This window comes from Dioscorea cayenensis, chromosome 14 (assembly GCF_009730915.1).
Source record: "Dioscorea cayenensis subsp. rotundata cultivar TDr96_F1 chromosome 14, TDr96_F1_v2_PseudoChromosome.rev07_lg8_w22 25.fasta, whole genome shotgun sequence".
NCBI classification, from domain to species: Eukaryota; Viridiplantae; Streptophyta; class Magnoliopsida; order Dioscoreales; family Dioscoreaceae; genus Dioscorea; species Dioscorea cayenensis.
This window is the reverse complement of record NC_052484.1, coordinates 12,556,253-12,628,341: the sequence shown is the minus strand read 5'-3', so window position 1 is coordinate 12,628,341 and position 72,089 is coordinate 12,556,253.

The window sequence follows — 72,089 nt, the reverse complement described above, 5'->3', positions numbered from 1 at the left end:
AATATAAAAGTACAAAAGTGGTATATAAAATCAAAATGGTAGTAGTCGGTAGGGGAAGTCCGGCTCTGTATATGGTCATTGGAGGATTGGTGATGTTGGTGAAGCGGGAGGAGACTCCGGTGCCACTAGAGTTGTAATTGTAGGTGATGTAGGCATCGTAGTGGTTGAGGGGTCCTGACGCTGTAGATGTGCCAAGATCTGTCGAAATAAATCCTCAATCTTCACTTAATCCTCATTGAGATGGCGCAAGTGCTCCTCAAGGGCTGATGGAGTTGATGTAGTCATTATGGTAGTCATCAAAGGAGGAGGAGTAGTAGCAGCTAAAGCTGGGATTGGGGAAACTGTGGTGCCAAGACTCCTTATCATCCTAAGACTCAGAGTTATTCTCATGGACCACCGTGTACTACACCACATGGGGTGTGTCCCGCCACTTAATCATGCACATACCAAAGAGTGTGGTGACTCTGAGCGGCTGTATGCCCCTTACACGGCTCATGCCTATGTAGCGATCGGCCAGACCAATCCCCTGTATTAGCCTAGTGATGTTAGGACCAAAGAATATGGCGGCCATGAAGGAGTCTTGAGACTAATGTCTCAACTGGCAGGTGAACGCATGACAATTTGAATATGCTCCTGAGCTACCATGTTCTATAGAAAATACAAGTCCTATAGGTTCACAACCCCAGCACTGTCTCCCTGCAAGGTCAACGTCCGTGATAGGATGGCATGGAGGTATCATAACACCGGGAGTCCTAAGGAAGATGCCTTCGAGGTCCTCTAGATGTAAGTCTCATGGCCCAGAAGTGTCTACGTCCATACTTGATTTGGGCTCAGGTGTATCGGTAGGTCAATGTTGAGCTTTGAGAATAACAACATGCGAGTGTACTCCACATCTACCAGCCCTATCTGGACTGAGAAGTCAGTGTAGGACATCATGTACTCCTTCCCAAACATCTGGAAACTGATCATATCCTGATACCCTAGGTTGATGATGGTATGGCTGAGCTTGAAAGAGCTCATAACGTCCATCATGAGCTTCCAATATGTTAGCTCATCAATGCCGAAGAACTGATCCTAGCCCTGAACTTAAATAATGTCCTATACCTCATCAGTGAGACCATTGCACCTGTAGTTCTCTTTTGACACATAACCTTCAATTCAGAAAAAAAAATACGAGAAATCATTAAATAAAATATGGATAATGCAATATAGGAAGGGACAATGCGTGTACAACATGTACATCACTGTCGTTACATGACCATAACGGTCTCACAACACCTGTTATTAAGATGTGATGTATTTCTGGATTGTTACAACGAGTATACAATGGCCTATTGTGTGACTCAGCAGCTCTATTGTGCACTATGTTAGGGCCACCACAGGTGCCCAATGGCTGTGGTACGTCCATTGTGTCCTTGAGTGGAGCAACGACCAGCTGACAATGGGCTTCCTCCCATTGCTAGGTGTTATTGAGGTGAGATGAGCGGGAAAAATCTCATAACGGCCTCACAATGAGTGGACAACACCCGTTGTGGCTAATTGTTCCCCTATTCAGTGTTTGAACACCACGGTTATCACAATGGTCATTGTTCATCTAGGAACGACCATTGTGATGCTCGACGATCATGAAAAATTTCTATACATTTGTTTATTTCAAAGGAAATTTACATAGAATCATTCACCACACATCATTAAACAATTTCTTGACATTTAAACATTATAAAATCATGATTTAAAAGGTTTTAAAAGGTTCTTACTAAATTGGCCGAAAAGAGAGAGTTTTCCGGGGTGAGAATCAAGTGGATGTGGTGCTAAATCGAGTGGAAATAAACCCAAGCCTCTCGGAATCACTAGGCAAAGGTCAGGGAAAGGTCTCCAGTGAAGTGGTAAAGAGGGGAGTGTATTTTGAGTGAGAAAGGCCAAGGGTCAGCCATCAACGACCCTATATCTCCTTGTAACAGGGTTAACAATGGCCAAACAACGGCCGTTATTCATGTGTTAAGTCTGTTGGAGGCACCACGGCCATTATAAGCCCGTTATGGGGCCATTGTCAACTCGGTTATGGCTCAAAATTTTTTAAGTGTTGGCAATGGCGTTCTAGGGCTCATTGTGTTCACCACGACCATACAACGAGCACGGTAAAGCCATGCCAGACCTTTAGAAAAACCAGAGTCACAACACACTTTGTGGAATGACAGTTGTAAATCACCATAGCTATCACAATGGGCGTTGTAAGTTTGTTGTAGACTCATTCAATTTTCCAAAAAAGTCTATCTCTCTGGTTGAACTTTAAGCCGGGTATAATGGGGTTACCACAGCTGTTGTGATGCTCACTGTGAAACACTAAAGAATTTCCCTGTGTAAAATGGCATGAAAACAAGTCCTACTTATAGTACTAAATTCCCTGATTATGTTTTGCTTATAAAATTCAGTGGGGATGAGCCAATTCCACACTTACATATTGATTACCTCTTTATGTATTTAATTAGGTATAATACCCGAATTGGTACCTCTACTTTTTTTCTTTCTTCCCTTTTGGTCCCTTTACTCAGAAATATTCCCACCTAGTCCCTCTACTCTTGAAAAATGGGCCCACTTAGTCACTCTACTCTTAGTCTCTTTCTAACTAGCCCCTCTACTCTTGAAAATACAAGGATTAGTTTTACCATTTTCAAGCGTAGAGGGACTAAGTGAGTTCATTTTCAAGAGTAGAGGGACTAGTTAGGAGCGTTTCTACTAATGGATATTATACCATGTGATTAACCAATGGATAATATTGAAAACTAAGGGTAGACAAACTAAAGCCTAAAAACCTACTTGGGTGGCCTCCCAAGAAGCACTTGTTTTACGCCATGAGCCTGACATACCTATTCTTACCTCAAGATAGCTTTGGGTTACTTGGAGCAAGTAAAGAAGCCTATTCTTCGTTATTAGTTTTCAAAGTAATGGAGTTTGTTACCTCAGTAGTGTGTTTCTCTTTTGATTGTACCTTCCTCCATACCTTCTTTGTTGATGCGGCTCTCACATGACTCTCTTTATTGTCCATCTGACATCATAGTTTTGCAAGTTGTGTTTGTCCTTCTCCAAGCTGCTCCTCCACATATTCATGATGAGGGTTCACCATGAATACATCTTGCACAAAATCATACATAGAAAGATTAGGCTTATGTGCAAAATAACATTCATTATCTTGGTCTATCAAGTGCTTCATTGCATTGGGAAGTTAGTACACCACTTCTTCATCTCCCACTTTTAATGTCATCTTTTAATCTCTCCAATTGATGAAGACCCTGGATAAGTGGGGTCTCTACATCCTCATTTATGTTAAAAATCACAAAATCTACAGGGAAGATAAGTTTTTCCATAGTAATAAGCACATCTTCCATAATTCCCCGCTGTCTCCTTAATGGTCTATCGGCCAACTGTAAGGTCATTCTTGTCGGCCTCAACTCTCCCAATCTGAGTTCATGCATATGATGTATGGCATTACGTTTACGCTAGCTCCGGAATTGGTAAGTGCATTATCTTCCATGCCATCACCCAACAAACATGGGATCACAAAGCTTCCAGGATCTCTCAGCTTTATCAGCATCTTTTTATCAACGATGGCAAAATAATTCCCATTTAGAGCCACTGTGTTGACTTCTTCCTACTTCCTCTTGTTGGTGAGCAAGTGCTTCGACTATGGGGATGTTTATATGAAGTTGCTTAAAGATAGTCATGAATTACTTTAACTACAAGCCCTCCTTATCAGCTTTCAGTCTGGAAGGCTAAGGAATTTGGGTTTTATACTCTTGAACTATGGGTCGAGTTGGTAATACATCTTTTGTTTCTTCCTCAACTACTTCCTTTTCCTCCTTTATGATTTCTTATGAAATACTAGGGCTTTCCTGTGCTGGCGTCCTCTCTATTGCCACACTTGGACCCTAAGCAGTCCTTGTCTTGATAGTCTTACCACTACGGAGTGAGATAGCTGATAAGTGCTTGTGTATAAATAATACAAAGTATACTTTTCTTATATTGAGCATCACTTTTATCAGATTTTATAGCTCATTTGTGTGTATTTGTGTTCTTTTGTGCATTCAGTGTTGTAAAGACAAGTTTGGAAGAAAGGGAGCAAAAGTAGATCATGGACACGCTTGTTTATGGGATTCTTGGATCGAACAAGGGTCAAGGCACAAGTTGTGTTCATAGACATGTGGGTGTTTGCCAACCTCCATTATGCTCAAGTGAATACACAAAGTGGAATGGCACAAAGGCAGTCACACTCATATGTTCTGACTTGTGCAACATTGTTAAGAGCTTCATCAATGTAGTTTAATTGAAGATGTGACGTGATCTACAACATGGATGTGTGGCCAATCATGCGGTCTCGATGAAGAAAGTGAATTTGGGAGTATTTCGGCGAAAATCCATAGAAGTTTACTGTAGCAAAATCATTGTAGAGTTACTGTACACAGGGCGTAGGAAAAGAAGAACTGGAAATCTACATGGCCTTGTGAAAATTCCACACGGCCGTTTGGATGCCTGATTTCAGCCCTCTAATCCCGCTTTCAGAGTTTTATTTGGGGATCTTCTTCCTATATTTTGACTGTCTTCTGGGGAAATAGCAGCTGAGGTTTGGAGAGGCTTTTGCTAGGATTTAAGAGGGCTTCTACGGCATTCTATATCAAGTTCTTATGGAGGAGAGCTATTGGCAGAGCTTTTGTCGGCATCAATTCAGTGAGATATACCCTAGGCTTAATAAAAGAGCCCTTGGAGAAGACGAGGCTGCTCCTCAAGACCATCGACACAGATGATAAGGGGGTTTCCTCTATGGATTTCGTATTGCTCCATGGAGAGCTAAACCACTAGTGGGTGCTTGCACTTGCAAAGCCTAGGATGATTTTGTTTCATTGACTCTTATTATGCTCTCTTTAATCGATGTTTTAATCTTGTGTGCTTATTGATGTGATTCTCTCTTTGACTGACACTAGGGTTGAGAATCTATCTAAGTAATCCTATGAAGGGGTGACAACTTCATTAGGATTAGACTTAGCGAGATTGAAGAGGGTTGAGAGGGTGAGTCGAGAGGTAATGGAATGTCCCCTTTCCCTTCTGACGTGATTTACCCTACCTCTACGTTCCAAGAGTTCTTTGCGGTCGCGATAGAGTAAAGTGATAAGAGACAAACTTCACTGGGGCTTAGTTACGCAAGCAACAAAGTGAAGTATTGAAGTAATCCTTAATACTGGGGCTTAATTGTGACTAGGGTTCTTTCGCATGGACCAAAGGATTAGATCTATATTAGGGAATAGGGTTTATCACTTGGAATCCCTAGAGCTTCAAGTAGTCCTACACAGTGTGAGGCATCGAGTGTATCCCTTTTCATTGGGGCATAGTGTAAAGGGCTAATCATGGTTGACCTTAGGTTTAGGACCGTGTGTCTTTGGATTTCCACAACTCATTAAACTTCAATTAGGAGGCATAATATTAGTTTTGCACTTGAAACAATAGTCATAGGGTGAGCATTGTCCGAGTACCCCATCTTGCCATTGATTATCTCAACTTGGTTTTCACTATAGTTAAATGGCAATACTTTTGTTTTCAAGCAACTATTTCTTGTGGATTCGATTACCCACTCACGAGGGTATTTTATTACTTTGACAATTCGTGCACTTGCGGTATACACACACAAGGGGTGTGTCAATAGCCTTAAGCTTCTTCCTTAGGTTTGCTTTAGTGTTGCTCGAGAAGCTTCCTTAAGGTCTTTTAGTATTAGCTTTTGCCAACTGTCTATCTTGATTCTCCAAGTTCTTAATTGATGCTTGAAAATTTTGAAGGGTCACACCAAACTCGTCCATTCGCACATCGTTACTAGTCATATACTTGGCCCAAACATCTTCTGTGGATATCTTTTTTTTTTAGGTTGTAGCTGTTGGGACCGGTATTGGTAGTTCTGTTGTGGGGGAGGCCTTTACTGCTTACTCTAATTCCATGAGAAATTAGGATGGTTCCTCCACCCCTGGTTGTTGGCGCTGCTATACAGGTTATTCTGGTTCCTATGAACCCCTCAAATATAGTCAACCTGTTCTATAGGAGATATTGCTGAGCTTACAATCTGCCACTGAGATGCTCCATGCCCTCATTCAAAAGCTTCACAAAACAAAATAACCTTGGAATTCAAACTGGCACCCTGATCATTGCTCACAAGTAGATCCAACTTTCATGTAAGCATATCTATTTTCACCACTAAAGTGGTATCTTTGTCTATCTCATGCAGCCCTGCCACCGTTGGTTGTCTCCCCCTTGAACTTCAGTGTGATTCATTATTTGCCATGTCTTTGAGTAACTATTCTGTTTCTTTAGGATATGTGTTACTCAAAGATCCTCCTGCTGTGGCATCAATAATCTGCCTAGTCTGATAGTTCAGCCCGTTGTACAAAATTTGCAATCTCATCCATGAATTGAATCCATGATGTGGGCACCACCTAAGAAGGTCCTTGAATCATTATTGTCCCTTGAACAGTGTTTCTGATTCTCCTTGCTTAAATATTGAGATATCTTGACTGATCTTCGCTGCCTTGTTTGGTGGGAATTATCATCTATAGAATTTCTTCACCAAGTCATTCCATGTCATGATCAAGCATGGTGCTAGGGAAGTAAGCCACCGGTATGCCAAACCTCTCAAGCTAAAAGGAAAGAATCACAATCTGATAGCATCATCTGTCATAGTACCAATCTTGAATATCGAACAAATCTGCAAAAATTTTGAGAGATGGCCATTTGGGTCTTCATCTGCTAGGCCATAAAACTGACAGGAGTTCTGAATCATCCCAATAGTGCTAGCTTTGATTTCAAAGTTGTTAGCCACTACTGCTAGGGCTTGCACACTGAATTCTTCCGCTATAAACTATGACCTCTCATACTCTGACAATGTTCTTCTTGGTTAAGCCATGGTTGCAGATTTTGCGCTGTCGCTATCGTTATCTGCTTCCACAATTGGCCTTTTTTGGAGTCTTTTCAACAATGTTAGGGCTCTCCTTAGTTCGATTCTCCTTTCTACTAAATCTATCAGATTAGATCTAGTTATGAATAGTCATCTATAGAAGAGAGTAATGGTAATAAGTTTTCAACGTTGTATGAGTATAATAATACTATATACTAATAAAAGAATTGGCATAAACACTAAGCTACAACTTTTTCGAAAATCTTTCGATTGTGTTCCCTGGGAATGGCGCCAAAAATTTGACAGACGTGTTATGGGTGTCTAAATTATGTAAATATGTAAGCATGCTAGTATGCACTTAATACTACAATTGTTTAGTTATACCGTAAGTGCATGGGTCATCAAGTAATACGTCATGGATGAACAAGAGGGTCATATTTTCCTAGGAATGGCGAGAGGCTCCAATTACTTCTTTTTCACGTAATTAATAGCCTAATCGTTTATGCTCTTTCTTTAGTTCTACCTATACAACACTATTAAACAATACAATTGAAGATAACATTAAGCACAATTAGAAGGAGTTGGGAGTATGTACTAAAGTTATCTTCATTATTAATTATGGTAGCCATTAATTGTCAATCATTTTCTAGGTTCGAACCGGGTGAATTCAAAAGCATACTAGCCCAAATAAGCCATGAAGGTAGGTCTAAATCACTAGGAACTTAAGACAGAATCTCTTCCACCCAAGTCTCCTATGTTTGCCTTAAGTATGGGAATCCCACGAGAAGAAAGCAATCAAAGTCTAAGCTTAAGGGACAATCAATCCCTAATCTAGAAACCCAGCTATGCCTAACCTCTTAGAACATGCATAGATCTATCATGGCATGGTTGTCATCAATATGGGGGCATATCCTCCTGATCCACATCAACATGTAATAATCAATTAAGAATGTTCAATGGTTATGAAAACTAGAACAATTTATATTAATCAATCAAGATTCATAAATAATAACCGAGGGACCTAGACATACAATTCCCCTCGAATTAGGTTCTTATGAATTATAACAAGTAAAGCATCAAAGCACAAGAGAACTACAAGATGAAATAAAGAATAAATAAGAGTTTAATGTATTCCTAGACTAATTCCCTCTAATAGTTCTCCAAAGATAGGGATTAGAGGATGCCAAGATTATCCGATGACATGTGTCACCCACGCCTCTCTGGTGATGATCTTTTAAGATACCTGTCACGTGTGATCATCTCTGATGATGCTTGTTGATGTCCTCTTGAGAAATTAGCTTGAATCCATTAGAATATGGTAGTTTTGGACTTTACAATGACCGTTGCGAGGCCGTTATGGCTTCTATGATACTACCAGTGAGCTTATACTGCCACGGCTTGATCACGGTAGTGGTGAGTGTAGATCATAGGCATTGTCTGTTTCCATAACGCCTATTGTGAGTCATGGTGCAGCCTAGATTCAGCAACTTTCTTCATTCTTTTTCAAAAAAAATCTTGAAATTGCGTATTTCTGCCTAAAACAGAAATAATGGTCATTGTGAATAAAAGAATGAAATTTTGTCCTGATGAGATGGTAAACAAGTACAATTTCATACTAGATACAGTGTAAATGATATAGAAAATATGATTAGTTTAGCAGTTATCACAAGACAATAGTTATTTAGAAATGTATAATACTTGCGATTGTGAAGTTAAGACTCCTATGTTAGTGGCTAGGAAATTAATTCTGCAGGAAACTAGTTAAATTTCCGTACTGTATACGTTGATTCTAATTCTTTTGTTCCAATTGTTGGAATCTTTGCTCCATTTGATAATCTTTCAGTTAGATCACCTGTGTTGCTAGTTGATGCAGTAGAAATGTGGCTACTTGTAGAACCATAATAAGCTTTAGGTGTTGTACCTAATCTAAGCCCTCGGGCTCGCCCATACCTTTCTTTTCCAATTACTTGAGTTAAAATTTCAACTTCAACCATTTGTGCATCCTCATCACTTCTTGATGTTCGGCTAACATTTCATTCTCCTTTTCCTATTAATATATACATTTTCTATCCAAAATTACATCTTGAATGAAATAGCAATAAGGAAAAATAAATCATGAAAAACAATTGTTACCAAGATATATTCAGTTTCTACATTCACATGGCATTCGCCTTTTTTGTTGTGTGGCTTGCTTTAAAAAAGACAAATCAGCCTAATTTTCCACACTACGAAGATCCTGTAAGTAATTAAACACAAACTACTTTCAATCACAACATATCATTTTAAAATCATTAAACATGATCAAAAGAATAATAATAATAATAATAATAATAATAATAATAATAATAATAATAATGATGATGATGATGATGATGATATGTAATGATAACAATGACAATAATCACTACACCAATGAAAGTTACCATCAATGATTGCATTTAGAAGCTACTTAACATCTCTTTTTCTTTTCTTACAAAACTTTTTGTTCCAGAAGTATCTGCCATATTTTTGTTGCCGTTTACATGAAATCCCAACTTTTTTGGATTCCTACAACAAGACATAGTAAATGATAAATATAACATTAGCTCCAAATAAAATTTAAAAGTTTATTCTCACCTTCCCTTTCCTCGAATACTAAAAATCAACCAATTGTTCCCATTGCCACCAAATGGTTCCATCGGGTTGGTTATCCTTGTTTGCTTGTTGTCCAAGTTCTCTTTTAAAATATTGTTTCTTCAAGTCATGCTTATAATCCCTCCACTTTTTCCCAAAGACTTTAGCACATAATCTCTTAGGATTTCGACCAAGGATAGTAACTATTTTGGCACAACAAGCAAAAATATAACCAAAAATAGAACTATTATAAAAATCTTACTTTAATAATATAACCCAAACAATATTTTCATCTTTATAGCCAAAAAAAGATATGTTTAACAAGGATAATTTACCTCACCAAATTTCAAGATTTCCTCCTTCAATGATTTTGGCACTTTATGCCAATTCTCATAATGCAAGCCAATTCGCTAACCCAATCGAGCAAGCATACCCAAAATACGAGCTAACAATTGTGCCTCAGGCCTAATTGGTTGGCCCAAACGATTTCCATTGACCAAAACCTTCTGTTCAAGAGGTAATGACCATAACTCCTTCAAAGTCATTGGACCTCTCTTTGTTTTCCGTCTAGAGTTGTCAACTATGATAATTAACATGGTTATTTTGAAAAGATAATTGAATTCTTCTACTTAGTTTAGCAAAAAATATATTTGGAAATCAAGATACTAAGTTACCTGCATTTATGTTAAGAGTTACATCGATTGCATCTTCTTCATTGTGATTTCAATCAATTGACGATGTTGAATTTTCTTCACTGTGATGAAGAATTGGTAATGGTGTAGATCTGTTCGAATAGCAAGTGTTGTTTGTAGTATTGTTCACACCAACATCATTTGTAGGTTCATCATTTGTTGTGGCATTAGACAAGATTATTTTCATACATTTAAAATTTAATTTTGACATTCATTTCTTATCTACATTAAAACAAAACAATAACTATTAAAAAGATATGTGAGAATTTTAAGTTCAATATAGGCATGAATGTTGTTGACTTTGTTCAAATTAACACAAAAATATTAGTACAAATATTGAATGAAATTCCAGTCCATTAAATAAGATTTTTTTTTTTATATTATTGTATTGAATACTCTCATAGGTTGTTTTGCAATTAATGGATGTCATTTGCCCTTGCCCAATAACAAGCTTCAAAGTGTAACAAGGCCAACCTTGAAAAATTTAAGCTAGTATGTAAAAAATTATCTACTGATCAGAGTACTGATATTTATCATTTCTTCCTAATTTTCCCTATATGAATCTATGGAATTTGCTATGAATTGTGTATGTGTCTTTATTATTTTATTTTGTTAGGCTAACAAGTCTTTTTAGTATGTACAAAGATACTCTATTGGAAACAAAATCATAAAGTAAGGCGATAATATAGAATCAACAAGTGATCAAAAACAATTTCTAATGTCATTCACCCAATCTGGGTTCAAATTCTAAATAACACTTCGGGGTTTAACACTTCAATCTAATGCACTAAGATTATTAAGTAAAAATTGAGTAAATCTCTCTGATACAACTTTATTTGTCACATAGCGAACGAGGCCCGGCCAGACTGATGCGTGGATAAACGACCGCATACCCACAAGGTGTGAACCCAGTAGACCTGCAAGGCTTCAGAACCTAATTCAAAGTAGATAAAATTAAAACAAATCAACTGAGTTATAAGATTACAGACTCTATAGAGTATACAATGCAGGGGTACAAGAAGTCCAAAATACAAAAATTACAGAGACTAGATCAGATGAATACAACTTAACTTCTATAATATGGCATAACATCATCTACTAGCAACCTTTTTAAGTCCACACCGGTCTACCAGACTCTTGATCTCAAAAGGATTTTAAACAAATCCATGAATTCACTAGCCCAGTAAGTAATTTAAAAAAAACTTAAAACAGAATGTTCGGATCTGAAATATACACAAAAATCAATAACACATAAATAGTATAACTAAAGAAAATCAAAATCAAAAGGGCAAAGAAGAATGTTACAGATTCCAGTGTTTTCTCCAAATTCACTATAGATGACAGAGGTCATTTGTTTACCTTTGGTGATTAGAGCCAGAATAACAGAGGTCATTTATTTACCATCGGTGACCCGAGACTGAATATCAGATGGCCATTTATTATATCACTAAACAGATACGGTGGTAGATGGCCGTTAATTATTTCACCGAACGGACACAATGCTAAACTGCAGTCTCATTTTTCCAGAATTTCTTGTCGACAAGGTCAATGATTAACCTCCACTGACAAGGTTACATATTGTTCATTTGAAGACCAAAACATTTAGATACAAACATATTTGCAAGGTAAAAAAATTAAGAAATTCCCCAATTCCATCAATTCCTAAGTCCACAGAAGAATAATAAAATTTCAAGAACGTATTTATGGGAGAAAGGAAATATATGGAATTTAAATATATAAAAATTAAGCAAACAAAAGATTTAAAATTATTCAAAATACTAATATCTCCTAAACTAAAGTAAAACACTTATGCAAATAAATAAATAAATAAATAAATAAAATAATTTCATCAATCCAAATGATAGCACACCATACCAACATTTGGATATATATAAAATTCGCATTTTAAAATATTTAAAAAAATCATCTAAATGAAATCACAATGCTAGTATATATAATTATTAAAACAATATTTAAATAAAACTAAATACTTAACAAAGTATTTGAAAATACTTATTCGATAATAAATAATTTCCAATATTTACACAATACAATTTTCTGAAATAAAAGCCACAAAAAGGTAATAGACAATTATTTTACACAATAAAATAATTTCCACAAATATTGAAAATATGAAGTTAATGGTGGATTACTTACAATATTGATAATACGGAATTTTTTTTTGTTTTGAATGAATAAATAAATATTCAAATAATATTAGAAATTTTGAAATTAATATTTATCAAAATAATAGGTGTGGACTACTCACCTTTTTTTAGCATAAGTCCAAACTAGGATTCAAGACCACCCCCTTTAAAAGAACTAAATTCCCAAATATTGACCAAGGTTAAAACAAAATCACCCTACAACCATTGCACAAAAGTCACTACAAGAAAATATGCATTTTGCAGCAGTTTTTTAAGTTATTTCAAGGCAGTTTTAACCGTCGCGAAAGTAATTGTGTGGTGGTTTTAAAACCGCCATTAATATTGCCTTTGGCACTCATTTTAATGGCGGTTTTTATTAAATTCCGGAACATCCGTCGCTAAGTGCAATATGAATTTAGTGGTTGTTTTGGCGACGGTTATACCCGTTGCTAATTACATTCACATCCCTTCATATATTGCATTTCCTGACAGTTATAACAATCGCCAATGTGACTTTCCCTACAGTTTCAAACCGCCGCAAAATGCAATAGTTGCATTTCCCGGTGGTTTTGGCGCCAATTCATAACTGCCATGAAATGTAACATCACTGTCTTTTGTTTCATTTGCTGGCAGTTTAGGTGGTAGTTCAAACTACCATGAAATGCTCGTCTTAAAGCCTATATTGCATTTCTAGGTAGTTAAAAACCGCCTCTAATGTGAACTAAATTTTTTTTATATAAATATACAATTTTTATACAATATTATACCTACCAAAGTTTTATTAAGTTACATTACACTCCATTCAATTACTAATAAAAAATTAAAAATATGTTTCATAAATAAAATTTATCAAAACATTAGTGGGTATTAGTTCAATTGAACAATTACATCAATGGGACTAGTTTTTTCTTTACATTATGAGTTGCACTTGACAATAACAGTGTCGCATTCATGGCCTTTCCACTTGTTATTACCTACATAAACAATAGATCTCTCACTAATTGATTAGAGTAAAGAATGATTCTCATAAAACCATATATACAAGGATATATACCTTGTGACACCATGGTAGATAGAAGCACCTCTAGAAAACCCATTGCTTTTTCCGCATTTATAATTACACTAACTAGAATTAACATATACTCTGATTGTGATACTTAACTATGCCTATGAAACATATATACATATATATATATATGTGTATATATACCTTCAAAGAGATGCAACATATTCCTGTTTGGTCATATGTTTCATTTCATCTAACTTCATATAGTTAGTTATCTGAAAGTATACAACATTATATATATATATATATATGAAAGGAATCAAAGAAACTAGTGTTAAACGAGTAGTGAGTTTAGGTTACATGAAAATTAATTGTTGTAGTTGTTCCCTAGTACTTTGATAAGTGCTTGTGTATTAGTAATACGAAGTATCCTTTTCTTACAATGAGCATTACTTTTCTCAGATTTTATCGCTTATACATGTGTATTCATGTTCTTTAGCGCATGTAGGGTTGTGGAGACAAGTATAGAAGAAAGAAGCCAAAGTAGATCGTGAATGTACTTTGTTGATGAAATCTTGGAGTGAACAAACGTGAAGACACAAGTTGTGCTCAAAGACATATGAGTGTGTGCCAACCTCCGTTGTACTTGAGTAAACATGCAAATTGGAAAGGCACAAAGGCAGTCACGCTCATGTGTTCTGATTTGTGCAACATTTGGAAGATTGTCCTCAAATGTTATTTTATTAAAGGTGCAACGTGATCTACTGCATGGATGTGTACCCATTCATGTGGCTTCGATGAAAGTGTGGATTCGAGAGTATTTTAACGGAGTAATATAGCAGGTTACTGTAGCAAATTATTGTAGCAATTACTGTTCATAGGCCGCTGAAAATCGATTCCTGCAGATTCACACGGGCGTGTGGAAATTCCACATGCCCCTGTGGATGCCCAATTCCAGCCCTATTTAAGTCGTAATTTTAGCCGTTTTGAAGAATAATTTTCCCATCTTTTCTCCATCTTTTGCACATCTTTGGGGCACTTGCGGCTACGGTTTGGAGAGGCTTTGGCTAGGTTTTTGTAGTGGTTTGACAGCCTTCAACAACACGTTTCTTCGGAAGATAGTTATTGGAGGACCTTTAATCGACACCTATTCGGCGAGGTGTGCCTAGGCTTAACGAGGGAACCTTTGAGAAGAAGCGGCTACTTCACAAGACCATTGACTCAGACACCAAGGGGGTTTTACTTATGGATTTCATACATTTACTTTTGATTGCATTACTGATTGCATTTTGCTTCATGGAGAGCTAAACCCCTAGTGGGTGCTTGGACTTGTAAACCCTATGATGATTTTGTTCCATTGACCTTTTATTATGCTTTCTTTAATTAATGTTTTAATTGAGTTCCAATCTTGAATGCTTGTTGAGTTGATTTTCCCTTAGAGTGACACTAGGGTTGAGAATCCATCTTGGTAATCCTTGTGGATGAGTGACACACCATGATGGTTAGACAATGCTAAATTGGAGAGGATTGAGAGGGTGAGTCGAGAGGTAGCGGAACGTCCCCTTTCCCCTCCAGTGTAATTTATCCTACCTTCGCATTCTAAGAGTTCTTTGCGGTCACAATAGATTGAAGTGCTAAGAGAACTTTGTTGGGGCTTAGTTGCGCAAACAACAGAGTGAAGCATTGAAGTAACCCTTAGTATCTGGGGCTTAATTGTAACTAGGGGTCTTTCACCTGGATCAAACGGTTAGATCTATATTAGGGAATAGGCTTTATTACTTGGAGTCCCCAGAGCTTTAAGCAACCTTGCACAATGTGAGGTGTTGAGATTGAGCGATTTCTCCGCCGAAGCATAGTGTAAGGTCAGTCACGGTTGACCTTAAGTTTTGGGAGCGTGTGTTTAAGGATTTCCACGACTCATTAAACATCAGTTAGGAGACATAATGATTGGTCTTGCACTTGAAGCAATAGTTGTAGGGCGAGGAATGTCAAGGTGCCCCACTTTCTGTCGATTGCCTCTTCTATCATTTACTTGCGCCTCCATTTTCTTATTTCTATTCACATTCACTTTGTTCACATCACTATTGATTCATCTTCATTTTAGTTAAATAGCAATATTTATGTTTTTGATCACTATTTCCTGTGGATACGACTACCCACTCAGCAGGGTATTATTACTTTGACAAACCCATGCACTTGCGGCACACATGCAAAGGGTGTGTCATACTTCAGAGAATCCAAGTCATAAGCTCTTTCTGCCTTATCTTCTTTGTCATAACCTCATGTGTGTGTGTGTGTCGATAGAACAAATTTAGCTTTTATAAATTTAAAGAACAAGATATAAAAGAGAAGAGAATTAATTATTTGCTTATCAAGATACAATGCATGCAATGAAGTAGTTCATCCTAATTTGATTCAGATAAACAAGTTTATAAACAAAAAGATCACAAGAAAAATCTCAATTAATTATTTTGACAATGAACTAATTATAACAAGTATTAAATCTATAAATCTAGCTAATAAATTACACCTTGTCTATCCTTCCAAGTTTGGCCTTCTCTTCTGCAACTATGTATTAGAAACAAGTATTTAGATAATAAATAATATATATATATATATATATATGTTAGAAACATGTATATAGATAATCAATAAAGTTGCATCATTAGTAATATAAAAAAAACGTATATATAAAGTGCTTCATATACCTAATCATCAATAAGTCAAGAGCATGACTATTTCCACATCATTCAATTTTCAACTAAGTATTAAACTTTGCTTTATATCAAGAGTTATATATAAACAATAATCACACACATAACATTACTAAAAGATAAAAAGATCTGAAACAAAACAATCTTCATGTATGGTATCCTATAGGAAAGTTGGTACAATTAGTTTCAATGTGCCCTAAAATTTAACCAAGTAACCCCTTGACATATCAATCAGCTGGTTTCGATGCTTCCAATCCACAATAACTCTCTAAAGATTGACTATATCAATTCCTCGCATTTGTTGTTGCTTCACTCCTCCATTGCCATCTAGCATTTAAAAAATATAAAGAAATTGAAAGTGCTACTTCACTCAGGGGATTAAAAGATATAGTATAACCATACTTTCTTGGTCCCTAGAATTTATGCATTAAAAAACTGAAAAGCACAAGCAAATCTTTCTAATAAGTTTTCAATATGATCTTTTTGACATCAATTTCAAAGCAATCTATAGCCATATCTTTCACTAATTTAAAGAAACAAAGATATCAGTCTCAAAATGTGAAAAGATATTTAATCTTAATAAAATAAAATATCTTTTGTCATCAATTTAAAGATATTTGATCTTAATAAGCTAAAAATTGTATTTACCACCACAAATATAGTATTCAAAAATTGAAAAGCAATGGCTACAAATGGTTTCAGAATTTCACAGGCATGAAGTAAAAGAGATAGAACTGGATATGATAACCATTGTCCATAGTAAGACAAAATAAAACAAATTTTGTACAACTCTTAGGTAAAGGCAAAGTTCACTGCATTGAGTGCAAAGCAAAACCAATTAGAAAACAAACATATATCGGAGAAATATTCAGAGCATTCAAGATAGGATCAACTTATCTGCTAGATCAGTGAAACATTCTTTTCTTTTCTTTCACTAGAGAATGACCATATCAAGACTACTCTCTTTGCATTTGTAACTTTTTTATACCCACAAATTTACCAACTTGAATCATATCGTCATTTTTTGTTCAAAAGAAAAATGGCATTCAATTCAACCTAGAAAAATAATAAATGAATCAACATTCAAACACAAGTAGATCAATCCCCACAAATCACCATTTTTTACAACAATAAAACAACATACAAAACCCACATAGCTTCCAAGCATAAAAAACAATCAATTCATACAAAAAAGAAGAAGAAGGAGAAAAAATTCAAGTACCTCACTAAACCTTGTTGGAAATTTACAATACTAGCACCTAATAGGTTCTAGAAACAAAAACCAAGAAAAAATCACTACAACTCAATAATCTACCTGTCCAACAATCAATACAAACAGATAAGCAATCAAAACTCTAAAAATACTCTTGAGAAACAAGAAAGAGACCAAAGGGCGGGCCGACAGGAAAGCCATGGAAGCAAAATAAACTGGTCCTAAGAGGAAAACAATGCCACTAGTTGCTAATGCAACAAAATTTTAGATAATTATTAGATAAAATTTCCATTAGAAGAGCTCGTCTCTGATTTTTTTATCAATTAAAGTACATCATACTTCATTCAAATCATCCAATTCACCAATCAAAATCAACCAGACTATTCTTTTAAAAGCCCACCAAAGCAAAAAGGCAAAATCAATATATATATATATATATATATATATAACGACATCATATAGCAAAATCCCTTCAAATTGAACCACTAAAAAAGAATCAAATACAAAAAGAAAAGCAAGAATCACAAATTCAATCTTGACATCACAAAGGAAAGCAAGAACTCCATATCTTAGGGATGATTTCTTGGAAAGAAATGAAGTCAAGATCAGAAAACTATCCAAGTGCACACTAGTGAGAGAGAGAGAGAGAGAGAGAGAGAGAGAGAGAGATAAAGAGAAAGTATTATAGAAGAAGACTCTATTTGGGGATAAGAGATGGATGGCTAAGGCTTTTATAGGGCTACAAAGGAGAGACTGCATAAGTTTCTTGGGCTAGTGAAGGAGTATATTGCAATCCTCTCCAAATCTTAGCAGTTGATCGGAGGGAAAGCATGGTGCAAAAATCACAGCAGTTGGTGATGACATGATGCTCCTGTAGTTGCTATTCTTCTTCGAAGTTTGATGAACTATGTAGCTCTCACAGGTAGGTGTCAGTCGTCATCGAAGTGCGATTAGAGGGTTTAGGTGGTGGAAAAAAGAGAGGAAAAGAAAAGGGGGAGGAGTGATGATGAGAGAAAAGGGAGCTCTTGAGTGGGTTCGTTGGAGTAATCCCTAATTAATATTTTTATTAATTAGGGATTAAGGTTTTGAGTGAGTTTAACCAATTTAGAATTAAGATCTAACTCAGAATATAAGTGAGGTTTAAGTATCACTATTATTTTTTTTATTTGTAATAAAAGTGAGGTTTGAGGATTTGTGAAGGATAGCTCATATAAATTTAAAAAAAAATATTTAAAAACTAATTGATTTAGTTTATTGATTAACTGAAATACTTCATATTTAGAAAATTTGTTTTAAAAAAAAATTAAAAAACATTCATTTAGAATTTAAAATTTCAAATTAATTGAAAATGTAATATTCATAATATTTATAATTTAATAAATAATAATTATTATTGTGTTTTAAAATAGTGCTAATGATTTTATGCGGACTATGTATATAATTTTTTTTTAACACCTTCCTTTTAATCCAACTATTGTTTTGGTGTGCTTTAAAATTTTAAAGAATATAAAGATTAAAAAGATAATGCTTAAAATTGAATGTCTTAATTTTATTATCCAAAATTGTTTTCTTCTATGAAAAATCTTACTTGTAATTCCCTGTAATAATCTAAATTTTATTTATAGTACAAATTACAAGATTTATATTATCAATCTATAAGCTAATAGTAATTATTAAAAATAAATTATTTTGAGCAGAATGAAAATGTATTTACAGCTTGCGGATCTGTTTACTATACATTTTCATAGCTACCTTATTTATATAACTGTGTATCTATATATACCATGTACATTGTAGGTTTTGTGTTATGAAAAATTAATTAATCTTTTCCACCTAACATGGTATCAGAGAGGTTTTTCTAAACCTAATTTTTCCGCGCCACCGTCCTCGATCGACGCGTGCCGTCTCGATCCGCGCGCGCCGCCCTCGGCAGCCACGCCCGCCGCCGCGCCCTCGGCCTCTGCGCGCGCCACCCAGCGCCCGACCTCGGCCACCGCGCCCGTCCCTCGGCCTCGCCCCGGCCGCCCGACCACCCGCCCAGCCCAGCGCGCCTCACCGCCCTAGCGCCCGGCCGCCCGCCCGCCCAGCGTCGCCCGCGCGCCTCGCCGCGCGCGCCAACCGCTCGCGCCCCGCGGCCCACGCCGCGCCGCCCGGCGCGTCCCAGCGATGCCTCGTTGCAGCGCGACCATCCGCCGGTCCCAGCTGCGCGCGCCCAGCGCCCCGCGCCCGTCCTCGGCCCTCCCAGCAGCGTCCCGTGTGCCCTCCGCGCCGCCTGCGCCGTCCTCGGCCCTCGCGCGCGCCCGTGTTGCCCTTGGCCATCGTGCCACCCTCAGCCCGCGGTGTGTTTTCCATGGCCTCTGCCCAGGTTTCTTATCTGCCAAAGGCGGACGTCATGCTGAATGGCAAGAATTATAAAGCATGGTCGTCCACTTTACGTGTGCTCCTTCGCGGACTTAATCTTTGGGGTCATGTTGATGGTACTCCTCCGCCTCCAGTTTCTTCAAGTGCCGCCTCTTCTGGCTCCTCTTCGTCTACAGTTACCAGCGCGTCCTCTTCCACGTCTACTGACTTGCTCAAGTGGACTGAGGATGATGCTCGTACCATTGCTATCATCTGTCAGTCCTGTGAGCTTCCTATTCACTTGGCTGTTTATGATCTTTCTACAGCCAAGGCGATTTGGGATCATCTGCACGCACTCTATCTTCCTTCCAGTCAGGCATTGTGCTACTCCTTGCTACAGACTTTCACATCTACCTATTAGCGTGAGACGTCTGTCTCGGATTTCCTTGCCATGCTCAGTGATTTATGGCGTCAGTGTGATGAGATGACACCCTCTCCTTCTCCGACCTGTGCCCAGTGTCTTGCCATTGCTCATGATCGTGATTATCTTCGCATTTATGAGTTTCTCATGCATCTTCGCCCTGAGTTCGAGGCCGTTCGGGCTCAGCTACTGCACCGGGTTACACCTCCGTCTGCTAGTGATACTCTGGCATATGTGCTTGCTGAGGAGACTCGTCTTCGGTCCTTAGATGTGGTTCCACCACCTGCTGCTCCTCACTCTGTTCTTGCTGCTCCCCAGCAGAACCCAGTGCCGGCCATTGCTCCTTTGATGCCGTCTCCTGGTCTTAGCGCTCCTGTCCGTCCTCTATCTCAGTCTCAGGGACCGGTTTCTAGTGCACCTCCTCGACGGTCAGTTCGGTGTCATTACTGCCATGCTCCTGGCCATATTCGTACTGAGTGTCGCAAGCTTCAACGGGCTCAGATGACAGCACAGCAGCGCACAGCCCCCACCCCACCCTCACCTACTCAAAGTGGTCCGCTGTCTGCTGAGCAGTTTCAGCAACTTATTCAGCAGCTTTCCAGGAGTCAGATATCTCCTTCTTCGGCCCCAGTACTCACTCAGGATGCCTCCGACGTCTCCACTCACCCATCAGTCGCCTCTGCCCCTACAGGTATTTCTTCATCCTCTTGGTTACTTGACTCTGGAGCTTCTTTTCATATGACCTATGATGCTACCCACCTTCACTCTCTTCATCCTTTTTCTTCCGATCTTCGTGTCATTATTGCTAATGGCACGACACTTCCTGTCCCTAGTCGTGGCCTCCTACACACCACTCATTTTCATATTCCTGATGTTGCCTTTGTACCACAGCTCTCCATGAACCTTATTTCTGCTAGCCAACTCGCTTCTCTTGGCTATCTTGTTATTTTTGATGAGTTTGGTTGTCGTGTGCAGGATCGTCTTACAGGGACCCTCATTGGAGCTGGCCATCGCCATAGTGGGGTGTATGTGCTCGATCATCTTCGTCTTCCATCCTCTTCTACATTACCAGCAGCCTCTATTTATTATTTTTCTACTGTTTGTTTCTATCAGTGGCATCATCGGCTTGGCCATCCTAGTGGTTCTCGTCTGTCTTCTCTTATTCATCAGGGCGTTTTAGGTCATGTTTTAGTTGATAATTCTCATTCTTGTTCGGGTTGTAAGCTTGGCAAATAGCTACAACTCCCGTATCCTTCGAGTGTGTCTAGGTCTGGGTCTCCATTTGAATTAGTTCATTCGGATGTTTGGGGTCCTGCCCCGTTTGTTTCCAAAGGTGGACATCGTTATTATGTTATTTTTGTTGATGATTTCTCTTGTTACACTTGGATTTATTTTATGCGTTCTCGTTGCGAGTTTTTAAAGGTTTATATTGATTTCTCTAATATGGTGCGTACCCAATTTTCTGCCACCATTCGTACTTTCCGTTCTGATTCAGGAGGGGAATATCTTTCTCATGAGTTTCGTGAGGTTCTTGCCTCCCACGGCACTCTTCCTCAGCTCTCTTGTCCTGGTGCCCATGCTCAGAATGGCACTGCTGAAAGGAAACATCGTCATATTCTTGAAACCGCTCGTACTCTTCTCATTGCCTCCCATGTTCCCCCTCACTTTTGGGCTGAGGCTGTCTCTACTGCTGTTTACCTCATCAATCTTCAACCCTCTTCCTTTCTTCAGGGTTGTAGTCCAGGGGAATGTTTTTTCTCCAGCCCACCACGTTATTCTCATCTTCGTGTGTTTGGTTGTTTGTGTTATGTCCTCCTTATGCCTCGAGAGCGGACTAAACTTTCTGCTCAGTCTGTTCCTTGTGTCTTCCTTGGTTATAGTCCTGAGCACAAAGGCTATCGGTGTTATGATCCTGTTACACGTCGCCTCCGTATCTTGCGTGATGTCTCTTTTGTTGAGGATCATCCTTTCTTTGTCCCTTCCCCTTCCTCTTCTTCTCACTCCTTGACACGCGTCCGAATATGCGTGTAAACCGCAAGTGCACGGGTGTCGAAGTAATAATTACCCCGGTGAGTGGGTAGTCGAATCCACAGGGAACAGGGCTACTAGTACTAACTTCTTCTCTCCTTTCTAACCTAATGATAAATGGAAAGGTGTGATGATCTAATGTGCGAAGAAATGAATACCGGAGACAAATATGTAAGGGTAAAATGGATGGAGATCTCAATCAGTAAAAGTGGGGTATTCGGGCAATGCTCCCCTTAGGATTCAGGTATTAGGTACCGAATAAGCAAAGTGTTTCTATGATGAGTAAGTTAAGTCGTGAAAATCCAAAAAAAATCGGATCCGGCCTCCCGATCACCGATACTAGTCCCCTACGAGGTCCCGGTGAAGAAATCGCTCAATCTCAACACCTCACACCACATATGACTGCAAAGCACTCTAGGGATTCCACGAGTTGTGTCCGATTCCTAAAGATTGATCCAACCCTAATTCCCGGCGAAGGATCCTAACTCCCTACAAAGGTCCCGGCGGAGAAATCTCTCAATCTCACGCCTCACACCAAATATGGTTGCATAGAGCTTAAGGAACAGAGATAGAATACACTCAATCGGAAGCGAGAGGGGACACTCCACTATCTCATGACTCACCCTCTCAACCCTCTTTAACCTTGAAGTTCTAACTCTAATGGAGACCTCTCTCATATCAAAGTAACAAATCATGCAAATCCAATCAACCACAAGGATTAATTAAACAAGCAAGCAATGAGAATACAAGATTAAAAACTTAATCAAACTCGGATTAAATAGAAACACTAAGCAAATCCACAAAAAGATGAGAATCCTAGGGTTCACAAGCCAAAAATACCCTCTAGAGTTTTTAGCTCTCCACGGAGCAACATACAAAAACACACCATCAATGAATGAAAGTACATTAAAACCATAGAAATAAACCCCCTTATATATGAGCGATGACCTTGATGGAGAGCTTCGACGTCTTGAAAGACCCACTCCGAAGCTAGGTTCACCGGTGGCTTCCTTGATGCTATGACGGAGGAGGAATCGATCAAAGTTGGTGACGAAGCGCCTCCAAAGCCGCAAAGACCTCCTCTCCAAACCCTAGCCATCTCACCCCTCAAGAGCCGCACAAAAAGATGAGAAAGAATAGGGCAAAACGGCTATTTATAGGCCTTAGATCGCGTCTGTCACGTGCCCTCACGCGCCTGTGGATTTTCCACGTGGCCGCGTAAACAGTAATTTGCTACAATACTGCTACAGTGAAATTGCTACAGTACTTTTCACAAAACGTGCTCGGAACACTCTTCTCTTAAGGCCACATGTCCGGGCACACGTCCATGTGGTAGGCTATAAAACTTTTCTTCATCGACGTATCTTTGAGAGGTCTTGCAATCTTCACAAAGAGAAGGAATATGAAGATGTGGCTGCCTTTGTGCCCTTCCAAATAGTGAATTGACTTGAATCTTCTTGGAAGTTGGCACACATCTCCACGTTTATGAACTGCTCTCTTGTCTTGATCCTTGAATTGAACAAGAACTCCCAACATTGTGTCTTTATAGCCTATCTTTGCTTCCTTTTTACTCTTCAAGGCATTCACAACCTATATGCATAAAAGAACACCAAATACACAATATGAGACATAAACCACAGTAAAAATGATGCTCAATGCATGTAAAACATATATAAAAATATGTCTACTCAAGCACTTATCACTCCTCTACTACATCGACCGATGTTCAGTTTCTCATTGTGTCCTTACCACCTCCTCTGTCCCCACCTCCACCTGTATCTCCTTCATCTGTTTCACCGTTGACTGTTGATCCTCCTGTCCATGTTTCTATTCCCGCTCCTCCTTTTCCTGAGCAGTCACACCCGGCGCCAAGGGTTTCCTCTGATGTGTTCCCTGCGGATGATCCCCCTGCACGTCGTTATCCTCTTCGTGATCGTCATCCCCCTGATCGCCTTAATCTTGCCTCTCAGCTTCTTGACCTACCTATTTCTCCCTCCAATGGCCCTCCAGAGCCATCTTCTTACCGAGAGGCTGTCAAAATACCTGAGTGGCAAGCTGCTATGTCTGCTGAGTTGGAGGCGCTCGAGCGCACCTCTACATGGGATTTGGTTGTCCTTCCTCCTGGTGCTGTTCCCATTACCTGCAAGTGGGTCTATAAAGTCAAGACTCGCTCTGACGGTTCTGTAGAGCGGTACAAGGCTCGCCTTGTGGCTCGTGGTTTTCAGCAGGAGCAGGGACGAGATTATGATGAGACTTTTGCTCCCGTCGCTCATATGACTACCATTCGAGCTCTCATTGCTGTAGCTGCTATTCGACGATGGTCCCTCTTTCAGCTTGATGTGAAGAATGCTTTTCTTCACGGGGATCTTCAGCAGGAGGTTTACATGCTTCCTCCCCCTGGTTTTTCTTCTCCTTCTGGTTTGGTTTGTCGCCTTCGGAAGGCTCTCTATGGTCTCAAACAGGCTCCTCGGGCCTGGTTTGAGCGTTTCAGTTCTACTGTGGTTACTGCTAGTTTTCAGCCTAGTCCGCATGATCCCGCTTTGTTTGTGCACTCTTCCTTTCGTGGTTGGACTTTGTTCTTGCTTTATGTGGATGATATGATCATCACTGGTGATGATCCTGCTCATGTGGATTTTGTCAAGCATCACCTTCAGCAACATTTCCAGATGACTGATCTTGGTCGATTGAGCTATTTTTTGGGCATTGAGGTCACTTCTACTGGTTTTCAGTTATCCCAGCAGCGTTACACATCTGATATCCTCGCACGGGCAGCTCTCTCTGACTCTTGTGCTGTAACCACTCCTATGGAGCTACATCTTCAGTTGCGTGCTGATTAGGAGACTCCCTTATCTGATCCGACACGCTATCGTCACTTGATTGGGAGTCTGGTCTATCTTACCCTCACTCGTCCAGACATTGCTTATGCTGTGCATGTTTTGAGTCAGTTTGTTAGTGCACCTACTTCTGTTCACTATGCCCATCTTTTGAGGCTTTTGCGCTATCTTCGGGCGACTCCGTCTCGAGGCCTTCTTTTCTCTCAGCACAGTTCTCTGGAGCTTCGTTCTTATTCTGATGCTACTTGGGCTAGTGATCCGTCTGATCGTCGTTCTGTTACTGGCTTCTGTTTGTTCTTGGGCTCTTCTCTCATTGCTTGGAAGTCCAAGAAGCAAACTGGTGTTTCTCGGTCTAGCACTGAAGCAGAGCTTCGCGCTATGGCTACTACTGCTGAGGAGATTGTTTGGTTGCGTTGGCTTTTGCATTATCTTGGTGTTGTCTCACATGCTCCTACTCCTCTACATTGTGACAACACCGGTGCCATTCAGATCACTTTGAATCCTATCAAACATTCCCTATCCAAGCATATTGGTGTTGATGCTTTCTTCTTGCGTGATCAGTACAGCAAAGGCATTCTGGCTCCCCAGTTTGTTCCTTCTGAGCGTCAGCTTGTGGATCTGTTTACTAAATCTCAGACACGGGCACAACATGATTTTCTCTTGTCCAAACTCTCGATGTTTGATCCCCCGTGAGTTTGTGGGGCGTGTTAGGGAATACAGCTGTATACAGCTGTATATCTATATTTGTATAGCTACCTTATTTATATAACTGTGTATCTATATATACCTTGTACATTGTAGGTTTTGTGTTATGAAAAATTGATTAATCTTTTCCACCTAACAGTGACTACAATCTCAACACCGGAGGTTCAGAAGTTTTCCGGTCCAGCCAGAATCGCAACTCTCTCTCTCTCTCTCTCTCTCTCTCTCTCTCTCTCTCTTATAGAAAATGGGTAGAAGATGGGGTGGGCTACTAATGACTTTGCTCAACATTTAACCAACATAATGGCAACAAAGTCTCAACGAAACAAGGCTTAATACAAAGCTTAATTTAAGGCTTTTGCATGGAAAAAGGCAGGAATAAAGGGCTTGAATGGCTTTAACAAATGAATGGGGACGGAAAAACCAAGGCCCACAAAACCTCGAATTTAGCTTGATTAATATACTACACTCACATTATATATTGGTTGTTGATTTTATAATAATTGTGTATTACTATTAATGGGCCATCACCAAAGAAACAAATCACCTACCTCTTACACTTGATGAAGATCTAGGATGAAAGCTACTTTTGACCTCACTATTAAGCTTGACGAGCACCAACAATTAGCTTGAGATCCAAAAGCTCATGTCTCTTTTAAGGGTAAGGTGTGATGGAAAAAAAAAATGCAACGGACAATGAGATGATAAGTAGTGGAAAACATGCAGATAAGGTTTCACAGATTGCACATGGTGGGATAAGCATTAGCAAATAACCTAGAATTGGGGCTTTGAAATTCTAATACATATCCATGGAGACAAGGAGAGTGTGGGATTCCACAAATTTTTATTCATTAAATTGTTGATTTTTCTCATGTTCTTAATGTAAATGCATCCCACTTGTACTAAGTTCCACTAATTTGATAAAATCTATTTTTTCCTCCACTTGGTTTATAAAAGATATTTTCATTCAATTTGTTGTTCATCTTATAATACATGACCTTTGATAGGGGTTAACGCAAGCATATGTACCGATCAAGTAGTAAAGTGTGCGCTAGGGCAGGGTATCGATCAATAGGGAAGATTGAGAGTACTAGTACTAGTCCTAATTCTTAAAATTAATCTAACCAAAATGTTGTGATGTGTGCAAAGGAAAAATTCAGAAAGAGAATAAAGTGAAAGAATGAGAAAATGAAATCTATGAAGACTCAAAGGTAAACAAGATGCTCAGGTGTAAAGTCCCTCTAGAATTTTATAAGTCTAGAACAAAGGTTGTATAATTATAGAAATCTTATTTGAATAGAGAGAAATCTTAGAATTTACTAAATCACACTTGCAAGGGTGAATAGTAACTAGTTCAATACAGTGTTGATATAAACACCCCACAACCACATTGCACTCTATGAATTCTCAATGTTAATTTAACAAGAATTCATAAGTAGACATTTCTTTTTGCAAAAAATATGTCCCTGGTCTCATATAGAATAGAAATACGATTTCTCCTAAATATATTCACTACTATTGCAAAGATGATGGAATTACTTATTAAATCACTCAGGAGGATTGAGAGAGGCTCTTGAATCGAAAGTACCCCATTGCTAAGCTTACTCATAATCCCCACCAAGAAAACTAGGTGGGTATTTCTACTCGTCACAAAGCACATCATACAAGAAAACTAGGGCTTGTGCCTCAATAGCATTCAAGGCATTTAAAATACACAATTGGATTCAACTATTAATGGATTATAATTAACAAAAAAATAAAACATAAAGATCTACAACCAATGTCAAAATAGAATAAACCCTAGAGTTCATCTATGCCTAACATCTACAAAATTAGCTCTCCATTAAAGGAGAGGAAGCATCAAAACAATAACACGCAACAAGAAACAAAGCAAACATAAAAATGCCCTTCCACAAACTCCCCAAGACAATACTTGACGGCTCCAATCCATCTAATCCAAGGTAGATGGGTTGATTCTTCCTATTGATTCGCCTCCAAAGCCCTGGAGATCCGCCCCATTCTTTTCGAAAGCCTTGATGTTGAATAGAACAAAAGATACCATAAAAACCCTCGTCATGAATATTTATACCTAGCCACTTATGGGCTGCTTACGGACGTAAGAACACGGCCTTAAGGAGTTGGGAATGATGTGTAGTAAGCCTTAGAGGATCACTTACGACCGTAAGTCCCGCCCATAAGGTCTTTTGTTTGGTGTTACAATCTAGTTAAAAATTGTAAGTGCTGGACCATAAGCTTCTCTGGATAGCTTTTCCGACCACACTTACGGGGAATATTGTGTTCATAAGTTCCTATAAACAGTCCTTACAGGTGTAATTCCTGCTCATAAGTTCCTCTGAATAGTCCTTATGGGCATAAGTCCTGCTCGTAAGCATGCCCGCAAGGTTCTCTTTAAGAGCCTTACTGCCGTAAGCACGCCCATAAGGTGCTTGTAAGTGAATCTGCTTGGCCTGTTCTCCACTGATTGATGTCGAGATATCTCCATCTTCATGGTTTTTCTTTTTGATTGGTTCTTTTGGCTCTCTTTTCTCTTTAAGCACTGCTCGAAGCCTAAGAATACAAAATACACCATGTTTAACATCGAATTCCATAATATTACTCTAATATATGCCTAATGAGTGTACAAAATGATATTAAATATTATCTATTTGTACACTCATAAAATTCTCCCACACTTAAGTTTTTGCTTGTTCTCAAGCAAAAAAGAGAACATTACAAAACAAGAGGGAAATGTGCATGACCTCGGGTGATAAAAAAATTGGGGAGTTCCAAAAGTAATCAGGTGAGATAAAACAATAAATTCTAGAAATTTCAAGTTTCAAAAATATTTCAAAGTCTATTCAAGGTTATTGATTGTGTGTGTGTGTTACAACTCTCTACTTCACTTCTTTTGGTCTATAAGACTTTAATAGCAAAATTCATAAAAACATTTTCTTCTTTTCAAGGTGGATGCTTCACACAACTCCTAAGGTAGTCTTTTCTCACGTGGCCTTGTAAAATGGCTTTTCATGCTTAGGAGTGGTAGCTTTTTCCACATCTTTTTCTAAAAGATGGTAGCTTTCATTCACCTAAAGAGGTAGCTCTTTCTCTCACTAGGGCATACATAGTAAATAAGTTCTTATGTAATAAGAATACGAAGTATTCTTTTCTTACGATGAGCATTATTTTTGTCAGATTTTATCGCTAATACATGTGATTTTGTGTTCTTTTGCGTATATAAGGTTATAGGGCCAAATAGAGAACAAAGGAGCCAAAGTAGATTACGAATACATTATGTTGATGGAATCTTGAAGTGAGCACACAAGAAGACGCAAGTTGTGCATGAATACATATGAGTATGTGCCAACCTCCATTATGCTTGATGGAATTTCTAAATTGGAGGGGCACAAAGGCAGCCACACTCATGTGTTCTGACTTATGCAAGGCTAGCAAGATTCTTGTCAAATGTGCTTTTACTTGAAGATGCAACACTATCTACAACATAGACGTGTGCCCGTTTATGTTGCCTCGATGAAAAGTGTGGATTTGGGAGTATTATGGCGGAGTATTGTAGTAGATACTGTAGTAAATCACTATAGTAATTTACTGTAACAATTACTGTCCACAAACCGCTGAAAATAGATCTCCTGCAGATTCACACGTGCATGTGGAAATTCCACACACCCATGTGGATTCCCGATTCCAGCCTTATTTAAGTCGCTATTAAGTCCGATTTCAGCATCCTTCTTTCCATCTTTTCTCCATCTTTCCTCAACTTTGGAGGCACCTGCGGCTAGGGTTTCGAGAGGCTTTGGCAAGACTTTAGAGAGGTTTGACTGCCTTCGATATTACATTTCCTTCAGAAGAGAGCTAGTGGGGCAGCTTTCGTCAGCATAGATCCGGCAAGGTGTGCCCTAGGTTTGACGAGGGGACCTTTGGAGAAGACACAACCACTCTACAAGACCATCGACATGAATACCAATGGGGTTTTACTCATGGATTGCATCTTTAAACTTTCGATTTTATTGTTGATTGTATTTTGCTCCATGGGAAGCTAAACACTTAGTGGGTACTTGGACTTGTAAACCATAGGATGTTATTGTTCTTTGATCTTTTATTATGCTTTCCTTAATTGATGTTTATAATTGAGTTCCAATCTTGAATGCTTATTGTGTTGATTTCCCTTAGAGTGACATTAGGGTTGAGAATCTATGTTGGTAATCATTGTGGATGAGTGACACACCATGAGGGTTAGACAAACCTAGATTGGAGAGGGTTGAGAGGGTGAGTCGAAAGGTAACAGAGCATCCCCTTTCCCCTCCGGTGTGATTTATTCTACCTCCACAGTCCAAGAGTTCTTCGCGGTCACAATAGAGTGAAGTGCTAAAGGATGAACTCCGCTAGGGCTTAGTTGTACGAGCAACAGAGTGAAGCGTTGAAGTGACTTTAGTATCTGAGGCTTAATTGTAACTAGGGTCTTTCACCTGGACCAAAGGGTTAGATCGATATTAGGGAATAGGGTTTATCATTTGGAATCCTTAGAGCCTAAAGCAACCTAGTACAATATGAGGTGTCGAGACTGATAGATTTCTCAGTCGGGGCATAGTGTATAGTTAGGCATGGTTGACCTTAAGTTTTGGGACCGTGTGTTTAAGGATCTCCATGACTCATTAGACATCAGTTAGGAAATATAATGATTGGTCTTGCACTTGAAATAATAGTCCTAGGGTGAGTAATGTCTGGGTACCCCATTTATTGTCGATTGCCTCTCCTATCTTTTACTTGCGCCTCCTTCTTCTTTTCTTATTTCTATTTGCATTAATTTATTTTCACATCACTATCAATCTATTTTCACTTTAGTTAAAAAGAAATCTTGGTGTTTTTGATCAGCATTCCCTGTGGATATGATAACCCACTCACCTGGGTATTATTACTTCGACAAACTTGTGCACTTGCGGGTCACACGCAAGGGGTGTGTCAATAGTATCTGACTTATCGAGAGTTGCTCCACACATCTATAATGTATAACTCTTTCTGCCTCAAATATTTCTCTTTTTCAAACAAATTCTTTTAGATATACCAAAAACTTTTCCCAATTATTTCACTTGAAGAACAATGAACAAAAACTATACAAAGTCATAAAAGGTCTAAGTTGCTACAATAGAGAAGTTGTGTGCTTCAATTGGATAAATAACTAAGAATTGAGTGAAAAATAGAAAATATAAAACTCAAAAGGAAACGAACTGGCATGTGTTCTCACTCAAGGGCAAGAAAAGACAGAGTGAGCATCCCTTTTAAGTTAGGAGTGTTGAGTGTTGCATTAGAAGTCCTGTGATGTCAAGTTAGAAAACATTAATTCTCAACAAAATAAAATTACAAAAATAGAATTAAAAATCTACTAAATATCTCAAAATAAGTACAAAATTGGTAGGGCCATCCCTTGCCATAAAAATAAATACATTATATGAAAATAGAAGAAACAACTAAAAATAGAAATAAAATCAAATGCTCAGCGGTGTTAGATGTTACGGAATCAGTCAATGGGTATGGATGAAGGATGTGTGTTTTAAAAGTTATTATTTTGATATTGACTTATGTATCGTTCATGATTTTGAATATTATTATTCCTGTTCCTTGAGGTTAACATGTTATATTTTGGAAGAGTTCAAGAAGATGCACTTGGTCTTGAACCATAGAACTCCTAAAATGAGAAACATGTGATCACTAAATAAGTTTGCAATCGTGGTAATTAAGGAGGAACATTAATTACTGTGTAAGATTGTCATGTCATCAAAAGTACACTGTAGTTCTATAAATGTTGATAAGGTATTATCGTTTGATGGCATGAATATATAAAATGTGTGTTTTATATATTGAACATGACCTATATAGTTGAAACATTATATGGATTGTGTTTTGTATCATTGATGTTTCATTGTGTCTTTGGAATCTTAGATTTGAGACGTACAGATTTTCACATGAGAAGTATACGATGTGATTACTATTTGAATACTATCCTGGGATAGGAATGAAATAGTAGTTCGTTGTATACAACTTGTGTGGGAGAAATCTATATGTTAATCCTATCATTGTCCCTCGATTTCAAGTGATGATATTGTTGGGCCCCTTGGTAAAGTGGAATTATGTTGCATGCAATATAACTGATGTAGTTATAATAATAATTCACTTGAGAGACCAAGAAAATGAATATAATGCAAAAATGACACGATCCTATTTTGCATATTATTCATAATATCATGAGACAAGGATAGACACAAAATTAGTGGATCAAGCAAATAAATACTATATCACTTGGATAACTATAATGTAATGATAGAACCTCTTATAGTCAATAATATAAAGTTTTATATTATTACCAAGGTGACATAGATCCTCTATACGGTCACACCAACTGAAGAGAAACAACAATTATTTTATATTTCATGCGAATGCACAATATAATGTGCAATAGATGATATACTAAAATGAAATGTCATAATATGGCGAGCTTAGACAATAAATAATTAAATTTATGGGATTATGCAAATATTATTTGGTATAATGCTTGAGAGCATTATAAGAATATTAGAGGCATTGCATAAACAAATAGTATGGTTGATATTATTTGTTCGTAAGTTTATTTATTGAGCCACTAAGAGGAGAGATTAATGAGAACTTGAAATGGCTAAATAAAGATAGTGGCATTTGTGTAATTTGCACAAATATTTGCCCTAACCCTTGCTATATAAAAGGGGTCATAATGAAAAGGTTAAAAAAAAGAGTGTGATGAGTGTGAGCAAGAAAATCCTCAGCCGACCTCTTCACTTTGGTTCTCCTTGGTTCTCATTATATCTCCTCATGCAAGGTGGTAAAGTCTAAGCTTTGAACTCCACATCCATCTATCTAAGTGGTGTGGTAGTTTGTTGTTTAGGTTCAAGGTGAATCAAGAGGTGTTTTGTAAGAGGGTGTTTTCAAGAGGTCAAGAGGCAAACACATTTCTACTTATCAAGAGATTCTACAACCTTTTGGTAAGGAAAGATTTCTTTCACTAGATATAGATTTGTGGTTCTTCATGGCTTCTTTTGTTTTCACATTTAGTGTTTGTTCTAATGCTCTTGCCTTGCTCCTTGCCATTGTCATTTTTGAGTTCCTTTGTGTTTTGGCCCTAGTGATGAAAAAAAAAACTTTTATCACATAGCCATTCACATTAAATCACAACAATGGAGTCATTGGAGGAATTGATGTTAGAGTAGGAGGGGCCAAGCAACTCAAGATCTTCAGGCCATAGCCGAGGTCGGCCTCAAGCCATGTCTAAGCAGTATTGATCACTTGCTGGCCTTTCCTAAGCTATCTGATCTTATCCCATATATAGAAATTGCCATATATCACCCAAGTACCTTACTGAAGAGACCTGCTTAGATCAACCTCCACACAAATCCTGGCATATCTCATACGTGAACGATCGAGGATATGGTCATCCACTTTGAGAACCCTACCAAACTGGGAAGCAACCATCTCCAAAATTTCTCCTTCCCAAAGTTCTATAAGAAGATGAAATATATGGATCCAGACTGCTACCAAGGCAAGTTTCTCAAAGGCCATCTTGAAGGATTCAGATCAAGGAGTCAATTAGAGGATCCAACTGGCAACCATCCACTGACCATCCTACAGGAGACGATTCTGCATCTCAAAGGTTTCATAACAGACATAGCAAAATACATTAGGGATATTTGCAACGGAAAAGGAACCAAGACCTCTCTATGTGTCCGCCAAATCTAGCTTCACTTGGTTAAGAGGAAGAGATTTTCCAAGAAACTTTGCATATTGAGAGGTTTGTATTCTATCCTGGGCAAGAAGCCAAAGATCGTCATTAGTCTTCACAAAAGCATTAGAACATTGCTTGATTTTGTCAAAATGCTCCTTCTAGAGATGGGGAGGAATCTCAAAAGCTTTTGGCTTAGATCCTAAGGAGACGACATTAGCCAAGGAAACCCCAACTTTTGGACCTTGGTATGGAGAATGGGACGACGGCCCCTATGGGGCCATCATGAACCCTCAAGCAAGAGGAAGTTAACCAAGAACACTCAAGAAGATGCTCATAGACACTCATCGTCCTGTTTCTCTTGCATGTTGAAAGTGGCATTAAAATACATTACAATGCATTTGATGCTCTAAAGGGATGGAAACAGGAGACATTGCCACTAGTTGAGGTTCCTGCCGCAACCAAGTGGAAATTTAGGAGGTTTAATGCTTTTTATTCTTCACTAATCAAACTTCTGTAGCATGCTATTCAAGTGTATATTAGTCCTTAGGATCTATAAAGCCTAAGTTTTCATATGACTCATGTAGACCTTTGATGGAGAAATATACTAATTTGACTAAATAGTTAAGGTGTACTATATTGCTGACTGCATTCGTTTAAATCCATGATTCAATTTCAAACCATAATTAGAATTTACTTTGATTGGATATTGAACAAAAATAATTCATAATAATCATTATCATCTGGTTAGGATCAATCTAAACCAAAGTATTCTATAATTTGATATATATATATATATATATATGATATGTCAACTATTAAAAACTTATTAGAAGTACAAAACAGAAAGTAAGAAGTATCATGAAATTGCCACTCTTTGATGATGTACTCAACATCAAGGAACATGTACTAGGGTATATGTGCGACTCTTTCAGATCATGAGCTTGAACAAATGAAGCAATTTTTTTAGTATCAATGATTAATCAGTATGAAAGAATAGGATAGATTGGAAAAAGGCCATTTACTACATAAACTAAAAAGGAAGATCCATCATATTCCTTGTGTATAAAATTTTGGATCTCATTGGTGGAAATCAAATTAATTCTTCATCCTTTTTTTTTTTTTCTAAATTTCATTTTTGGATTGGGGAAATACCAAAGGAGAGATGGCTGCTAGAATGACTAATCCAGTCCATAATGATGTACTAATAAGTGCTCATTTTTGGATTGTGTTAAGAATGTGAAGTGTTCTTTCCTTACCATGAGTATCACTTTTATCATCTTTAAGCACTAATACATGTATATTTATGTTCTTTTGCACATGTAGGTTTGTGAAGGTAAGTATTAAGAAAAGAAGCCAAAAGTAGATCATGAACGCACTATTTGGTGGAATCTTGGAAGGAACAAAAGCGAAGACACAAGTAGGGCTCTAAGATACATGAATGTGTGCCAACCTCCATGTATTCAAGTCATTACAAGGATTTGGAGGGGCACGAAGGCAGTCACATTTGCGTATTCCAACTTGTGCGATGATAGCAAGATCTTCACCAACGCGACTTTGTATTGAAGAAGTGGCGCGATCTACAGTATAGACGTGTGCCCATTTATGTTACCCCGATGAAAAGTGTGGTTTCAGGAGTGTTTTTTGGCAGGTACTGTAGCAGGCCACTATGGCAAAGTATTGTTGCAAGCACTGTAGCAGGTACTGTTCACAGCCGGCTGAAAATCAGATTTGCAAAGAATCCACATCAGCCGTGTGGAAATTCCACAGGGCCATGTGGAACATCCACTGGCCCGTGTGGATGCCTGACTCCAGGCCTTTAAAAGCCGTGATTTAGCCCCGATTTAAAAGATCTTTTTCCCATCTTCTATCCATCTTTAGAGAGGCCGGTGGCTAGGGTTTGGAAGGGTTTTGGCACGTCTTTTGGAGGGATTCTACGGCTTCAACACCGCGTTCTTCTCGGAAGATAGTTATTGGGGGAGCTTTCGTCGGCACTGATCCGGTGATTTGTGCCTAGGCTTGACGAGGGGACCTTTGACGAGGTCGAGGCTACTCCACATGACCATCAACACGACTACCGAGGGGGGTTTTCTATGGTTTACTTGTTTTTACTTTTGATTTCATCATTGATTATAACTTTCTCCATGGAGAGCTAAACCCCTTGTGGGTACTTGGATTTGTGAACCCTAGGATGTATTTATTTCATTAACCTTTTATTATGTTTTCCTTAATTGATGTCTTTAATTGAGTTCCAATCTTGAATGCTTGTTGATTGATGTCTTTCTTAGAGTGACACTAGGGTTGAGAGTCTATTTTGGTAACCTTTGTGAGTGAGTGACACACCATATGGGTTAGACATTACAAGATTGGAAAGGGTCGAAAGGGTGAGTCGAGAGGTAGCGGAGTGTCCCCTTTCCCCTCCGATGTAATTTATCCTACCTCCACATTCCAAGAGTTCCTTGCAGTCATAATAGAGTGAATGGGCTAAGGGATGATCTCCGCTGGGGCTTAGTTGTAGAGGCAATGGAGTGAAGCGTTGAAGTGACTTTAGCACCTAGGGCTTAATTATGACTAGGGGTTTTTCGCCTGGACCAAAGGGTTAGATCTATACATTGGAATGGGGTTTATCACTCGGAATCCTAGAGAGCTACTTGCAACTCTACATAGTTTAAGGTGTTGAGACTGATCGATTTCTCCACCAGGGCATAGTGTAAAGTTAGTCCGGTTGACCTTAGGTTTGGGATCGTGTGTTTAAGGATGTCCACGATTCATTAAGCATCAATTAGGAGACATAATAGTTGGTTTTGCATATGAAGCAATTGTCCTAAGGGGAACAACATCCGAGTACTCCACTTTTATTGATTGCCTTACCTCTCATTTATTTGTGCCTTTCTCTTTCTCATTTCTTTTATTCTTGTTTTCATTACATTCTATCAACACAATCATCGTTTCATCTTCGTTTAGTTAAATAGCAATTCTAGTGTTTTTATTCCCTACTCCCTGTAGATACGATACCCACTCACCTGGGATTTATTGCTTCGACAAACCTGTGCACTTGCGGGTCACACGCAAGGGGTGTGTCATGTACCTGAAAATTCAACTCTATTAACTTATATTTTTATTTTTAATTTTTACTTGAGCCAACTATGAAAAGAGGCAAATACAGCAGTTACACTAATCAGTTTCATTCTTGGCACTTGCACCAACTTTCTCTTGCCTGATCATTGTCTTGGTGTTGTTCATAGGGTGGAGTTGAAAAGTACATTTGTATTTTACTTTGGCTCTTCTTTTATGTAAACTATGAGGTCCCTTTTCCCCTGATTCTAGTTTTTGCATATCTGACTTAACAAGTATTTCATCAATCATCTTGTTTAGGTCTGTTTTATATAAAATTTTGCAACTCTTGAATGTGGGATTTAGTATTGTATTTCACATTTATTCTATGCAGGAAACCTTCTCAGCAAGTGATTCTAGATTATGACTATACATTCACAACACCATATTGTGGCATCGAGATATTTGTGCCAAATTTAACAAGGGTTTGTAATCACAAAATTTTATAGTCTATACTTCAGAATGTATAATGTGTTTTATTGTTCTTGTAGTTCTCTTATTCACATCCTTTTGCTTACTGTAAAGCTTATACATATGAAACCCGTCTTTTTCACAATGAACAACTTTCATGAGTTGGCATTGTACTACTTCATTTTTTTAGCAATCTGTCTCAACTGATGATTGTTAGATAGTTAAAAGGTCATATACAAATAAATGAAGAAATTGTATTTTCAACTTCTAGCATGTTTGTTTGTCTACCTAAACTACCTTACAAACTTAGATTCATGTGTAGTCAAGCATAAGAATAGGAACAAGTTACTTATGGAGATTGAGTTCATCATATTACTTTCTTCTAATCTTCTAATTTATGTTTTGTGGAGCTTGTCTATGCATAGTATGAAAAACTTGAAACTTTCACAAAATTGAATTGCAAGGCATTTCACTTGCATGAGTCAATCATTAATAACCTTTAGGCTTGCTTGCTGCAATGCATGATGCAATATTTGCAAGTGCATCATGGGCATATAGCCCGTTGGTTGTGTTCATGTTAGATAACCATTGTAATAATTTTTGTTCTTAAAGTTAACCCCAATTGTCTTCCTTTTCTATAAATATCTTGCCAAAAACGATTTCATAAATGGTAGTAATGCATCAGTCCCTTGAGTGAGAAGAGTTGCATGGAATAAACAAAAATTATAGATTTTTGTTGCATGTGTTTGGAGGAGATCGAACATCACTTCGAGTTCGTCTCGAGGCTTCCGGACGTCAACGGCGATGTCCATTGCGTCGGCGTAGTTTCTCTCAAGGTTTTCTCTAGAGCTTCTCATGGGTCTCTCTCTCTCTCTTATTTATTTTCTATATGTTTAATGATTTTTTTTAATTTCATATTTTTATTATTATAAATTCTGATATTTGATATTGTTTTTCCTTTAAAAAAAATATATTTTATATTGATTTATTGTTTATCTATAAGCTTTAGTTTTTGTTTACCCATGGCCTTTCAAAGATTGATATAGTATTATTATTATTAATTAAATATGATTTGATTATGGTTGGAACCTTTCTATGGATTAGTAATTTTTTTTTTTTTGAATTAATATGGATTAGTAATTTCAATGAAATGAATTTTCTTTTTATCATTAACTATATGTGTATACCACTATTTGAAATTTATTGGATACATTATTCTTGTATATCGAGAGATAAACTTGAAAAAAATGGCAAATACATCTGTGAGTAAATAATTAAGGTGCTTTTAAAATGCACTACATGAGACCTGCTAATGATCTCACCTTGTATATTGATCGTGTAGAGAGTGATGCTGACATGTTGGTTTCTTCTACTTTGTTTTTGGGTAAGATCATTCTAGAGTGTTTGTAGTTTACATCATCCAAATACGCAAATTGTTATATTTAAGAATTAGAGTTTTTTGACTAAGTTCTCACTGCATCTTAGGGTTGATGGAGTGCTTATGAGGTTGCGAGATACTAGAATGCATTATGATTTTGTTACTGATGAAAATGTGACAACTATCATTCTACGTTAGTGCTGCGGGAGGGAAGCAATACTTAAAGCTTAACCACCACAAGGTTTATGCGCTATCTTCACATGAAATTGATAAGAATAATATGTAAATGAACCAAGAGATGGTGCTTCATATAAATGACCCATTTTTGTAAATAATCTAGATTATTGCCATCACAGCTCTGCATCTTGCATATTAAATCATCTCATTGTGTTTATCTTTTCCTGTTTTCATAAATATGCTAAATGGTTTGTAGGAGTTCTTTATGGAGTAATATGAAAGATGAAATATTTACTCTCATCTATTATCTACCATTTTGATTTTGATTAATCTTAACTGTGCAGAAAGGTTTTCCTTTTGATTGATCATTGAAATGCTAATCCAACATAACTATTAGTTTTACTGCAGTGAAATTAATTTATCTCAAACTCGATTTACAGGGCAGAGAAATCAATCAATACGGTGAGTTGAATCTATGGGTACATCCAAATCTTAATTTAAAAATCATTGATGGAAGTAGTTCAGCAGCAGCAGTTATTCTCAAAAGTATTCCATTCGAAACAAAGCAACTAGTGCTTGCAGGAAGTCTTTTAAAGAATGGTTGTGCAATTGTAATAGAACTATACACAAAAGGAATACATATGCTTAAATAATGAGACAGCTCCTCGTACTTCACATGCGGCAGCTAGGACTGCGAAGTCTCCTTCCCATGCCCCTCACACTTCAGAGGATGTTGAACAACCTTAACTTTTAGCCCAACAGCAAGATAAGGGTGTCCATGAAATTGCAACAAAATGAATGTGATATTTTAGATTGCACTAGTATATTTCGTATTGGATTGTTGTTATGGATACTTACAGATTGGAATATTTATTTTGCAAAATATTATAAAATGTATTGTTGAGGATTGTAAATTAGGTTTTCAAATGGGTTTGTAAAAACTGTTTCAAAATTTATTGTACGTAATTGCAAACCGTGTCACAGTTTTGTTTATTATGAATAATTAATTTGCGACAATAAAAATGTGTTGCAAAATATCTCACAAAGTTACAACATAATTTGCGACAATCAAAATGTGTCACAAGATTTGTTGCAAAAAGTTTCATAGAGTTGCAACATAATTTACGACAATCAAAATGTGTAGCAAGGAATGTTGCAAAAAGCTTCACATAGTTGCAACACTATTTGCAACACTCAAAATGTGTCATAAAAAATTGACACATATTGTTGCAAATTGAATTGCAAATATTGTCTCAGAAGACCCACGAATTGCGATGAGATTTGTAATGTTTTTCGTTTTGCATCGCAAATTTTGTGACACATTTTCAAAAGTGTCGCAAAAATTTGCAACATCTGAAACAAGAGACATTTTATTGTCGCATATTATGTTGCAAATTGCATTCAGTGACATATTCTAGATTTTTATGTCGCAAAAATATGTCGCAAATAACCTTTTTTGTTGTAATTAAAATATTGACTTGTTTTTTTTTAAAAAAAAATATTTTTCAGGAAACACTTATTGTAGACTTAAATGAAATTAGTAGTTGTATTTTTGATATATTTATTTTGATTATTACTTTAAAGTTGTGGTTTTTAAAAAAAATCATAAAATTAATATTTCTTGTTTTCTAGACTTTGTTTTTTTTTTAAAAAAAAAAATATTTTGTATGAAACAATTGTTGTAGACTTAAATGAAATTATTAGTTGTATTCTTGATATATTTATTTTAATTATTAGTTTATATTTATGGTTTTTGAAAAAATTCATGAAAATAATGCATCAAAAGTTTCCCCTGTGGTAATGAAATATATATATATATATAATTTTTATTCAAAAACTGAAGATATAAATGTTTATAGATTTTACAATGAAAATTTTTATGAAACTGTTAAATATTTTATTTGCAAGTGATGAAAAGTAGTTTTGAGATTTTGATATTTTCGGGAAATTTGGATTATGGGAAAGGCTATGACAATCATGTCATATATTGTTTTTTTAATTAAATTTAATAAATTAAAGTATAAATTATTTAATGATGTTTGGTTCCTCATAATATTTTCCTGGAAATATTTTTGAATTTAAAATGGGTTTTGAGTTTATTAATTTCCTTAATAATAAATTTAATATATTTAACCCTTCCATACCACCCCTTGTCATTAGGATTTATTTTATTTTGCTTTTTGTTTTTAAAATCTAACTGTGTTTAATTATTAGTTTAGAGTTGTTATGTCAAAAAATGTATGAAATTATTATTTGTAGTTGGAATAAACTTCTGAATAGTCCCTTTACTTTTCAAATGTGCCCTTTGGGTCTGATACTTTTAAATATAACCTTTTAGTCCTCAAACTGCTTTACATTGGGCCATGTTAGTCTCTAACATGGCCCAATGTAAAGCAGTTTGAGGACTAAAAGGTTACATTTAAAGTATCAGATCCAAAGGCCACATTTGAAAAAGTAGAGGGACTATTCAGAGGTTTATTCCTTTGTTGTTTATAGACTTGTTTTTTAAAAATATTTGCATGAAATAATTGTCGTAAACTTGAATGAGATTATTACTTGTATTTTTGTAGATATTTGCTTCTAGTTTTTTTTAATATTTTTAAAAATTACTATTCTTTGTAGGTATGTAAATTTAATTTTTTTATATTTTATTATTTTTTCATTGTTCTTCTTAGACATTAAAAAATGGCTTTGTGTGGTGGAAGCTCGAGAGAAAAAAGTATTGTTGGTTTGGTCTCCACTTCCACACCTACTAAAGAGAGCAATCAATTTCAGGATGTTGGGAGCCCAGTGGAATAGTTGGTACAGATCGATGTACTCTCACAAACCAGACAAACAAATAACTCCACGAAAACCGCCATCAAATCTAGCATTTTTAAAACTCATTTTTCAAAATTATATAATAATGATGGCATTGTAACACATGGTAAATGTAATTATTATGGTTTAGAATTTAAGCATTGTAATGGTGGAGGATATGATACATTCAATAAACACATAGAGAAGAAGCACCCGTACATGCTTGGACATACTTGATTACAGTCCCAAATTATATTCATTGTGGACAAATGTACCTATTCTCAATCATCTCTATTTACATTTTCACAAGAAAAATATAGGGAAATAGCTGAGACAATTTTCATCAAGCACTGTCAAGTGCAAGAATGCATCAATGACACATTGCAATCGGCATGCAAGAAGGTTTCATGAAGGACAATTCAAAGAACAATATTCAAAACTACGAGAATCGTAGAGAACAACTTTGTTAGTATTTTCGTACTTTTAACTCTTCTATTTCATTATGTTCCAATGTATGGACCAATGTTTTTCATAAAAATTCTTTTATGGGTATTACGACGCATTGGGTAGATGACAAGTGGAATATCCAAAAGTGTGTTCTTGTTTTTCGGGAGTTCAACGAGACTCATACCGCTGATAATATTTATATACTTATTTATGGAGTTATCGAAGAATTTGGTTTAATGTTCAAAATTTTTCAATTTCTTTTGATAATGCCTCCACTAATATAGTCTCAATTAGAACTCTAGATGATTTTTTGAGGCCTTCATGTGATGGCAAATATTTCCATATAATATGTGTTTGTCATGTTTTGAACTTATGCTTGCAAAATGGTTTGGAAGAGCTTAAAGATTGCATACTTCCTGTTAGGGAAGCAGTAGCTTATTTGGGAAAAAACATGACCCTCATGAAACAATGGGCTCACTATTGTAAAACATACAACATGAGGGTAAAAAAATTCCCTAAAGATCTCAAAGCAAGATGGAGCTCCACTTTTCGGGTTCTTAGTGCAACATTTCTCTATAGGATATTATTAACTAATTTTGTTAATGAATAGTTGGTTGGTTTTTGTTTATATGAGTATCAATGGGTAGTAATTGCTCATATTATTGCTTTGCTTTTAGTTTTTAACACATATACTAATTTGCTTTCGCAAGCTTATTTTCCTACTTTTCATTTATTTTTATATGGTGTTGTTCAGCTGTTGATGTGGCTGAGTAGTTTTGGAAGTTTAGATCAGATCCATAATTGTTTGTTGTGTTGATCTCTATGAAGATTAAATGGAGTTTTGTGTTATAATGTTAAATAAAATTTTCTAATACATTTAATACATTCCATTATTTTGGATGGAATATATAATTTTAGTTTATATGCTATTTCAACTATACAACTTATATATATTGAATACTATAACATTTGAATCATATACCTACTAAAAAATTAGTTTAACCAAATGAGCTATGACTAGATGTTGAAGGCCTAAAAAAACAAAAATAAAAATACTTTATCATCCTCAAACATCTTGTTGACTTCAAAAAATGCTAACTCAAACCAAGGACTTGGCCATGTCAGTGTCAGTTCAATTCTAGGTTTTCTCAAATCCACATTTTCAGTCAGCCTGGATGTTTAAAATTAATAATTTTATCTATAGTATGTAATCTCCTTCTAAATAAAGATCCTAATAATGATACCCAAGGATCCGCTATGAACAAATAACAATGACTAGGTAATCGCTGGGTACTTTCAAAAGTGCTCAATTTTACCCATGGATTTGTTAAGGAATGAACACTAATAATTATTTTTTTTTTATGATAATTCCTTGTAGAATATTAGGCGCATAGTTCCCATGTAATTTACCAATGGCATAGCTTGGGAAAGGTTTTCCTCAGGTAATTCTCTGCGTAGTTACCTGTGTAATCTCTAGGCAAATTTTCCAACTTTTTTATCTAGTCATTAATTCCTAGCTATTCCCTATCTGTTCACTAGTGAATCACCAAAATATTTTATCCTGATAGTTTTCTTGTAGATATATTTCTGTAAGCATTTCAACATTAGTTTTTCAATATTTTAGATACTATTTTTTTAGAATATAAAATAAAGAATTTATTCTGGCCATGCAAATTCTAGCTTAATCTAACTACCTAAATTCTACAACATGATTATGTATACTTTTCTAAAACATGAAAACATGAATTTCTTAATTTCCTTAAAAATTTTCTTTGAATATATTAAATAACAAATATATGTGTATATATATAATAGTAGTTTCTTAGCATCAGAAGAATTAGTCCTTCATGCAGTCCTTTCATATATATTTTATTAAACTCGAGACAATGCATGCTACATTCTTTCATCTTTTAATTAACGTTGATAAGTAAACAATATTAATGTATATTAATAATCAAACTAATATAAAAACCATGATCATTAGACACTTGTTATTCTGTGTTGACAAAAATATAAGACTGACACAGATTTATTTGTATTGCAACGTGGGGGATTAATTGACATGATACATCGGTGCAGTAATAACTCCAACTCTTATAGATGAGCAACAAATGCAGGTAAAGAGCCTTTAATATCCACCAGAGTAACCAAGATAAATAGGGGTACCTGAAGTTAAAAAACCATTGAAGCTGGAACCCATCGATTTTTTATAGGCACCCATGTTTGGTGACACAAGCCAGTCCCACCTCTAACTCTGGCAACAACTCCCCTTTTAGTATAGTATCCATGGCATCACATGTCGAGCCAAAAATAGTTGACTGATATCTCACCTTTGCCGCACACATAATGTTATCAGAGTCTGAATAACAAGCCAACGGCATCACCATCAAGTCCGCTGAATTATTCTTGATGCAGCTTAATGATCCATAGATCCCATCACTGATCCAAACCTCATACAATTGACTCCTCACTCGTTTCCTAATGATTTTCATTGCCAGAGTCAATGCCATTTCGGTAAAAAATTGCCCTGGCTCGGCGGCTCCCCAACCACTTCAGGCTCAGGCATGTGTAAGAAGCACGTTTCGATTGCAGTTTTGATGCCATTGGTTGTTTCTTTAAATTGAGTCCCTGCCATGAATCCTCCTCTGATGTTGAGCATGCACATGCATGATCCCCCAACTTTGTTTGCCACATCAAAAACAACCTTAGCTAAGGCGATGGCCATTTGGTAGGTGTCGGAGTTAGGGGTAGCACTGCCAACGCGAAAAGACACCATTATCACTGTAAGCTCGGCTATTTTGGCAACAGGGAGCAATGGCTCTTGATCTTGGAAAGCTCATAAATGGAGTGGAAGGTGGTGAGGTTGACGCCAACTTTGGCAGCAAGCCTGATGTCTGATTCAAGCTTGCATAGGTTGGCGTAGATAATGTGGTCAGCATCAACGCCCAGGGCTAGCACGGCTTCTATCTGTTAAAGATTGATGAATTTACTACCCTATATGGCATATGGAAATTGGGTGAAGACCTTAATCTAAGATTGATTATGTAGCATTGTTATGAAAGGATGTGTTAGTTATATTGTCAGTTATTATAACCGGAGATAGAAATCATAGACAAGGGGCAAATGAAACTTAATATATAAAAGTTCAACTATAATCAAAATTAATAATCATTTTTTAAATAAGTCTTTTACATAAACAAGTACTATAAATCATCAACAAAGCAAATTCACAATTGTCCCTACAAGTTTTAATATTTTGAAAATAATGAATGATTATTTCATTATATATCATTATAATCAAAGATGTTTTTCTCGATGTGTGTCACTAAGTAACAATTGATCACCAATTCTATTACGTAGTTGAGTTTTCATAATCTTCATTGCAGAGAAAACCCTCTCCACAAATATAGTTGAAATTGGTAAAATTAGAGTTACATTTAAGACATTAATTAAATAAATTTAATTTCTAATCAAATAGAAGTCACAGCTTCATCATTGGATAAGTTGAGACTAGTCTCCTTTTTTTTAGTTAATAAAAAGTTAAGGGGTCAATTGTAAAATAGATGTGGGTTCTAGGACATCAATTAATTAAATTAATATCAAATTAACTTATTCTCAAATTATAAAGGGGACAATTGCCCCCCTTCTGCACCACGTGGCTTCGCCACTGATTATAACTGTCTATTAGTTATTAATCATGTCTCTTCATAGAGAGATGTTGTTTTCTGTATAAGCATGTACCTATCAAGGTTGAATGCAATGAAAAAACTTATCAGTATTAATTCCACTTTATATTACTGACCTCTTTCGATAAAAAGTTCATCTTCTTCTCCACTTAATTTCCCATTTTTGGTATCAGATATAGGTTGTTTGAATAAACTCTATGACTTCCAATGGTGTTTCTATGACTGTTGCTCAACCTACTCTTCCAATATTCAAGGGAGAAAATTATGACTTTTGGAGTATCAAGATGAAGACTTTATTTCTTTCTCAAGATTCCTGGGATTTAGTAGGCAAAGGATATAAAGAGGAAGATGAAAAAGTGAAGTTGAAGGAAAATATAAAAAGAGATTCAAAAGCTCTGTTTTAACTTCAACAGGCTATGAGTGAAGCAATCTTCTCAAGAATTGTTGTTGCAACAACTTCACATCAAGCCTAGGCCATTCTACAAAAAGAATTTCAAGGAACTTCAAAGGTAACCACAGTTAAACTTCAATCTCTACAACAAGATTTTGAAACAATGCAAATAAAAAATTCAAAAAATGTGCAAGAGTATATCACTCGCATGATGATGGTGATTAATCAAATGAGAGTTTTCGGTGATACCACCGATTCGAGAGTAGTTGCAAAAATTCTGAGTTTATCAACCAAGTTTAATCATGTTGTTGCTACTATAGAGGAATCCAAGGATTTAACTCTATTGACCATTGATGAACTCAGTGGATCTCTCCAAGCTCATGAATCAAGAATGAACAGATCTGTTGAAAAGGTGGATGGAAAAGCATTTCAAGTAAAGATGGAGATGTCCAATGTTAAAGATGTGAAAGGATGCCTGGAAGAGGAAGAGGCAGGGGCAAAGGGTTCACTAATTTCAGAAGTAGAGACAGAGGCAAAGGTAGAAACTTAAGTCAAGGAAGACAGTATGATCAACAAAATTTGAAGGGCAATGTGTAGTGTTGTAACTACAAGAAATTCGGGTATCTTAAATCTGATTGTTGGTATAATGATAAGGCAATTCATGTGGCAGAACGCAATAAAGCTACAACAGAAGGAAGCAAAGAAATTAATCTTTTAATGTTTCATTCTAACTCTCAAATTCTCTCTGATTCTATTTGGTTGATAGATAGTGGTTGCACTAACCACATGATGGGAAGAAAAGATCTTTTCAAAATGACTGATCAATCCAAAAAGCTACAAGTGAGACTTGGAGATGATAAATCTATTCAAGTTGAAGGTGAAGGTACAGTGGCCATTTCTACTTCACCACATAATATTATGTTGATTCATAATGTTCAATATGCACCCACACTTGCACACAATTTACTAAGTGTTGGTTAGCTACTTAGTAAAGGGTATTCTGTCACCTTTACAATTGATGAATGTCATATAGTTGATGTCAAAACTGGTCAACATGTGATAAAGGTTTCTATGACAGCCAATAGGATGTTTCCTTTGGATTTTTCAAGCTTGGCAAATCTCAGTTTCATTACAACAAAGATGGATGTCACCACACTTTGGCATTTAAGGTTTGGTCTTTTGAACAATAAAGGCATGTTGGTGTTGAAACAAAAGGACATGGTGTATGGTCTTCCAAAAATCAGACAACTGGGTGTGCGTGAAAGATGTCTAATTGGCAAACAGACACAAAAATCTTTTCCAAATACTGCGTCTGGGAGAGCGACTGACAAGCTTGAACTTGTACACATAGATAATTGTGGTCCCATGCAATCAAAGTCACTTGGAGGAAGTTTTTATTTCATGTTATTAATTGATGATTTTACACGTATGTGCTGGGTTTATTTTTTGACAAATAAATCTCAGGCATTTGACTGTTTTCAAAAGTTCAAGGCCCAAGTAGAAAATTAGTGTGGGAGATCAATAAAAGTTCTCCATTCAGATCAGGGAGGAGAATTCATGTCATCAAAATTCAGACATTTCTATGAACAAGAAGGAATTAAGAGGCATCTTACAGCATCTTATTCACCATAACAAAATGAAGTTATGAACAGTGAAATAGGGCAGTCGTTGAGATGGTTCGAAGCATGTTGAAGGAGAAAAGATTACCACATTCCTTTTTGGGCAAAAGTTGTTGCAACATCTGTTTATTTAACGAACATATCACCCACCAAGGCAGTTCAAAATATAACATCCTTTGAAGCTTGATCAGGTTTGAAACCAACTGTTTCTTACTTAAGAATCTTCGGGTGGATTGCATACTCTCTAATTAATTCTCAATCTAGACAGAAATTCGATGATAAATAATTCAAATGCATATTTATTAGATATTGCTCAGAATCCAAGGCTTACAAATTACTTAATCCACTAACTAAAAAGGTAATTATCAGCATAAATTTTTCTTTTGATGATGATACAGCTTGGGCATGGGGGAATGACACAACAACAACAATAAATAAAATTGTATTTGATGTTTTATCTGAAGACAATGCAAATCCATGTGAAACACATGGTGCAACTACTAGTGCGAATACAACTTCCAATGCAAATGAACTTGCACCAACTGAAGTTGAACCAAATTCTACATGCTCTTCTCCAATGAGTGAATCTCCACCACTTAAAGTCAGAAGCTTGCGGAATTTCTATGAATCTTGCTCCTTTGCTCTAACTACTACTGATCCAATTTTATTTGATGAGACAGTAGTGAAGAAGGAATGGAAGATTGCTATGGAAGATGAAATTGCAGCTATTCAAAAAAATTTAACTTAGGATTTGGTTGATTTAACAGAAGGAAAACAGGCTATTGGTTTGAAATGGGTATATGTGACAAAGTTGCATTTAGAGGCCACAATTCAGAGGTTCAAAGCATGGCAGGTTGCCAAGGGCTATTCGCAGATACAGGGCATTGATTTTGATGATTCATACTCTCCAATAGCCAGGTTTGAAACTGTTAGATTTTTCATTTCAATTACAACACAAAATAAATGGATTATCGACCATTTAGATGTTAAGTCAGCCTTTCTGAATGGGGAGTTGAAAGAAGAGGTTTTTGTTGATCAACCAGAAGGTTTAATAGTTAAAGGTAGTGAGAATAAAGTATATTGATTGAAGAAGGCCTTGTATGGATTGAAACAAGCCCCAAGAGCTTGGTATAGAAAGATTGACACCTACTTCATTCAGAATGGTTATGATTGTAGTAAGATTGAGCCAACTCTCTATAAAAAGATGGAGAAGAACACTGAAGTGAAATTAATTTGCCTTTATGTTGATGATATTATATATATATATATATATATATGGGATCTTCACAATCTTTACTTGATGACTTTAAGGTAGCTATGAAAAGCACATTTGAGATGAGTGACCTTGGTGTTCTCCATTATTTTCTTGGGTTGGAGGTCACTCAGAGTAATGATGGCATTTTCATAAATCAGAAGAAGTATGCAGAGGTCTTACTTCAACGTTTTTCAGATGACACAATGTAGTAAGACTGACACTCCTATGAACAGTAATGAGAAGATGCAGACGCAGGATGATAGTGATACAACAGATGTGCATACTTACAGGAGGCTGGTAGGAGGATTGATTTATTTGTTTAATACAAGGCCTGACCTTGCTTATTCAGTGGGCATGGTGTCCAAATATATGAGCAACCCGACCAAGTTCGATTTCAGTGTGGCCAAGAGAATACTTCGATACATCTCTAAAACAATGGACTTTAGACTCTGGTATGAGCATGTTTCTGGTTTTAAATTGATTGGTTTCTCTGATAGTGACTGGGCAGGTTCAATAGAGGATCGGAAGAGCACTTCAGGCTATGTTTTCATTCTAGGATCAACAGTGATTACTTGGAGTTCTAGGAAACAACATGTGACAGCCCTATCCACAACTGAGGCTGAATACATTGTTGTTACTACCTCAGCTTGTCAAGCAATTTAGCTTCAAAGGTTAATAGCAGATATGGGTCAAGGTATTGGAGATGCTATACAGATATTCTGTGATAACAAATTAATAATTCCAATAGCAAAGAATCTTACTTTGCATGCCCGTACCAAACACATTGATATCAGGTATCATTTTATTTGTGAACTCATATATGATGGCAAGGTTATTCTAAAGTTCTGTAGCACTGAAGATCAAAAAGCTGACATGTTTACTAAGGCACTTGGAGTTCAGAAGTTCACTCTCTTTCGTTCCTTGATTGGTATCATAAATTATTCATCAAGGGGGTGTGTTAAAGATCGATGAATTTACTACAGGCATATGGGTATTGGTTGAAGACCTTAATCTAAGATTGATTATGTGCCATTCTTATGAAAGGATGTGCTAGTTATATTGTCAGTTATTATAACTGTCTATTAGTATTAATCATGTCTCTTCATACAGAGATGTTGTTTTCTATATAAGCATGTATCTATCAAGGTTGAATGCAATGAAAAAACTTATCAGTATTAATTCCACTTTAGATTACTAACCTCTTTGATAAAAGGTCATCTTCTTCTCCACTTTATTTCCAACACTATCTCTCTACAACTGGCACAATGGAAACCAGCACCAAGTGCTGCCATTGTGCCAAGAAATGCTGAGTTTGGATTGCACTTGACAGCATAGAAAGGCTGGACATTTTTAAAGGAGTGGTTCCACATCTTGAAAAGTCCTACAATGGCACCCAAGTCCATTACATAAAATGGCTCGTCAATGTCTGGATTGCAGATGATGATTGATTGAATAAGCTCAATAATGGCTTCTGTTGAGCTATCTCCGAGACTCAAAATCTTCTTGCCCTTTAAACCAGATGCTGTTGGTAAACCAGTAAGTTGAACTATTGGCAGGTCAACAGTTGATAATAGGCAAGAAGGTGGCATGTTGATAAGTGGTATGTTAGATGTGTGTTCTGGTTGAGTGCATGTGTTCTAGGCTTAATTGCCTCAGCTTTTATAACGCAAGGACAAGGATGTGCTTAGTCTTGTCAGGACACACCGTGTATCTCTATTACTTCCTTTGTGCAAACAAAATTCACATAAAACAAGTGACACCACTCATAGGGGTAATTCATCAAAGGGCATAAAGAAAAATGTGGTAAACCCCTCAAGACGATGGTAAAAACCACCCAGACAAAATGTCCTACAATCTTCCACTATAACAACAATAATGGGATTACAAGCTTCTCTAATACACTAGAGGATCACATACACCATTAAGAGTAACACACTCTTAGTTTACACATTACATCATCATGAAAGATGGAATACAAGAGAAAAATAAGGAAGGAGTTACCAAAGGAGCACCAATGGAAGCCAAACCACTAGGTCACACCTTTTCTTCAGCAAGAGGATTGAGAAAGACCACCCCCAAAACCTTTCCCTTTTCCTCTCTTCTCTTATTTTAAACTAATTTATTTTTCTTTATTTTATATGTGAAAGGTAAGTAAGTTAAGTTACTTACTCATGTGACCCACACATAAGAAGGGACTCAAGTTGGGTTGGTCCAACCCCAACACATAGAGAGTATCAGGGTAGCCAATTTGAGATATCAGTGGACATGGCCATTTACAAGCCGCCAACTTGGCATGAAATGTAAACAGATCACATGCGTCTAAAATGCATACAAATCTAGAAGTTTTCATATATGTGGAATTATTTTGAATGCTCGACAATGCAGATATCATTTTGCAATCACTCATCAAGCCATTTCCCATCTCATCAATAAATATCATTTTGCAAGCACATATATTCATGGTTTGGGTGCAAGCTATTTCCAACCCCATCAATTGCATACTTTTTTATCAGGTTTAGATCTTTACCAAGTTGAGAATGGAAAGACCAACTCATGATACACTCTTTACCACGTGGGTCGGCATTGAGCCTTGATCCCCACACATGCACGTCTGACACGTCAGAATATGCTTGTAAACTGCAAGTGCACGGGTGTCAAAGTAATAATTACCCCGGTGAGTGGGTAGTCAAATGCACAGGGAACGGAAGTATTAGTATTAACCAATTCTTAGTTATCTAATCAAAATCAATGGATATGATGAAATTAACTAATTGCAAGAGAATTAATAACTAAGCAAACGGGTAAGAAAAACATGTAAAGGAGATCTCAATCAATAAAGATGAGGTTCCCGGACAATGCTCCCCCTAGGATCTAACATGAAGCTCAAGATTCACTAAATGCTTCTAAGCCGATTCTAATGAGTCGAGGCAATCCAAGAATAACCGGCCCTTGCCTCCAAGCCACCGGCACTAGTCCCCTACAAGGTCCCGGCGGAGAAATCGCTCAATCCCAACACCTCAAACCCCATATGACCGAAATACGCTCTAGGGACACCTAAGAGTGAAACCGATTCCTAAAGATAGATCCAACCCTAATTCCCGGCGAAGGATCCCTAACCCCCTACAAGATCCTGGCGGAGAAATCTCTCAATCTCACGCCTACACCAAATATGGTTGCATAGATTCTAGGGAATACGGAGATAGGAAACACTCAATCGGAAGGGAAAGGGGACACTCCACTATCTCATGACTCACCCTCTCAACCCTCTTTAATCTTGAAGCTCTAACTCTAATGGAGACCTCTCTCTCATCAAAGTAACAAATCATGCAAATCCAATCAACCACAAGGATTAATAAAACAATCAAGCAATGGGAATACAAGATTAAAACTCAAATCAACTCGGATTTAATAGAAACATAAAGCAAATCAATACAAAAACATAGATCCTAGGGTTCACATGCCCAAGTACCTACTAGGATTTAGCCCTCCATGGAGCAAGTTACAAAACAATGGTGAATACAATGAAAAGCAATGATAACCATGAAGAAAAACCCCCTTAAATTCATGATGATGGCCTTGATGGGTTGCCCAACGTCTTGAAGAATCCTTCTCCGAAGCTAGGTCGCCGAAGGCTCCCTCTATGCTATGACGGAGAGAAGATCGATCAAAGTTGGTGATGGACGCCCCCCAATATCGCCAAAGACCTCCTCCAAAACCTTAGCCGCCTTGCCTTCAAAGTGCTCGCCAAGAGCCTCGCAAAAAGTCCCCAAAGAATAGGGCAAACGGCCTATTTAAAGCCCAAAACCGCGCCTGTCACGTGCCCCCACGCGCCCATGTGGGCTGTAGGAATTTCCACGCGGGCGCGTGAACAGTAATTTTGCTACAGTACTTTTCACAAAACGCGGTCCAAACACTCTTCTCTTGAGGCCACATGTCTGGGCACACGTCCGTGTGGTAGGCTATAAGACTTTTCTTCATCGACGTATCTTTGAAAGGTCTTGCAATCTTCACAAAGAGAAGGAACATGAAGATGTGGCTGCCTTTGTGCCTTTCCAACTAGTGAATTGCCTTGAATCCTCTTGGAAGTTGACACACATCTCCACGTTAATGAACTCCTCTCGTGTATTGGTCCTTGAATTGAATAAGAACTCCCAACATTGTGTCTTTATAGCCTATCTTTGCTTCCTTTTTTACTCTTCAAGGCATTCACAACCTATATGCATAAAAGAACACCAAATACACAATATAAGACATAAACCATGATAAAAATGATGCTCAATGAATATTAAAAAAATATAAAAAAAAATGCCTACTCAAGCACTTATCAACGTCCCTGGGTTCTTGTGCTTGTCGCCTTCCTCAAAAACAATAAGAACAACCAAAACAATAATTATAATACTAATTATTATTTTCTTGTCGTCAGCATTATTATTTGTATAAGAATAATTAATAATGTCCAACTTCTTCTTTTAGCTAGGCAAGAATAATTAATAATGTCCAACTTCTTCTTTTAGCTAGGCTCTTTCAAACAAGATTTTAGATAAATTACTATCTAGAAACAAATGGTAGCTTTTTATAAATACAAAAAAGAATAATTTCTAGAGGAGTTAAGAGACTTCAAGAGTCTAGAAAAGTTTTTACTACGAAATATCTATTGCCATTAAATATGGGTGAAAGTCTACGGAAAAGTAATTTAGATGGGTAATTGTGACAAGTAGTGAATATAGGTCACAGGAACAGTTTGTGGTAGTTCTCATTATTAAGAAGTAAAAAGAAGCTTGAAATTAGAGTTATGCAATTGGAAGGTTGTCATTCAAAATTTTTAAGGAATTTTTTATTTTGAAAAATTTTATATTTACTTCTCATGAACTTCTTTTCTCAGGAGCCACTTCATTTAGCTTTCTTAAGAAAGAGGTTTTCAGCTTCGTTTAGCACTTCTCTTATTAAGAGAAATCCTAATCCAAATAACTAATACTGGCTTAGAAGTTCTTAACTCATTTAAAGACAACTTGTTAGTATATAAAATAAAAAACGAAATTCAAACAAGATCTTATTCACTTTTAAATTGAATTTTAATATTTGCTTATTTTGCCACAATAAACAAATCATTATTTTGCATAGCGATAAATGTATATTGTGATTATACTAATGAAGAATTTATCAGCATATATCTCATTAGCTTATGTTATATATTGGGAAACCTCTTATACATTCTTATCACTTTTTAAGAAAATTATAACTAAGTTTTGCACATTTAATTTTAGCCTTTTGCCAGTCATTTGGTTTGACCAATTAGTGATACAGATAAAAAAATAATTCTGTGCAATATTAGCCCTATCTTAGTCATTGATGTAAGCATTAATCATTATTATTTTTTCAGTACTTTAGATAATAGATAGATTTGCTCTTCATTTAAAATATATAAAATGAAGAATTTATAATGGCCATGCAATCTAGCTTAATCTAACTACCTAAATTCTACAAAATGATTATGTTTACTTTTCTAAAACGTGAAAATTAACTTGAATTCCTTCCTTCATAATTTTCTTTGAATATATTAAATAACACTAATTATATATATATATATATATATATTATAGCAGTTTCTTGCCATTGGAAGAATTAGCTTCTTCATCAATGATGATTAACTCTTCATTTTTGGTTAGATTAGTCAAGTGTTCATCATTCTTGGACCAGATTTAATTGTATTCACTAGTGCTAGTCTAATAAAGCAGAAATACCTTCATTGACAATCTCTTGAATCACTTCTTTCCTTGTATTTTTTTATTTAATTTTATTATTATTTTTTTTGAGATGTGAAAAAGCCAATTTGAATTTAGTCTACATTTTATGTTTTAACTACTCTCGCCTCTAGCCAACTTCACTACATTTCTTTGGTTGACATTCAATTGGGAATTATATAAAGATTACTCGTGGAATGTGGATCAGGTAATTTTACACTATCTCATATTTCTTAGGTTGTAAATTCTAAGTTTGGTAGTAGACCTACAATGGTAAAATTGGAAGTTCTTGTTGTGAGCCTATGACTTGTTTGGCAAAATGTCTATGAGAGATAAAAACTAACTTCAAGAGTCTTTGATCATCAAGTTGAGTTTAATGAAGTTGATGTTGATGGATAGGGAGTAAGTTCATTTTGCACAAGAATTTGGGGATTATTCAAAACTTGAATACTTATAGAATAACAAATATTACATATAAGTGAGATGAACTCAAATGCTAGTAAGGAAGATTGAGATTGATTATGACTACTTTGAAATTTTAGGATCCCATGTGATGCTTTTATCTAACAGTTTATAGAGTACTTAATGTGAAGGCAAAGTGGAGGAGTTATTATTGGATTACATTTGTATGTTTTTCATAGAATCTGGATGAATTAAAATTGAGTTGTTCTTAGAGTTATTTCCATATTGGTGATGCTTAATAAAAATCATTTTAGAGGTGAAGATGAAATGGCCATAAGATTGGATTGAGTTGTGGTGGTTGGAAGCCTAATAGTAATGATATGCTAGGTTCAGTGGAAAGGCTATTGTAGTTTCTATTGTAGCACTGAATTGTTGTTTTAAGTATTGTTTTGACCTACTTTAAAGTACTTGAGGCTGGCTTAAGCAGTCTTAGTCCAACTTTAGCTAGTTTATATTTAGTGGGTTGTAGTTGAGTTACTTAGCTAGGGTTATTGAAAACTATTGGCTGGTTAAACCTTTTAAGATAGTTTTCACCTAACTATAAGTTCATAGCCCTTCATGCATTGGATTTAGAGCTAAAATGCATGTTACACTTGCTTCTCGGGCCAAATAAGTAAGTCTCTAATTTATTTTCTTTCAAGTGGTGAGACACTTAACAAAGGCAAGGCACACATGAAGGAATAGAACATCTCTTCTATTTTTGATGTGTACACCATTCATATATTTTATATCATTTTATACACTCATTTGGCATGAATTAGAGTCATATTGTGAAATTCGATGCTAAATATAGTTTGTTTCACATTTTTCATGCTTAGGGCAGCATTTCAAGACGAGAAAGAGCGAAAAGAAGAATTTCATACCTCAAACGATGAAGGTGGAGCTCTCTCAGCATCATTTGAATAAGGACAAGACAAAACTGGGTGGCTTATGGGCAGCTTACGGCCAACCTTAAGATCGTAAATAGATTCCAGAGAAAATTGAGGGCTTGCTTATGCTTATAAGACAAGATCCAGAGCCAAATCAAAGAACCTTATAGGCAAGGCTTACACTTGTAAGGACTATCAGAGGAGTTTATGACTACAGCATATGCCTGTAAGGGCAGTTGTAAGAAGCAACACAGTAAAGTTTATGATCCAGCACTTATGGTTGTAAGTTGTAATGTAATACAAATATAAGACCTTACAGATGTGACTTATGGCCTTAAGTGGTCCTGTAAGGCTTATGACTATCTTCTCAAGCTCTCTTACGGCTATGTCCTTACACCCGTAAGCAGTCGGTTATAAATAGACATGATGAGAATTTTTAGGGTATTCTTAGCTTTTCTTTTGAGCGTTTCTTAGAGGCAAAGTTATCGAAGATAAGAGATGAATCTCCAACACTTAAGGGGTAGGTTCAAGGGGGATTCAAATCAACAATCAAGGAGATTGAAGATTGTAGCCATCAAATTCACATAGGTAGCGTGCGTGGAAGCTTTCCTAAGATTTCTCTGCAATACTTCATCGCCCTAATTGAGAAGTTAGTTTTCATGGCTTTCATGTTTCCTCCTAATATTTTCATCTTGGATGCTTGCCCTCCATTAATGGAGGGTTAATTTGTAAAAGTTTGGGTATAGTTGAACTCTAGGGTTTATACTTTTGACATTGGTTGTTGGATCTTTGATACTTTAATTGTTTTCTTAATTGCAATCATGTCTATTTGAGTCTAATTGTGTGATTGAATGCTTGGTCGTTAAAGAGGTGAAAGCCCTAGCTATCATGTTTGGTATGCTACGTGACGAGAAGAAATTCCCACCTAGCATAGACTTGCTACAATTCGAGAGGATAGTAAGTACGCATTTGGTTAGGGTACTTTGGAGACTTAGTCTTCCAAAATTCTTCTGAGGGAGTTAGTAATTATCTTCATGCTCTTTGCAATCATGTGGAGTGGATTTTAGGAGAAATTACATTTATGCTCTGTATTCGGATTAGGGGTAATCTCTTTCTTCAAGGGAGACTATCTTCTTAATTAGGAGATTATCATTAATTTATAGTGAGGTTTCATAGAGTGTTAATGCTATTGTGTGGATGTCTATATCAGCTCTGCATCTATTCAATTACTATTTCCTTGAGAAATCGAGGTTTAGTATACTTTTGGAAACCTCTCAGCTTAAATAGGATAGCATGCATAAACAACTTTTGTCCAGCCCTTTATAACTATAGAGAGATTTTATGCTCGGACATCACTTTCTTCCCCTGATTTCTCTCCTATTTTTTTCTGTATTTTCTTATCTTTGTTTTCTTTTGTTCACATATACAACATTTGATCACTTAGGCTATTTTTCGAGTTTAGGGTTACTGCTAATATTTACTTTCTTTCCTGTGGGCCGACACTCTGCTTTCGCTCACACTATATTACGCGTTCAACACGTACACTTGAGTCTCTATCAAGTTTTTGGCACCGTTGCAAGGGAAGACTTGTGATATTAGGAACACTTGATTATCCATCACTTTAGCCATTTCTTTTTTTTTCTTCTTTGTTTTTATATTTTGTTTTCCTTTATTGTTTTTTTTATTCTTTTTCTTTTTTGTTTGATTTTAGTGTATGCCACCAAAGAGCAAGTCAACATGACTGGCAGAAGGTGAGAGCAATATAGAGAGAGTGATTGGAACCAGATTGAGAACAACTTTATTGAAGGAGACAGAATATTTAACAGTGAGTGTTGAGGGAGAGCAGTTGAACACTATGGCATATAAAGGGAACCAAACATGGGACCCTTTCAGATTGTGCTCATCCCACTCTTGATGGCTCTCAGTCAAGCATAGTGCGCTCACCAGTTGTAGCAAACAACTTTGAGCTCAAGCTTGCCTTTGTATAGATGGCCTAGAATTCAACACAATTCCATGAACTACCAGATAAGGATCCTAATGGTCACATAGGAGGATTTATTGAGGTATATGATATGCTAAAGATTAACAATATCTCTGATGACATAATCAGACTTCACTTGTTCCCATTTTCATTGAAAGGAAGAGCTAAGAAGTGGCTCTAGGCTCTCCCTAGAGCATCTATCACAACTTGGGAGCAGCTCATTGAAGCGTTCTTAGCTCGCTCTTTTCCACCAAGAAGAATGATCAAGTTGTGTTAGGAGATTATAGCTTATGCACAGCTGGACATTGAATCACTATTTGAGGCGTAGAAGTAATTTAAAGACTTGCTAAGGAAATACCTGCATGACAACCTTCCAAAATAGATGGAAGTTCAGATCTTCCATCAAGGCCTAAATCAGAGTACTAGGCAACTTATAAACTCAGTAATAGAGGATTACTTAGCAGTAAGACCGCAGAGACAGCCAAGCAGTTGATAGAAGAGACAGCCATAAACAACTACAAGTGGAACTCAATAGGCAAGTTAGTTGTGAAGGCAGCCGGGATGAATGAGGTTAGTGAAGTTACAGCACTAGCAACCTAGGTGGAAGCTTTGAGCAAAAAGATTGATAACTTGTCTACTCATAAGCCAGCTACAGTCGTGGCATATGACACATGTAGGGAAGAACATGGCTAGCCTTACCTCAAATGCCGAAGTACGTGAAGTTTCTCAAGGATCTACTAACAACAAGTGAAAATTCGAAGAGGTATCAACGCTCACATTGAGTGAAGGGAGCTCAGTGTTGCGTTAGAATTGACTACCGAGGAAACAAAATGATCCAGGGAGTTTCACTATCCCTTGTAACATAGGTGATTTGGTAAATGAAAACGCCCTAACGCATCTAGCTGCTAGTATCAATGTGACACCTTACACCATGTTTACGAGGCTTGGACTTAGTGACCTTAAGCCAACTAGGATGAACTTGCAACTAGCAGATCGCTCCATTAGGTATCCTAGGGAAAACATAGAAAATGTATAGGTTAAGGTTGATAAATATATTTTCCTAGCAGGCTTTGTGATTTTAGATGTAGATGAAGATGTTGAAGTGCTCCTCATTCTTTGGAGGCCGTTCCTAGCCACCTTCGAAGCCCTAATAGATGTTAGCAATGGTAGAATGACACTTAGGGTTCTGGATGAAGAAGTCATGTTTGCTTTATCCGATGCCATGAAACATAAATCTACCTTTGATGATACATGTTATTATCTTGAAAAGACTGACTTGATTGTTGATGAATGTGTGTAAGAAATTTTACACAAAGAGCCTTTTAAGGAGTCATAGGATAACCCTCACATTGAAGAGATCAACCCTTTGCTTACACTAACATTGATTGTGGAAAGCACGAGCATGAAGCATTAGCGCTAGGTCACTTGCCCTAAGAAAGGCAAGAGAAAACCTTCACCCAAGGAGGCAACCCCCTAGTCAATCAACTTCATTGTTAAGTTCTCTATTTTCTCTGATCTTGCACTTGGGCACTATTTTAAACACATTAATTTTGGTCTTGAGGGATGTTTCTATTTTGAACATCCTTGACATGTGCATTTTAGGTACGTCAAGCTCATGATGTTAAACAAATGCTTCTTGTGAGGCAACCCAAGCAAAACATTTTCATATTTTGTTAAGTTTGAGTCTTTAGTAGTAGTTTTGTAGTTTTGCTTGAGTTAACAATAATTGTTCAGCTTGTCTTGGCTTTTCATGTATTGATTAGTTGGTTGTTATCTTAGACACTCATTTTATGCTTCCCAAGTCATATATGTACTTGATCCTAACTACAAGAAATAGGAAAACTTTGCTCAATTTTTTAGGACTCTTACAGGCTACTTATGCCCGTAAGTAGACCCGTAAGCCTCAAACAGAGAGCTTTATGGGCATCTTATGCTCGTAAGCCACCCCACAAGGGGAATCGAGAGAGTCTTACAAGTGCGCTTATGGCCCATAAATTATGATAAGCATAATTCAGAGGTTCCTTACGGGTGACTTACACTTGTAATTGGGGCCGTAAGGGTCATCCAGAGCACTTTACTGCTATACCCTAAACGCTTAAGACCCGTAACCACCATGGGATACAAACTAAGTTCCTTACGGACACTTTACACCAGTAAGATAGACCATGAAAGCAAGACAAAGAACCTTATGAACTATAGTACTATACCTTTTACGGTTGTAGCCTAGGTTGTAAAGGAGATGTACCCTTACGGGACAGGCCTCATGACTGTAAGAATCTTGTAATTGTTCATTAAAAAATAGTTATGGTCTCGGCTTACTCTTGTAAGCAGCTAGTGTTTTAGCACTATCGGTGACCATTAATCTTCATTTCGAATTGATTTGTACCGGATTAAGGTCACCGGTGCTTCCTTCTCCTCCCATTCTCTTGCTCCCTCCTTCCACTTAGGTTTTTGAGTGTTTTTGAACGAGGTTGGACAATTTTGAAAGCTCCTCGTTGGCCAATTTTCCCATTTTCTTCTTTGCCTAAAGGTAATCTTCGTTTATCATGATTATTAAGTCCATTGATTGAAATTTTGCATGAAAATGAATGTCTGAATGTTTAGTGATGTTTGAATGTTGTTTTAAATTCTAAATTAACAAAATTTTGAGCTCCATTGTATAGGAGGGGTCTTTACGGCCTGAGCCCTTGGCTTAAGGTTGTAAAGGAGCCATAAATATGACTTTTCCAAAATCTTACAACTGTAAGCTTTCCTGTAAGTAGGTCGTATACACTCCTAGTTTAAGCAAATTTTGTAATTTTTGTGTTCTAAACCTCATATTTTCTTATTGCAAAATGGTTAGAGCAAAGAAGATAGATTTTAGGCTGGGAAAGAGGAAAAGACCCGAGGCATCAACCTTGGGTACAGCCGTCGAGGATGTGACATCAACTCTCCCAATACCCTTAACTCCCACATTCACTGAGGTTTACTTTTGAGAACAGTTCACTTGTTTAAGGGTGAAGCAGTTTGGTCAATCCTACATGGTGGACTGACCCATTCTAGTACAATTGGGATTTGAGAAGGAGATTTTGGGGATGTTCTAGATAGGTAGTTGGAGCCAGTTTTTCTCTTACAAGGAGTAGACATATAGAGACCGCATCCTTGAGCTCTTGTCAACTTTCGAGGTAGATCGAGGTTTTGTGGGGTTTAACAGAGCCGATTCTATTAGGTTTTAGCTATTTGGGGAGCAGTAGTAGCTTTCTTTCACAGATTTCACTCTACTATTAAGGCTATATGACACAAACTTCACCAGCACACTGCAATACGAGTAATTGATGATCGACTTTCCTCTTACCATCACCGCCAAGGGAGTTTGACAACGCTTGTGCCAAGGGCAAAGCTATGAGTCGGGCCTTCCAAAGGCCTTTTTCCTTACTCACTCGGTTCACGGGTACATCCATGCTATCATAGCCTAATCTTTTGTCGGTAGGGCCGATAGCACTAGAGTAGTTGTGTGGTAGGAGCTCCTATTTCTCTATAGCCTTGTGGAGCATTGCCCCATCCACCTTGGCTACATGATGGCAGACTTCATTACACATCAGGACCAACACACATTCCTTGGTGCGATCTTCACAGGCCCATACATTACACATCTTATCTGGGGTATGGGATTGGTTAATCGACTGCAAGGATAGGAGGTGTTTGGCGGAAAACCTTCCCTGGGCTTGATACTTTACGATTGATGTGGATGGGGGTACATCGCAGAGGCCATTTCATCCTCACCCTACTACCGAGCATCAACCAACAGGGATGAGGATGAGGATGATGAGGATGATGAGTCTGACGATCAGTCCGGCAGTGAGTCATCCTTGCCGTTAGCCACTGATCGTATTGGTCCGTCAGATGAAGCAGCAGCTTCTCCCCGATGCATATCTACATTCAGAAGCTGTGAGTTGAGATACAACGACTGCATGAGAGCAAGCGAACTATCCTAGTGACACAAGCACGACTCTAGGCTGACCTCAGCCGTAACCTGGACTAGTTTTCACAAATGGTTTGTCCTCTAGCTCCAACTCCTCTAGCATCGACTCCTCTTTCATATCTACATCCTCCGATTGACTCTGCATCATCTGACATAGGCAAGCACTAGTTTTTTTTTTTCTTTTATTGCATTTTGTATTTTCATTTTTATCATTATATTCAGTATTTTGGCAAGGATTGGGCCTACCTATTTTGCACTTATTTTTTAGGCTTTTAGAGGATTTCAATTTTCTTTTTTGTTATTTAATTTTGTTGAGCTTTAGTAATAGGATGGACAAATGCGAGTTTGCTCCATTTTGAGTTCTATTTTTTTACTGTACACTCTATTCTTTGTGATTCACCGAATTAGAGCACATAACTTCTGTATTGCAACATTCATAAATTTTATATCACTTTGAACACTCATTTGGCATTAATTAGAGTCATATTCTAGAACTCGATGCTAAATATAGTGTGTTTCACATTCTCAGGCTTAGGGCAACATTTCAAGATTAGCAAAGCCAAAATGAATATTTTAGACCTCAAATGATGAAGTTGGAGCTCTCTCGGTAATCGTAAGAGGCAACACTATGAAGTTTATGGTCTAGTACTTATAGCCGTAAGCTAGACTATAATATAAACAAAAGACCTTACAGATGTGACTTACGACCGTAATTGGTCCCATAAGGCTCGGACTATCTTCTCCAGCTTCCTTACAGCCACGTCCTTACCCCCGTAAGCAGCTCGTAAGTAGTCGGGTATAAAACTTGATGATGATTTTTAAGGTATTCTTAGCTTTTCTTTTGGGCGTTTCTTGGAGGTAACATTAGGGAAAATAAGAAATGAATCTCCAACACTTAAGAGGCAATTTCAAGTACGATTCAGATCAACATTCAAGGGGATTGAAAATCGTAGACATCAAGTTCACCTTGGCAGTGTGCGTAGAAGCTTTCCAAGGGTTTCTCCAGCGATTCTTCATCGGCAAAATTAAAAAGACGGTTTTCATTGCTTTCATGTTTCCTCCTAATATTTGTATCTTGTATCTTGGTGACAGGGAGCCTAGAGCTCTTCCTACTACTGTAAGGTTCCTCATGATCCTACTTATCAACAAGCGGAGTGGGTGACAGGTATATTTGAAACCATTTAGGAGGCACAGAGAATATTTAATGGGGAATACAAGTGGGTACCTCCAGTAAAACTGAGGTGCCATGATTCATCACATGTGTGGTCTCAATAGGCAACTCCAATGGTACGTAGTAGCCCTGGTGGGCCCTAACTTAGCCTAGACAACGGCTAAGTTTTGGCTAAAGTTTTGGCAAACCCTTAGCATTGGTTTATGATTTCTCTATGTTGTTCCTATATTTTTTTTAGATTTGGGATTTGAAAAGTATGTTTCTAGTTTTCCTTATTTATATGAAACTACTTATTTTGTTACTTGCTTATCTATTTGCTGTGTAACTTTGTAACTCATAAGATCTCCTTTTTATATTTCTTTCAAGCTTACCTTCTTAGCTTATTGTGTAACTATGCTAAGTTCTTCAATATCACTGTTCACCTGCATTATAGGTTGACTTTTATTTGGTATTGTAGAAGGGGACCTATAATGGTGAATTGAAAATTTGTATTTATATCTTCGTCATGTGAACTTATGTAATTTATGAACTTGTATTTAATTTATTTGTAAACCTTTGTTGGTCGGATGGTTTGAGAAAATCTTTAGGTTTTGCATTTTCTATTATTTTACAGAAAACTTATTCACAGGATATCAGTAGTCCAGTGATGTCTTGTAGTGGTAAATTTGTTCATCACCTATTTAAGGACATCTCGATGGTTGCCATGTGCCTAGCTTTGGGTCAAGGCATGACATCTAAAGAGATTTATAATGTCAAATCCTTTTCTCAAAATACTGCATCTTATATCTAATAAGTTTCAACTTTATTGATATTGGAAAATATTGGGGACTTTGATTTTCTAAATAGTGTTTTATTTTTCTTGTAGGAATATGAGAATTCTTTGCCTATATTGGTGTTCTTATACTAGTGATAGCAACGGATACCAAGAGTAAGCATCTCTTGATCTTTAGCAATGGATGGTGAAGTTGGTAGTTTTTTTTTAAAATTTTGTCTTTTCAAGTGATTCAAATCTCATTCGTTTATCTGCTTACATTGTGATCTTAGTGTTCGAATGCTGAATTTTTTTTTTTATATTGATTTAGTTGGTAGATTTATTTTAATATTGAAGAAACTTGGCATGTTGTGTTAGATCTGATGTTATGTGTGAGAATATATGTATACTATTCTTCCATATTGCTTATATTAATCCAATTGATAAACATGTTTTTATGATAACTATGATGCTAATCTATTTGTTGATAGAATTAGATTGATGAGCTATGATATTGTAATGCAAGATTTACAGGTGACAGCGATGACCATTTTTATGCTAATTAAGATGGTTCTCGAATGAAGCTGGAATGTTGAAGAGTTACCATATAGTACGCTTGCTTATCATGGTATATAAGTTGAAAAGTGTCAACTATTTTTTGGTTAAATTTAAGAAAATGGAAAAGCGGTGCGCATTGTTCTCATGCAGTAATTGTAATATATCAGTATTATATAGCAAATTAATAAGAGGTTAAGGAAACAAAAATGCAATAACTTAGTCCTACATGATGGGATTCTTTTATAATTATTAATTATATTATTTATCACAACAACACTATAAACCAACACTACAAGAAAAAAATGCTATTTGCGACACATAAATGTGTCGCACATTTGCGACACAAATTACAACCATTTGTAACAAAAATACAAAAACGTTGCAGATTTAACCAAATTGCGTCGCAAAAAAAATGACCATCCAAGAATGTTGCTAATTTTGTTGCAAAAGTTTTTGCACTTACCATGTAATGGTTTGAGACACAAATTGCGACACATTATTTGCAATGATCTATTGGCGTCACAAAGTTTGTCACAAATGTTGGCACCTAGCATGCAATTGGTTTGCGGCACATTATTTGCAACGATTTGTTGGCGTCGCAAACTGTGTCGCAAAATTTGAATCCGTTGGGTTGAACTTATTATCAATTTTTATTTCATTAATTATTTCTTATTATTAATTATTTTTTCCAATGTGATCTTGAGTGCCATGTCCCTTTTAAAAAGGTTTTAAAAAAAAGTGTTATGCATGAATTATAACCAAGTCTAGAAATACTTGAAAATTAAGAAAAATCTTGAGTGCCACATATTTGCATATGCATCCTTTTCAAATCTCAATTATATAATTTATTTTATTTGTATTTTATTGTATTTTTTGGTTGAAACTCTATAAAAAATTTAATTTTTAAAAAATTAAAAAGGTTATATTGGATAGATATCATTTCATAAATTCCATTTTAATAAGGGTATTTCTCAAAGCTCTATTCCAAAAAAAAAAATAATAATAATAATGATTTAATTTAATTTAATTTAATTTTTTTTTTTTATCAAAATAGGGGATCCATTAGTGTATATATAGCACATAAGCAAATAGAAATTTATTTTTAAAAATTATAAAAACTATATTTTGTTATAATAAGGTTCATGTAAAAAAATTATTAAAAAAAATAAAAAATCTTTTGAATTATTATTTTGTGAAATCTCAATAAAAAATAATATTGAAAAAAAAATGTTAAAAAAATTATATCAAACAAAAAAATTTATAACCTAGTGGTACTTAACCTTATTGTGGAAAACGATGATGAGTTCAAGACTCATTTGAAAGAATAATGGTAACGATCATAGATTGTGAGTGCACGACTTAGATGATTAATTCCCAGCTCATGTTCATACTCTTGATATATATAGTGTTTGTTGTTTTTATAAAAAAATTTGTCAAAATCTTATTTTGTATTTTTTTAAATAATTTTATTTTATTTTTTTATCCATCAACTATTCGGATTCCACAATGGAGACTCTACAAATGTAACTCTTCCGGTTGGATTTAATGTAATTAAAGGTTAATTATTATTTAATTATTATTTTACATAATTTTAAGAGATTTGTTTAAAATAACATTTTTATTTTTATCTCTATATATCTAAAAATTCATCTAGTGTATATTTTCAATAAAACCAAATACCATGTAAAATAAAAAATTTAATATGTAAAAAACTTAATCCAGATATATATATATATATATATATATATATATATATATATATATATATATATATATATATATATGAATTTAACAGAAAACTAATTTAAAAAATATTTATAGAATAGAGAGCATTCCACCCTTATCGGATCGGCTAATCACCCGGGTTTGGATCTAAAACCGGAACAAAAAAAACCTGAATCCGTTAAAAGTTCAAAGAAGATACACTCGGTTCTCACTTCTCTGCCTCGTTTAGGGTTTGAGAGCGTGAGAGTGATCGTCGGCGACGCCAAGGATTTCTCTTGCCGCAACGCCTCAAGGTGCGCGGATTTGTATTTGCGATCACGGGGGACTGGGGAGAGCTCTTCTACTTCCATTCACTCGTGGGTGGCGTCATCAAGATTTTAGGGTTAATTATTTACTATGAAGCATGGACACGGATACGGGGACACGACACGACACAATACGGACATAGCGATATGGTAATTTCTAAAAATTAAGGACACGGGTACGGCGGGACACCACAATAAATATATATATATATATATATATTTAATGTAAAATATTCATTATAAATATAAATAATTATATTTATTGTTTAAATATAAATAACTTTTATAGTAACTCTCTTGCAATTATCCTAAAGGAAAAGTCTTCAACAATAGTAATTAAGTACACTTATATCCAAAAACACTTCATGTTCAATTTAAAAATAAATAATAATAAAATATAATATAAAATATATTTATAATAATATTAAATTTGTTATTTAAATATCTTATAATAAATATTTATAAAGAGTAAATTGCAAAAGAATCTTAACAAAAAAGTTTTTAAAAAATAATAATAAATCAACTGTCAGGATTGATGTTTGTGGAGAAACCCTAGATCTTAACAGGCTTGGAACCTTGTCAGCCGCCACGCCTCTCCTCTCCAACCCTTGTCGCCTACCCGAGCGCAAAGCCTATCCTCCATCTCTCCAGCCCTCCTAATTTCCGCGCGCAGAGCTTTTCCTCCATCTCTCCAGCCCTCGTCACCTCCAGCAGCTGTCTCTCCTCCACCTCTCCGACCCTCGTCACCTCCCAGCTGGCGTCTCTCCTCCACCTTTCCAGCCCTTGTCACCTCCGCATGCAGCGCCTCTTCTCCACCTCTCCAACCCTCATCACCTCCACGCATAGAGCCTCATAAAGCCCCGTCCTCGAACCCCCGCAGCTGTTGCCTCTGTCATCATGCGCAACACCCCTTTTCTCTCCTCCACTCAACCTCTCATCACCGCAATTTCATCCTCTTACAAGCCTCATTCTGGCGAAATCTCTACCCGAACCTCTGCAACCTAAGCTTAGATGAAGCTTCGCCACCAAAAATCTAGTTCGGCCGTGTACAGGGATGTCGAGAGGTGTCCAATCGTATGAGAGGGTGTCGGATACAGTGTCCCACCGTGTCGATGGCGTATCCATGTCGGACACCGGCATGACACCGGTACGTCAGCGGTTTTGCCGTGTTCGTGCTTCCCAGGTTATTTAATGAAATTTTCACTAGAAATTAGATTTGGTTCTTAGCTTTCTAATGGCGGTGATCTCATGTAATTTGTTCTAGTAGTCTGGGAGAATTTTGATATCTAATTTGCATTGGTTGGGACTATGGTTGCCAGTGAGCTTCATGGAGTTTTGGAGTTCTAACTCAAAATTGAAGTAATATATTTGATATTTTATGATTTGAAGGTGTAGAAGACAAGTAGAGGAATCAAAAGAACTTTGAATCATGAAAATTGGTGAAGAAATGGATGGGTAAAACTTCATTTGAATGACATGGAAGTGACACAGATGAACCTTTCTTAAAGAACAGTGTACTCTAACAATTGGTGGAAAAGAAATTAAACTCTTTTGTTTATGTCTTTTGTAAATCTAAATTTCATTTGCATAATGAACTACTTGAGTTGTAGATTGGTAGTTTTATGGTATGGTTTTATGGTGCAATTGCATGTTGTTATATGTTTGCAAAGTTTTCAGTACTAGTTATGTTTGCATGGACTTGCTGCATGGTGATTGTGATTGACTTTTTTTCATTCTTAAGAGTGATGGGAATAAGAGAATGATGCACTCTATTAATCAATCTCAAAATCTCACTAGTTAATACTAAATGTTATGCTAATACGCTCCTATAATCCAATTCTAGGTCCTAAGTGAATAACATGAGATAGCCTAATTAAAACCATTAGCTAAGAAAGCAATGATAAAATTGAAAATTGATAAATAACTACAAGTTTGGTATATCTAAGGAAACAAACTATTACTTACTATAACAAAATGGATCCTTTAGCTAGTCATCTTAAAATTTTAAAGATGTGATGAGACTTTGTAGGTCTATGAAAGTGATAAAAATATGGAGATATAGAACTCCTTACTATTATTATGACACTTGATAATGTTAACATTTTATTGTTATGAGATGGGGTCCGGCATTGTTCTTTGACTTTACTTTGTTGGCGATAGGGTTGTAACATGCCTATTATAATAGGAGGTCCTCACGGTCTAAACTTTAGAGGTGGTGTAGTGGACCCAAGTCATGTTTCTCTTTCAGAGGTGTAGAGAAATTCCCAAATGGGTGTTATTGCACTGAGATACGGGGTCACAACATGAGTCTTAATGGCCCAACGTCAAGGTGATGATGGCCTTGGCGGCTCCAAACTCAGTCGGGGCCATAATGAGGGTCGGAAGGAAGGATTTTAGGCCATTAACAAATGATAATGAATGTTTTCCTTTTTTAAAGTATTTTAAATAAAACATATTTCTGAGATATTGTTGAATTGCAAAGTGCTAAAAAAAAGCTTATGTTATTCCTTTGAGCTGTTTACAAGTATACTTTATTATACCATTTTTGAATATTATTGACACACCCCTTGCGTGTGACTCTCAAGTGCACGAGTTTATCGAAGTAATAAATCCCAGTTTAGTGGGTAGCGTATCCACAGGGAATAAGAATCAGAAACACCAAGATTGCTATTTAACTAAGTAAAGATGAAGTGATAGTGATATGGGTATAAATCAGTGTAAACAAACTAAAGAAAATAAGAAAGAGAGGCACAATAAAATAAGAGGGAAGGCAATTTATAGAAAGTGGGGTACTCGGATATTGTTCCTCCTAGGATAATTGCTTCAAGTGCAAACCAACTATTATGTCTACTAATTGATGCTTAATGAGTCGTGGATATCCTTAAATACACGGTCCCAAACCTAAGGTCAACCGTGACTAACTCTACACTATCCCCGGACAGAGAAACCAACCAGTCTCAACACCTCACACTGTGTAAAGTTGCAAGAAGCTCTAGGGATTCCAAGTGATAAACCCTATTCCAATATGTAGATCTAACACTTTGGTCAAGGCGAAAGACCCCTTGTTTCAATTAAGCACCAGGTGCTAAAGTCACTTCAACGCTTCACTCTGTTGCTCACGCAACTAAGCCCCAGCGGAGTTAATCCTTTAGCCCTTCACTCTACTATGACAGCAAAGAATTTTTGGAATGTGGAGGTAGGATAAATCGCATCGGAATAGAAAGGGGACGCTCCCTTACCTCTTGACTCACCCTCTCGACCCTCTCCAATCTTGCTTTGTCTAATCCTCATGGTGTGTCACTTACTCACAATGATTACCAAGGTAGACTCTCAACCCTACTGTCACTCTAAGGGAGAAATCATTCAACAGGCATTCAAGATTGGAACTCAATTAAAGACATCAATTAAGGAAAGCATAATAAAAGGTTAATGAAACAAATACATCCTAGGGTTCATAAATCCAAGTACCCACTAGGGGTTTAGCTCTCCATGGAGCAAGTTACAATCAATGATTAAATCGAAAGTAAGAACATGCAATCCATAAGTAAAACCCCTCGATATTCGTGTCGATGGTCTTATTGAGTAGTCTCGTCCTCTCTAAAGTTCCTCTTGTCAAGCCTAGGGCACACCTCGCCGGATCAGTGCCGAAGAAAGCTCCCCCATAACTATCTTCCAAGAGAAACGCAGTGCTGAAGCCGTAGAACCACTCCAAAAGCCTTGCCAAAGCTCCTTTAAACCCTAGCCGCAAGCCTCTCAATAGATGGAGAAAAGATGGAAAGAAAGATCCTCAAATAGGGCCAAATCGCGGCTTTATATAGGCTGGAATCGGGAATCCACACATGCGTGTCGAATTTCCACAGGCCCGTGTGGATTTGCTGGATTTTGATTTCCAGCGGCCTGTGAACAGTAACTGCTACAGTAGATTACTGCATTACCTGCTACAGTACTCCGCCAAAAACACTCCCGATCCACACTTTTCATCGAGGCAACATAAACGAGCACGCGTTTATGCCGTGGATCGCATCGCTTCTTCAAGTAAGAGCACATTGGTGAGATCTTGCTATCATTGCACAAGTCGGGATACGCAATTGTGACTGCCTTTGTGCCCCTCCGAACCATTGTAATTGTTTGAACACATGGAGGTTGGCACAAATTCACGTATCTTTGAGCCTAACTTGTGTCTTCACGTTTGTCCATTCCAAAATTTCATCAAAATAGTGCGTTCACGATCTACTTTGGTTTCTCTCTTTCATTCATGACTCCACAACCCTATATGCTCAAAAGAATCACAAAAACACATGCATTACAATGTACCATTTGTTGAAGCTTTATCTCAAATGCCGAATTACGCTAAGTTTCTCAAGGATTTGCTCATATAATAGCGGAAATTTGAAGAAGTGTTAATGCTTGCATTAAGTGAAGGAAGCTCTATGATACTTCAAAAAAATGATGGTGAAAAAGAAGAAAGAAAGATCTAGGGAGTTTTACTATCTCTTGCATGACTGGTGATTTGGCTAATGGAAAGGCCTTGGCCAATTTAGTGGCTAGTATTAATGTCATGTCATTCACCATGTTCATAAAGTAAGGGCTTAGTGATGCAACCAACTAGGATCACCTTATAATTAGCTAATAGATCCATTATATATCCTAGGGCATTATTGATGATGTGTTAGTTAAGGTTCACAAGTTTATTTTACCCATGGATTTTGTCATTCTAGATGTGGACGAAGATGTAGATTTACTTCTCGTTCTAGGTCTGACATTTTTAGCAACCTCCCAAGTCCATTTAATCCACTAATTAGTCCCCCTAAGTAGGTCAACGTGCCCTTTTGGTCCCCTCATTTTAATTTGGCCACCATAAGTTCCTATATTTGTTTGATTAGGAAATATTGGTCCGGCCTCCAACAGACATTGGTTTTTGCATCTAATCTTACCGACGTAACATTTTTTCCTGTTAAAATAACACTAAACCAATTTAAAAACCCTAGAAATAGTTAAGTATGTAACTAACACTCTCTTAAGTTTTTGGATCTGGATCCAAATCAAACCCGGACCTGAAAAATAAACACTTCTTCATCATCTTCACTTTCCTCTCCCATTCTCCACTTCCACACGACACATCAAAGCCCTCAATCATGGCAGCAACTAACTGACCAGAGTCTGTTCACCGGCACATTCTCTCCCGTAAAGACCGGAGGACATCCAAAAACTGACATCTCCAAGATCTTATTCCACAAGTACAATCAATCGAAGCACTCTCTTTTGTCAAGTGGCCATGCAAGTGTTAATTTTTGGGTTTATGTTGATTGTATTAAATAGTACATGGCACACCCTTTGTGTGTGTATACCTCAAGTGCATGGGTGTCAAAGTAATAAAGTACCCCAAGGTCTGGTAGTCGAATCCATAAGGAATAGGAGATTAGTAACAAATAAGCTTTGCTAAATAACCAAATTGAAATCAATGGGTGAATATGATCAAGATGCTATCAAACAAAGGAAAATACGAAAATAGGCAAAGGGAAAGGATGAGGAAACAATCAATGAGAAATGGGGTGCCCAGACAATGCTCCCCCTAGGATTCTAAGTTAAGTGCAAGACTAAAAGTCATGCTTCCCTAATAGAGATTAATTGAGTCGAGGAAATCCAAAGCACATTGGTCCTAAACCTAAGGTCAACCGGTAACTAGTCCCCTACAATGTCCCAGCAGAGAATTAACTTGATGCCTCACACTATATATGACTACTTGGCGTTCTAAGTATTCCAAATGATAAACCCTATTCCGAAAAATAAATAAAACCCTTTCATCTAGGCGAAAGATCCCTAATCCCATACAAGGTCCTGGCAGAGAAAGTGCTCTCGATACCTCACATCAAATACGACTACTAAGAGCT